A 72,089-nucleotide genomic window follows, 5' to 3' on the forward strand; every position below is an offset into this window, starting at 1 on the left:
CCTAAATTTTTCTGTGGCATAATAGAATAGAATAGTCTGACATATGTAGTACTTAATCCATGGAAAAGTTATTTACATAGGGAAAATTCTGGGGGGAAAGTTATTTATATATGGAAAAGTACCAGGCAGAAGCACTGAACAGAATTGGGACTGTACAAGTCAGAGAGCCTCTCCCCCAGCTCTCTGAACTGCTTTTCCTTGGTGCTTTTAATCTGCAAGGATTTGGGGAGTGGGGGTGTTTGCAGATGAAAGTGGAAGGATCTTTTTCTGGTTGATGTTTTCTAGGGCCGGAAGGGACTCAGGTTAAGAAAGTCAAGGCCTTTTCCCTTATATGTGGATCTGGCTCTTCTGCCTGGCCTGGAAGAATAAACCAATGAAATGGCTTCCTTCCAGGGGAGGGAAGTTGTCGGTGCTCCATCACTGGAGGCTTTTCAAAAAGATATTGGGCAACCATTTGTCTGAAATGGAATCGGGTCTCCTGCTTCAGAAGACCTGCAAGGTCCCTTCCAACTCTGTTATACTGTTATTTTGTTTTGTTATTGTTATATAATCCGTTATAGTACAATACTTGAGATATTTGCTACCACATCTCCCTCATTCTACTTGTTTAAATAATACATTCATTGTTGATGTTTATCTATAAAAAGTCACAAATGAGAGGTAGGGGTACTACAAAGAGGAAAAAGACCACCAAGTAGTAGATCTACCAAGCAACTTCAGAATATGATAATGTAATGAATACTAAAAAGACAAGGTCTTAAATTGTGAGGGGAAAGAGCTTTGAGGTCAAACCACAAACTCCAGGGATTCTTCTGTAGGTCAGTTGCTGAAGAAAGTAGGTTGTGGAATGCAGATTGCAAAAGTCTAGCCAAGCAAGCAAGAAATGAGAAATGAAAACAAACTTGGAGAAGTCTGAGAATCAAGTGGTCTGTAATGAAACTTGAGTTTTGAGTTTTGAACAGACCTCTTTGAAAGTAAAGTTAGATTTAGAAATCTGCCTTTTTTTTACATTTCCCTGAAATGTTTATTTTCTTTTTGAATAAATGCAAGTTGCTGAATATAGAATATCTATATCATCATGTCTCTATTTTTCACATTATAGACGAATGCTCACATGTCAGAGAAGGAGGGTTCACTCATTTTTTTCTGGGTCTTTTGTCCTACTGAGCTTTCCTGAGAACAATCCTCTCATGGTTTATATTTCACCAGAGTTCAAGAAGTAGTTTGGGAATATGCAGACATCCTCGTTACACTTTAAAAACTCCCATCCTTAATTTGGTATATGCTTTTGTGGATTACAATCCACAATGGATACATGAAATGTTATCTTCCTCTGAATGTATGTATAGGCATCTCAAATGGGAGGGGGATGTAGAATGGAACATGTAACATGACATGTTCATGTTGAGAATTGTTTCATTTATTTACTTCTGCTTGACATCATAGCAGAAGTATAAAAGGCCAAGGTTTCTATTTTCACCTTCTTTGTTATGGCAATCTCTACCAGATACTCATGGGGTAGGAGAAAATGTGAAACTGGACTGCAAAATATACAGCCTATGAGAATTACATCAGATTATAAATACATGAAAATATTTAAGTAACCATCATTTCAAAATTAGTAATTTAAACAACATATGTAGTAGAACAAGACACTATCACCATGGGACAAACTGGAAGTGACAACTCTACCATATGCTAGCCAATGGTGGGATTCAAATATGTGAACAACCGGTTCTTTGTGTGGATGACGCTTCTGGAAGTCCATTCTGGGCCTAGGCAATAAAAAATTAGCTACCGGTTCTGCTGAAGTGGTGCAAACTGGCTGAATCCCACCACTGATGCTAGCTTATATTTGAAATTTCACATAAGAATTTTCTTATGTTTAATGTTTGTGCACTTTTCAAAAGTGAAAAATGCCCAGTTCTCAATGACATAACAAACTAGTCTTCTAAATTCTATTTTATTCATTTCTGAGGAAATAAATGAAGGGAGAACAAAAAATACAATTAATTTTGGCAGACTTGCAAGATAAATTTTAGAAAGGTAAAATATTTTTTTCTTATATATCAACGTGTCTTTTAAAAACATAATTGTCTGCCTTAACAGCAAATATACTCTTTAATACTCCATCTTAAAAAAATAAAATATAATTTACCAAATACACAGTTTAAAGTTATACAACAAAATGTAAACTGCTGTTATCAATTCCTTTGCTATACATTCAGGAAAGTAGCATTCTTAGATTTTGTATACAAAAATGTTACAATGTATCTATATTTTTAATTATTCTATCACAAAATAAAAAAGTGGTTAACATTTCTAGAAACAATTCTGTGGTTGTAATATTTTTGTCCAATTTGATTTGGAGACAAAATTTATACTCAGTTTTAGAACAAAAACCCCAAATGTTTATTCAATGTAAGGTTTAAAAGGTCTGATGTACAATATAAAATTATATTTTCCCATGGAACACTTACCAACATAAATATTTTAGGACAATTTATTTTTTAAAAAACTAGTTTACTAGCATTAAGAACAATCTGTTGCTTTTTATAATGTAACTAAGATCCTCCCAAACTTTATATATTATGCTCACATATCTCATGTTGAAATTAAATTTCAGGAGCTTGAATTCAGTTTTATGTTTTATATATACAAGTGAACAAGGAGTCCTGAAATCAATTCTCCAAATAAATCAAGGAGACTATGAAACAAGTTGGGGAATTCATAAAATCAGGCAGGGACATTTGCTATCAACCTCAAGGACCCTGACTTCGGATAGCATTTTAAATGCATTTATATTAATCCATTATTTCCAAATGTGCCATTTTAGCATTAATAGAGGTTTTTGTGTTAGGTAAACTCAAAGCTATATTCTGCCCCCCCCCCCAGTATGAATGTAGCTTTGTTATTGTGCTCCTGTTTATGTTTTACAGATAGTCCTCAACTTAGGATCACAACTGAGCCCAAAATTTCAGTTGCTAAGCAAGACAGTTGTTAAATTTTGCCCTGTTTCACAACCTTTGTTGCGACAGTTGTTAAGTGAATCACTGCAGCTTTAAGTTAGTAATATGGTTATTAAGTGAGTCCCACTTCTCCATTGACTTTGCTTATCAGAAGGTTGCAAAAGGTGATCACATGATCCTGGGACACTGCAACCATCGTAAATGCATACCAGTTGCCAAGTGTCCAAATTTTGATCATACATAGTAAACAAATGGTTATAAGTGGAGGACTATCTGCATGTGCTTGAAACCTGATCCTAGAGAACAAAATCAACCTTGGATATACTAAAAAGTATATCTGATAACTGATAAAAGTCTAGAACACGAGTGTCAATCCTGATTGCATTGCGGGCTGTGTCGTAATGTATCGGACTTGTTTTGCCCTTGTGGGGCCGGGGTGGGCGTGCCTGGTCTAGAAAGTCTTCCAATATACATACAAACCACAACCTCAGATTTGTGAAGGGCACTTCCACATTTATTTTCTAGTAAATAGTGTGAGACATAAAGGAAGACAGATTCATCCTCTTTGCCACCTCTGTTTTATCCTCTATGTTGGAATAAGAAGATGTAGAATCTAATGAATGATTCATGTAAGCTTCAGCCCTAAATTTAAAGGCAATGATTACATGTCTGGAATCTACAGAATGCTGGATTCTACATTACAGTCTCACACTACAGCCAATGTTTGCCAATACCGGATGGGCCTGATGAGATGGGATGCACCTTGCCAAAATCCTATGAGATTTAAGGAAATGTCGCTTAACACACTTAATTTATTTTTTTTATTAAATGTACACACCAACTCAATGCAATTAGACTCTGGGCAACTTATAGAATATTCATGTAAATAATAAACAAATATTGTATGGTAAAACTAAATTAGCAGCTTTGGAATCAATCACCCCAAAAGAAAAACAGCCTTTCTAACTTCCTGGAAGGTTGTAAGTGTGAAGGCCATCCTCACCTTTGAAGGTAAAATATTACATAGAGAAAACAAACCCTGACACTTGTTCACTGAGACTCTTTCACAGATAAGTGTCCATCAGAATGCAGTCTTAGGTCTCTTCAAGCTGCTGATTTGGAAACTGTTTTCTTGATAGAATTCTGAAGGAATAAATGAAGTATTTCAGTCTTTGGATTGCAAAGGCGTATTATAGCTGTTTTGTGGTAGAATAAAACTGAATTCTACTCCCTCTCCTCAATTATATTCTTAATATTTTATTCATAACTATATGACAATCACGAGCAAAATGTATTTGATTGAACTGCAATAAGGAGCAATAAACCACAGGTAGTTTAATTCATCAGGTTTCAGCTGCTAAATATTTCACCTAAAATGCATAGAATCATATGGCACAACTTTTATTTAAATTCTGATATTACATTACAGTGCTGCCATTACTTATGCATTTCTGTTAATTCATTTAGTATAAAAATATATTATTTTTAAAAGGTCCTAAAGTGCTTCCGTAAACTTTGTTATTAGAAGCAGGTCTATGTCTTCTTGCTGTAATGTTAAATTAGAAATAAATCCATGAAAATGTATATGATGGATACTTTTTAAAAATTATTTTAAAAGTAATTAATTTAATCTTGCATTTTAAAATAATTCAGACAACCACAAATGCATTTTATGGCATAGTCAGCAAATATGCAGATTAAAATAAGGTTTATTAGCTGCAAGCAAAGAACTGCAAGCAATTCATTTGACTCATTTTTTATTTCATGTAAAATGGAACTAGTTCTTATCTTAAAATTTCATTTTTTCATCGCTCAGATAGGATTCATTCAGTCAACAAGAGTCTCTCCCAATTTATTGCTCTCTGGGGTGAGTTCTAAAGTTCTCCAGTCCCTCTTACTCTAGAATTTGTGGGATCGTATTAGGAAATAGCACAAATATTGGAAGTGCACAGAATATTGCTAATCAGCAAAATTTAATTCCTTTGAATATTATTTTGAGATTGGGAGAATAGATCTCTATTTTGAAACATATGTTTAATTCTGACCTTTGCTGTCACAATTCATATGGAAACAACACACATTTTGGGTGTTCAATGCAAAGAGTGAAAATAATTCAATTAAGAACTTATAGTCGGGAAAATATGCTTCTAATAGTACATGATATGTATGTATTAGAAGTGAAGAACTTTTTTTTCTAAACAATAGATAATACAGAATATTAAAAAGTAAACCAAAATGGAATTCTACTGAAAATACTTTTTAAAAATGTTACATATTATTTCTTTTTTAAACCTACAGGAGTTTTTAAGAGAAGTGGAGAAAGTATTAGCAGCTCAAGCTTATCATACATAAGTTTGAGGACTGTTGTATCAATGATCTTCTATAAGCCCATCATATGGCCAAAATGTCCCTGTAATGAAAAATAAATTGTATTAATTGAAAGCAAGGTTTGTTATACAGATATTTTCTATTACAATAAAGATATAGAAGAAATGTACTACAGCAAGATTTGCAGTTTTGTCAAAGTTGAGAGCTTATAATTACTAGGCTGGAAAAAGAATCATGTGGCTGACAGTCAGGTACTAACTAGAGCTGGACATGTTCATTCAGATAAAGGCTGAACTGACATCCAGCATGGATTGCTAAATAACTCAAGTTGGTTGGATTAATTTACCACATTGAAGTACAAAGCAAGTTTGCAGCCTACAACGGTTGGTTCCATATAATTCACTATCAAAACCAAATAGGTCGTATTAAATCTTAGCACAATGTGTGAACCCCAATGCAATTTCCCAAAAGCCTAGGTTTTTTTAAATTGAATCTGCACTATTTTTTTCTTTCTTTCAAATGACATAATAATGACTTTGGTAAACGCACAATATCCAGCTTTCTTTTAAAGAAGAGTCAGCAAGACAAAATGAGAATACTAAAGTAGCCAAACTCTGTTTTCAGTGCTGGTAACAAGAGTAGTAGCTCTCTTGGCTACTATCTATGAAAACATGTTCCATGAAATCATATAATCCTTCTTTAAAGCTACAGTATTAAGCAAACAGATATCATTTCAGTTTCTCAATGTTTCTTAAGTTTATGGCTAATAAAAGTTAGAAATACAATGCAGCCATCCTAAGATAAAAGATGTATCAACTTTTAGTTAAAAAGCATTACCTCCTTTTTCAAGAAACATCACTGTGGAATATATGAAGGAGAATCTACTTCAAATATTACATAAGAACAAAATAAAATATTTACTCAGACTTAATTTTCCATTTATCAAAGTTGTTCATCAATAACTCTGTTTTCACTGGCTCTCATAGTATTATAATATGAATGAAGATTTCAATTCTAAGGGCTAGTCTAGCTTGATGAAAATAAGTTAAAAATCATGCCCTTATTTACTTTATTTTAATTGTTTATTTCCTTACTTTTGCTCTGGCTAATTATTCAGTCTTAAAATTTTTTAAAAAAATGTGCAGCTGGGAATGGAATTAAGAGCCTCACTAAAATATTTGGAAATTCGCACTAAGAATTTTGGCTTGGAGGAATATCATCTTCCTTGGGTTAAAAGCAACTCTGCTTAACCACAAAAATCTAGTTGAATTAAGTTACATCTTAGGTTAAACATATCAAAGAATAATATGCAATTCTCCACTTTTTCAATTTTGTAGAAATACTTCTAAAATCTCTTTGTAAATCTCAAGTGTCTCCAAACAGGAATAGAGTAATACATGCCTTAACTTGCATTGAGATTAATTTAGGTGACTAAATTCTGCTTTCTAGAGAGTGTGTTTGAAAAACGAGCCTGCACTCCCTATATTTTCAACCTAATGCAGGAAACATATTAGTTTGCACTCTGCTAGCATACCAAGAAAAAACTAAATCAATCTGCTGCTTTTATTTACATGCTTTATCCCTGAGAAATGTAATTGCTGTTTTTTTTTATTAACCTTATGTTTTATGGCTCTAATATTTAAGAACAAGCCTATCTTATGTCATAGTAAGAGGGTTAATATACTTACAGATTCGCCAGCAATACATCTTGGACATGGCTGGGCAGTGGCTTTGGCGTCATTATTCGTAAATATCTGATTAATAAGCACATATATACAGAATTCTCAAAACAACCTAATAATCACTGTTTGACATCTTTGTTATAAAAAAGGGAACCTAATAGCATGGATCTGAGCTTATAAAACATACCGTATAACTTGGTTTCTCTTTCATAATCTGAGGTCTGAACAATTCAGTGAGATCATTCTCCTTCAAATTCTGCTTCACAGCCCAGTAATCCATAAAACAGTTGCTTAATGGGTGGCAAGGATTGATTGCCTGTGGAACAGTCTCCAAGTTTTTGCACACTCGTTTCTGTGACAAGAGAAAGATATTAAGTTTGTAGACTTTTCCCATATGCTTGTTATACACGCATCTTGTTCCTGAGAAATCATGATTCTGTCTCTATTGCAACCACAAGTTATTGCATGGCTGTGAGCAAATGATGGTCATTGTTCTTACTTGAGAAATGACACATCTCACTATTATAAGAAGGCTGCAAAATATTTCTGTATTAAAATACAAAAGAAATAGACATCATATTGTCAGGCACGAAAGAACACATTAATTTCCAATTAAACTGATTTATTGCTCATATCTAAGCACAGGAATCTAGTCAACTAACAGCACTATTTTGATGCTAGGTAAGGGTTAAGAGAATTTAAGAGGGTTTGGACTTAGACTGTTTGTGGGAATGTAGAGACTTTAGGCTAATTCCTCTTTTGATCTCCCCCCCCCCATAGGCTCTGTCACTCCTTCTCTAACATATATTTACCTAATAAGGAGGCAAGATTTTTCCCTAAACAATTACCTATGATTTCGAAGAAGGGGCATTTCATAAGATTAGAAGATGTTGTGAAAATGAGGAAATGGATGAGAGGTATAGATGGCCAAAATTTAGAAATGTTCGTAGATAGTTGCCAGTCTAGGGCTTCTTACCTAGAATTCCAACCCTTTTGGTGATATCTAACAAGATATCCCTTTTCTTCTGTGTGAAGATATCTACCCTTCTTAATCTAGTTTTGTTCTCCCCTTCTCTTTTCTCAACCCTTTCCTCTTTCATTTTGATTCTGTTAGAAGGGGAAGGAATGTATATATGTAAACGTGTGCAAATTTGCATTTGGCAGGGCTAAAAAATAAAACAAAAAGGAGTATTTCCAGTGGAGACATGATAAACACATATCCCTGAACAATGAGATGAACATTATGGCTGAATTGGTGTCTGGATATTGGATTCAACCATTGACATCTCTCCTGAGAAAGGAGAGATTGAGATCATCCATATGTACTTTGGACATTTGCTCTTTGTGAATAGATGGCAGGAACTGACATTCTTGTGGTTGATTGTGTATCAAACAGCTGGGAGTTGAGGGATTTCATCAGGCTCAGAAGCATAATGTAGCCTCTAAGGATTTTATGTTGAATGGATCCTCATTTCTTAATAACTATTGGAATTAATTTTTTACTATTTTTTAAATATTGAGAAGCCTTGGAACAGCAAGTTTTACAGTATTCACTGGGTGAATCTCCTTCAATCCATAGTGAAAGGATTTTAAAATATGAATTCAAAGGCTCAGAGAAAAAAATCTTTTTTGGAGTAAACAGAAAAGGAGTGATTAGAATGTTGAACTTGGAAAGTTTAAAATTGTCTAAAGATCCAGACAGATGTAAAATTTAAAATTAATTTAAATTAAATAATTAAATATTTAAATAATTAAATCAATTAATTATTGATTTAAAATTAATTATATGTCTACTTCCTGTGGGAATACTAATGTTTTTTAACTGTAAAAATAAAAACATGATAAGATGGGTCTTGAAGTTTTGGACACTAGAGGGAACCAGAAAGAGCTAAGGATTGTGTTTAAAGGAGAAACACATAAATTACTTGCCAATAATGGAACACAATATTTTAACATTGGATGTATTTAAGGACATAAGGGAACAACAGAAATAATTTTAAAAATATCTGCCATTATAGCTAAATGGATTATAATCGTGGAAGAGAAATGAGTTTTATTTCATAAAACTGAAACTAGTTTAAATGTGGATTTAAAATTGAGTAGTTATAAGAATAACATGATATGCAAGGAGATGATAAACTGGCTATACAAATAAATTGGCTGAGGCTTCCACAATTAAAGGGGACATATTAATAATAAACCAGAAGAGGGATATCCTACAATGGATGTACCAAATAGACCTGTTAAAAATTAACAAGAGCAAAAATGAAAATTAAACTCTAAGACAGAGATCAGTTAAAGTTTTCAAGATTTTTCTGAGAAAATAATAATAATAATAATAATAATAATAAATAAGGAAGAATGGAAGGAAGGAAAAAAGACAGAAAGAAGGAAAGGAAGGATGGAAGGAAAACATTTGGGGAATAAAGATTAAAATTTCAGGGAATGACGAAAAGGAATATAAAGTTGGTTTATTTGATCAAGACTAAAGTATATGGGTTGCTATCTCTTACAAACATTAAAGGAATTTTGGCTGATCAGGACTGAACAAAAAGATTTTAAGGGTCTGTTCTCAGATAAGAGATATTAATATATTTTGTATTTTAAATCTATTTGATTTCATTAATCTAGTTATGTGTTTTTATCTGATAAAACCTGATGGATTTTGATTATGATTGAATGATGAGGTTTTGGTGATTTCTTTGCAGGTAAGGGGTGAGATACAGAAGGAAAAGAAAGGATGATAAAATTCTGTTTTTTTAATTAAGTTTAAAAAGATATTTTGTTATTTCTGGTAATAATGGACTTTTGCTGATTAGAATTGAATATCAAAGTTCTAAGAGTTGTTTATACATAAGGAGATGAGATTTGGAATGAAGAGATACTTTTTTGTTATTAAAGAGAAGGTGATAAGTTGTTTTAAAAACATTATACTTGTGACAAGCAGGAAGTTACTTCTTCATTTTTTCTCTTTTTTCTTTTATCTGCTATACTTTTTTCCCTTTCTATCTATATCTTTTCTTTTTTTATTAGTTTTTATCTGAATAAGTGAAATTGCTAATTAAATTAATATAAAAAAGAGTGATATGAGTATGATTTGTTTTATAAACAGGCTTCCTTCGTATATGCAGTTAATTTTAGCCAGTAGATATTAATGCAATACAAGACACATTCCTAATCTTATTTTTAGGGTATAATTATGTTAGATCTATATGTCCACACATATATGTATATACACATGTACAAATAATAAACATACATGATATTCAGGAAGATTTCAGAGGCAGTTTCCAGTCTAAGGTTGGCAAGATGGAGAAATTGGCATTTGCAGAACATTATTGTTTGATTGTTGTCACCTTTCTTTTCATTTATCTTAGATTCAGGGGTATTTTCTCTTGGATAACTATGATGCAGGCAGCAGGTATTTAGAGAGCAATAGAAAATACAAAGGAAAAGATTACATTGTATAATGGATTTTGATATCAAAATGATGTATTCTGATTTCTGCAACTTTCTATTTTATAATAGGATGGAGATGGAGGATACGGTAGGAATACGTTGGGATGTAGCTGACCATGAAATCATAAAGTTCCATCCACAGTAACATCTGAACTGAACGTTTATAGACCTTTGTAATAAATTATTTGAATAGGATGCAAGAGAAAAAAGTTCTCTCTCTCTCTCTCTCTCCCTTCCTCAAGTTCTCCTGTATCTTTTTTCTATTCTCTGAATATGGTTTCAAGATTCCTGTCTCAGGTTGACTGGCCACTGGAACAGAAGTACTTTATTTTGTGAAGGATACACCTTTACAGAAATAAAGTTAAAAAATCTGAATATAAACAAAAATGAAATGAAATGAAATAGAATCCTGTTAGGTTAAAACAAAGTGGATGAGCATAAGAAGAATATCCAAGGGAAAAAGGCTAAAGCATGACTACTACTGAAAATGAATCAGGATGCATCTAGAGGAAGTGAATCAGAAACAAAATATGTATTATAGTAAGAGTGTACAAAATGTAATAATAAAAATCTGAGAAGACCCTCTGAAGACAGGCTGCCTTCCATTGGGAAAACATCCATTTCCTTTGTTCCTGGAGAATTTGTCCTTTATTAAAAGCTATAGCAGGCAAGTACAAGCAGCATAACTAGCAAGATGCATGAAAGGATAGATAAAAGCGAAAACTGATTTACTGCTATGCATTAGAAGAAATTTTCTCTTATCAAAAATAAAACCAGGCTATTGCTTTGGGTCTAAAGCACTTATGATCAGAGACAGGAATTTAGCATACAGAGCAGCTGGTTATGAATGCTACACTAATGCAAGCAGAACCTGTAGAGGTTTCTATAGAGACTCCCAAATTATTCTGATATTTGAAGGCATCAGAAACATCTCAAGGAACTGAAAAAACAGACCTGTATAGAATTCTGATTGTGTAGACTGCATTAATAACTCATACCTAGCATGTCCGTGGCAAGGCCCAATGGGTCAGAGAGCTTTAGAGACCTTCACATTGAATTTCATAAAAATGATGCATAAATGTGGCAACCTCATTGTTCTGCAGTTGAAAAGTCCAAATATATTGGAAAGGATGTCTGCTATCGAGCAAAGTTTAGGTTAAGATGATTAGAATAGCATCTCATATGATTATTAATGGTATGTGTGTTTTGTATGTGCATTAGTATGTGGATACAAACAGACACACACACACTGCTTAGATTCTGAACAGGAAATGGATTTTTGCTTTACTGTATGTAATCAGTAGATGAATAAATCCTGGAAATTGCATGAGGATTCTTCATGGAGTTTCATAATATGTATACCATGATCACAAGGAATAACAACTTATCATTTGAGGCATATGCTTTAGGTAACATTAATTGCAGCTTTAAACTACAACATAAAGGCACATTTAATATTATCCTCCCTCTTGCTTTTAATATTCCGCTTACAGTCTCTCATGTTGCTGTGTTCAACATGAACAGAATTTAGGATAATTATTGTGGTTTTCCTGCTGAGCAAGATCACATTCTTTCATGTGTGATTGTACTTGAACTTCTATCACCATCAGCTACAGCAAACAAGCTCACAAATTTCAGACAATGAGTGCTATTATCCAAGACCAAGTGGCCTTTTCATAGTCCTCCTATAGGAAAGTGCACAATTTCCCTTTTAAATGCAGCACCCTCTGTTTTTCCATATACAATGCAGGGAAGTATGATACAGCATTAAGTTTGAGGATGAAATATCCACCAGGACAAACCAAAGGCCAAAAAAATAAAGTGAGTATAGCAATAATGAATATTGTTGGACCAAGTTAATATTTTCACTAAGTAAAAAAAGTTTCTGTGAATTCCCAATTTCTCATTTCGGGTTGCTTTATCCATAATACTGTAGAAATTTGGGATGACTTCAGTGGTGGGATTAAAATATGTGAACAACCAGTTCTCTGTGTGGATGCCGCTTCCGGAAGTCCAATCTGGGCCTGGGCAACAAAAAATTAGCTACCAGTTCTACCGAGCTGGTGCAAACTGGCTGAATCCCACCACTGGACGACATGCACAATTGAGTTAAATCTAGGAAGATATAATTCTTGACTTATAGCCATTTGTTTGGTGGACTGTCTGAGGTTGCAACAAGACTAAAAAGAAGGGATTATGACTGGTTATCCCACTTATGAGAGTTACAGGCATCTCCATGGTCACATGATCAAAATTCAGGCACTTGGCAACTGGCATGTATTTACGACAGTTGCGCTGTCCCAGGGTCATGTGATACCATTTATAACCTTCCCAACTGGCTTCTGACAAGCAAAGTCAATGGAAGAAGCCAGATTCGCTTAATAACTGCACAATTCATTTAACAGTTGCAGTGATTCGTTTAACAACTGTGTCAAAAAAAGGTGGGGGCACAATTCATTTAACAACTGTCTTGCTTAGCAATGGAAATTTTGGGCTCAACTGCGGTCGTAAGTCTAAGACTGTCTTTAGAGGAAATATAACTATTTGCTTCTGAAGAACAGCAACAGTTTTATCCCACATATTTTGCCTTAATTGGGATGTGTAGCATGCTTTTTCTAATAAGTCAGTTCTATATAGCACATACTAAAGCCTGTATTATGGATTTCACACACAAATGTATTAATAAAATTAATGTTACATTATTAATCTTAATTTTATATAAAATTCAGTTTTATAGTAATTTACGGCAATAATAAAGAGCAAAAATATTATTTGGTATTGATACTCTTCTTATATCTCACTTAAATTTCACCTCTGCAAGGGCACTGAGATTTAATAACTGGTAGTTTAGAACATCTCAGTCATGTTTCTTTTTTTAAAACTCCAGGAAATGTTCTATATAGCTGCCTACTATGAAGGACATGCTGAACTTCAATACTCGGTTATTAATAACTGCTGACAGACATTTTCTAGTCTTCTGTTATCTATGGAAACCTTGAAAAATACTTTTTTTCTTTTTACCTTAGCACGATATTTTTTGCAATACGGTTTGAATTGAGGGAAGGCTAGGCTAGGTAACTTATGCTTGTCAACTGGTATGACTGCATGATCATTTGGCTGGGAGCACTTTCTTAGCTAAGTATATCAATGGGATAAAAATTAAAGGAGACGCCAATTACCATCTCTGATCTCAAAAGCTGAAGATAAGACCAATCACCCCTTAAGGGTGATATTAAAACTCACTCTACTGAATATAAAGCATTAAAGTAGATGGCCTTTAGACAGACAAGGAGAATGAGGATGGCATTAGCTTGCATTATTCTGATCAACTGCGCCAACAAATCCAATCCTCCGTAGAAATGCTATTAGTGTCAGCCCTCTCCCCCCCCCCCAAAAAAAGGGGAGAGGAGGGAAAAGGCTTTGTGTAATGTCCCTGAAGGAAAAGAAGCAACTAATGTCATTAATGTGTTAACAGCCTCTGGTCACTTAACAGAATAGTTTTAATAGGCTCTAGAGGGGAAACGTGTCCAGCCCTTTTCAGCCAAAGGGTAGGTTAGAGCTGTGTGTGGGTTTTGAAGATAGTGGGTTAAATTCCTGGGGGATTTGCCTGCCTTGTTATATATTTGCAAATGTACTTTTAATAAAGCAAATGATGGCTAACTACAATTAAGTACCAAAGGTGGCTCTTTTAACAAGCACATGCCATTGCACTGATAGGTTTAATTACATTATAAAGCTCACTGGAAAACACTTCAGGAAAAAGATATAGGGGCATCACCGTTTGCAACATTAGCATATAACAAGTCACTAGTGATTTCACTTTCCTGTCATAAGTTTGCTCCTGCATTTGAATTCTGAATTACATTTCAAGTGTCTTAAAAATAGATTTTCCAGTACCCCCCATTACAAATCTCTTTACAACAGCTTTTTTAAAAATCCTATAATAAAAGTACTGTGAAATCGCCAAAGGACTGGGCTCAGCACTATTTAATTATTAACACTAGAGGGATAAAAGAAAAGGTAATATTGAACAATTGAATTCTTAGAAATATGAAGCCAAGTTTTATTTTAAAAATAAAATGATATTTTCAGGTAGATGTTTTGCTTATAAAAATATGATGCCCAACTGTTGACTTTTAAGGGATGACATTTAGGACAGTTCTCACTGTACTGTATTTTTTTCCTTAGCTATGAAGAACACATTGGTGTAAGAAAGAATTCAATGAATATTGTTACTGAGGAGTGTAGTATTCCAGCTCCTCAGTCTTCTAAACCCCTTTATAGATTTTGCTGCCAGCCCTCTCTTCCTGTAAAGGCATGTAGGCATGACCTTGGGAGACCGCAGCCAAGGCAACAAACTGGTAAGAGGCAGTTCAGCAGGTAGGCAAAAAGCATGAGAAGCATTTATAAAGGGAACTTCCCTAGTTTCTTGGAGACTAAAAATAGAAGAAGGAAGAAATGCTTTCAGTCTTGCAAAATTGATGGCAGCTTTGTGAGGTAGTCCAGATAAGAATAACAGAGTTGGGAGGGACCTTGGAGGTCTTCTAGTCCAACCCCCTGCTCAAGCAGGAAACTCTATACCAGTGGTTCTCAACCTTTTTAATGCCATGACCCCCAACCGGTTGTAAGTCGAGGACTACTTAACCGGTTGTAAGTCGAGGACTACTCAACTGGTGCAGCACCATTTGCAGAATGGGACTTTTGGCGGGCTCAGCAGGGCAGAGACAGCCTGGACAATTCCTATTGGCTTTTGAAAGCCAATAGAATTAGACTCTATTCAAGAGAGTCTATTCTATTGGCTTTCAAAAGCCAATTGAATAAAAGGGAGTAGCACAGTTAAGGAAAAGGGGGAAAAAATGGCGGACTGCATTGTTTGGCGACCCCCGTGAAATGGTCATTCAACCCCAAATGGGGTCCAGACCCACAGGTTGAGAACCATTGCCCTATACCATTTCAGACAAATGACTGACCAGTCTCTTCTTAAAAGACTCCAGTGTTGGAGCATTCACAACTTCTGGAGGCAAACTGTTCCACTGATTAATTGTTCTAACTATCAGGACATTTCTTCTTAGTTCTAGGTTGCATTTCTCCTTGATTAGTTTCCATCCATTGCTTCTAGTTCTGCCTTCAGGTGTTTGGGAGAATAAGCTAATCACCCTCTCTTCTTTGTGGCAGCCCATCAAATATTGAAACACTGCTATCATATTGTCCCTAGTCCTTCTTTTCACTAGACTAGACATACCCAATTCCTACAACCATTCTTCATGTTTTAGACTCCAGTCCTCTAATCATCTTTGTTACTCTTCTCTGCACTCTTTCTAGAGTCGCAACATATATTTATATCATGGTGACCAAAACTGGAGGCATTATAAAGTAGTACTAAACACTTCACATGATCTTGACTCTGTCCCTCTATTAATGCAGCTAGGACTGCATTGGCTTTTTTGGCAGCTGGTGTATGCTTCTGGCTCATATTTAATTGACTGTCCACTAGGATTCCAAGATCCTTTTCACAGTTACTACTATTGAGTACCCCCAGATGAGCTAATCTAACTTATGTAATTTATGTAAGTTTGATAAACTTATGTAAATTATGTATATTAACAGAATCTTACAAGACTGAAAGTAATTCAGTAATTCAGAGCTGCTTAACTCATACTTTGCATCAATCTTCACATAAAAAGAAATTATAGCCCAACATACCCAAAAACCACTGCAAAAGACAAATTAGAAACAAAAATTAAAATAAGCAAGAAGATGGTAAGAGAACACCTATCCGACCTTGACAAATATAAATCACCAGGACCCGACAGATTACATCCCAGAGTTCTGAAGGAGTTGGCAGATGTTATCTTAGAACCATTGCACCACATCTTTCAAAATTCCTGGAGCACCAGGGAAATACCTGAGGATTGGAAAAGGGCTGATTGGTTCCCATCTTCAAGAAAGGAAAAAAAACAGACTCAGGAAACTACAGACCAATTGGTTTAACATCAATACCTGGGAAGATCCTAGAAAAGATAATCAAAAAACAGATCTGCAAGCAACTAGAAGCAAACAAAGTTATACCTAGTAGCCAGCAGGGGTTTGATAAAAACAGATCATGCCAAACCAATCTTATTTCATTCTTCAGCAAAGCGATTACAATAATAGACCAGCAAAATACTGTGGACATAGTATATTTAGACTTCAGTAAGGCATTTGATAAAGTACATCACAACCTACTCCTTGGTAAGCTAGAAAAAGGTGGAATAGACAACATCACCACCAGATGGATCTGTAGCTGGCTGGCAAACCATACTCAACGAGTAGTCCTCAATGGCACAACATCCACATGAACAGAAGTAAGCAGAAGTAAGCAGAACCACAAGGTTCCATTTTAGGCCCAGTACTCTTCAATATCTTCATCAATGACTTAGATGAGGGAATTGAAGGGAAACTCATCAAATTTCAGATGACACTAAACTGGCAAGAATAGCCAACACCCCAGAAGACAAACTCAGGATCCAAAAAGATCCTGACAAACTTGAACAATGGGTCCTATCCAACAAAACGAGTTTCAATGTGGAGAAAAATAAAGTTTTACATTTAGGTAGGAAAAATCAAAGGTACAAGTACAGACTGGGCAAGACCCGGCTTAAAAACAGTAACTATGAGAGGGACCTTGGAGTCCTAGTGGATGATCACTTAACCATGAACCAGCAGTGTGCAGCAGCAGCCAAAAAAAACTAATACAATTCTGGGTTGTATAAACAGAGGCATAACATCAAGATCATGTGAAGTATTAGTACCACTTTATAAAACCCTAGTAAGGCCACACCTGGAATACTGCAGCCAATTTTGGTCACCATATCACAAAAAAGATGTTGAGAGTTTGGAAAAAAATTTAGAGAAGAGCAACTAAGGTGATCAAAGGCCGGGAGACTAAAATATATAAAGTATAGTATAGGACTTGGGTTTGGCTAGTCTAAAGAAAAGAAGAAATAAGGGAGACATGATAGCAGTGTTCCAGTACCTGAGGGGCTGCCACAAAGAAGAGGGGATCATGTTATTCACCAAAGCACCAGAGGCTGGACAAGAAACAATGGTTGGAAACTGATCAAAGAGAGAAGCAACCTGGAATTAAAGAGAAAGTTCCTAACAGCGAGGACAATTAACCAATGGAACAGCTTGCCTCCAGAAATCGTGGGCGCTTCATCACTGGAGATTTTTAAAAAGAGGCTAGATAGTCACTTGTCTGAGATGGCATAGGTTCTCCTGTTTGAACAGGAGGCTGGACTAGAAGACCTCCAAGGTCCCTTCCAGCCCTACTCTATTCAATTCTCCCTTTCTCTCTTTCTAGTATACAGAAAACTAGGGAGAGTCCCTTCTGAAATGCTTCTCATGTGTTCTTCTCATCTGTGTGCAGGTAGTTCTCAATTTATGACTACAATTGAGCCCAACATTTCTGTTGCTAAGTGAGTCATTTGTTCAATGAACTTTGCCCCATTTTACGACCTTTCTTGCCAGATTTGTTAAATAAAATCACTGCAGTTCTTAAGTTGGTAACATGGTTGTTAAGTGAATCCGGCTTTCCTATTGGCTTTGTTTGTCAGAAGATCGCAAACGGGATCACGTGATCCTGGAACACTTCGACCATCATAAATATGAGTCAGTTGCCAAGCATCAGAATATTGATCACATGACCCTGGGCATGCTGCAATAAGTGTGAAAAATGGCCATAAGTCACTTTGTGACTTATGTGAAAAATGGTCATAAGCCATTGTAATTTTGAATGGTCACTAAATGAGCTGTTGTAAGTAGAGGACTACCTGTTCTGACCTGCCTCTTATCAAAAGGTTGCCTAGCCTGTGGCTCTTCCTCCTGTTTCCCAAGATTATTCCCACATACCATTACATCTCTCTTCCACCCAGTTTTCAGAATAATAGAGGAAGGTGATCTCATAGTTTAATGTTTCAAATTACAAACAAAAATCTTAGATGCCAGCTACCTGGATATCTTTCCAGCCCCAGGCAATATTTTTAAGTGCACACATCTATCCTCCCTCTCCCCGTCCTTTTAGTGTTCTACCTGATCCTAGTACTCTGAACCAGCAAAGAGTTATGCCAGTAGCATCTGCGGTGTAAATTTATAACTGAGTGATGGTTTCTGACATTTATGTATATACAAGCTGGTACATCTTTCTCCATTCTCACTTCCGTGACAGCTCATGAAATTTCCTTGTCAGAATCTGCTATTTTCTTGCAAGAGTGGCACAGTCTGATGGATGAGAGGACACTCCAGGAAGGAAAGGTGATGTAGAATCATTTGAAGATTTTGAAGAAGCACTAAAAGTATCTGTCAGAGATACTTTACAAATACCAGAACTGGTCCATAAGGCTGAAGTTTATGGCCCAGACCTGAGTTTTAAAATAATTGCTTTGGAATTCACAAGGGTCAGAAGAAAAAGCTTGGAGTAGAACTTAGATCATACTCTTACCAATCTTTGATTTGCAAACAGCTATTATTAGCTTTCATGATAAAAGTCCAGGAAATTCCCTTTTTTCAGTAGCAATTTTTCTTTCTTTCTTTCTCTCTTTCTGTCCTTCCTTCCTTCTTTCTTCAGAGAAAATATGGAAGATTAGGAAAATTTTCCCTATGTAGTGTTGTTCAGATATGGTAGGCTGCAATTCCTAATAACGTCTATCAGTTGATTAGGGATTCCAGTTGTACTCCAGTGAATCTAGAGAGCATGAAGGTGGAATAGAGAAAGCTGTATTGTATTAAGAGTTTTAATTAAAGTCTGCACTTGTCCAACTGGTTGTGAAACATTATGGGGACAATTCTGATTCCCATGGCTAGTGATCATTGCAGTTAGTCTTCATGTTGACCAGCACTGGCTAGAATAGGGAAATGTGAGTAGCCCAAAATGATTAGCTTTCTTTTCAATCAACAAGAAGCCCAAAGCTGATCTGATCCTCTTCCATGTATTATTTTAATTATTATTTATTGGTTTTCATTAGGCTACCAAAATTCTCCAGCTAAGCTCCAGTCTGAGGCTCAAAATGGGGATCAGAAGACCTCTGAGAGAACTCATTGCCACATCCTGGTAGGTTTGGGGGGGGGGTGCAGGTCTGGCCTCTCCCAAGAGCTGCTGATCTCCTGCGAATCTAAAGGAAAAAGTCAGGAACAAGGGGGACAAGAAAGCAACCATATCAGGTTTTGGGCTCTGTGCTGCTTAAGCTCTTCCCAATTCCCCCCTTCTCCTTAACCTCTTCAGAGATCATTTGCAATCGAAGAACGAGGTATCCAGGTAATTTTTTCTTAAGGAGCAGCAACCCGCCCCGCAGGGGCCGTTATGAACCAGCGGGGAAGTCGGGAAAAAAAAACAAAAAACAGGCTGAAATATTCCAGCTGGTCAGATGTGCAAACCAGACACTCCGTTACTTCCGATGAGACCAACTCAAGATATTGCGTGATGCCTTACGACTTTAAAAAGGAGCCCGTGGGAAGGAGGATGAGAAGTTAACTTGCAAAGAACCACTTGTCACCCCTTCTGAAGTCCCACCGCAGCTACGGGAAAAGTCTGGATGAAGACGAAAGCGAGCGTGCCCCACCCCACCCTTCTTCCCATCATATTCCTTTCCCTGCAGTTCTTCCCTCTTCATTTACTGGGGGAAGCGCCGGCCCTTCGGCCAAAGTTAGGAGGGCAACCTTTGAACGTGCAGCCGGCTTACTTTCAGCACCACCCATTTCTCCAGCGGTTTGCAAAAAAAGAACGAAGACGCAGTCAAAGGAGGGCAAAGCGGCTGAAAGAATGGGTCGTCGCGTCGGCAGACCCTACAGCGCATGCTCAGGCTACCACTTTCCAGGCCGGCCGGCCGGGCAATGGCGTTGGTTTGCGCAGTCCTAAAAAACGGGTTGAGCGGGTTAGACTTACGCGCTCGGGTTGAGGGGCGCAGAGCTCCTCCGGCCAGCCTCGCCGCCGCTCCCCCAGCAAGTTCATGGAGGCCCGGCCCAGGCAGCCAGTTCACCTCTGTCCGCGCTAAGCTCGCTGGGCCGCTTCTCTGGGGACTCCGCGCCCGGCACTCCGCCCCTTCTTTTCTCCATAGCCAATCCTCTTAATTTAGCCGCGGAAGGCAAATGCTCCGTCGCCCGCGCAGCTTTTGCCTCGAATGGCAAGGCCCGACGGGCAGCGGGGAGCTCTCCCGGGGCAGTTCCGTAACCCCCAGAGGTAGCGGTGCTTAAGAAGTCCAGGACGCAATTCAGGGCGTTCCAAGAATGAAAAGGCGCGCTCCGGATAGCTTAGGAGCTGTTGCCAATTGTAAAGGAAAATTTTGGTTCACGGAGCCCGTTAAAGTACGGTTTGCTTAACCGTGGCTTCTTGAATGCACTACTACCCCGTGGCTGGCTTCGCATATGCAAAACGTAGTGGTGTCTGGTGTCCTCGTTTGAGATGAGTGGAAACGTTATCTTCTTCAGCCTGGGACATTCCAGAAGGCTTTGCCTAACCACAGAGTTTGTACAGGTGTTTGTACGGGTAGTTCTCGACTTAAAACCACAGTTTCTGTTACTAAGCAAGAAAGTTGTTAAGGGAGTTTTGCCCCATTTTATAACCTTTCTTGCCACAGTTGTAAAGTGAACCTGGACAAGAAGATCATAAAAGGTGATAACGTGACTCTGGGACATTGCAACTCATAAATACATGCCAGTTGCCAAGAGGTTGAATTTTGATTATATAACTGTGGGGATGCTGCAACAGTCATACATATGAAAATGGTCACTTTTTTTCCAGTGCCATTGTAACTTTGAACGGTCACTAAACAAACTGTTGTAAGTTGAGGACTATCTGCATGTCACTTATTGTTTAGTGCAGTGGTTCTCAACCTTTTTAATGCCGTGACCCCAACCGGTTGTAAGTAGAGGACTACTCAACCAGTTGTAAGTCGAGGACTACTCAACTGGTGCAGCACCGTTTGCAGAATGGGACTTTTGGCGGGCTCAGCAGGGCAGAGACAGCCTGGACAATCCTATTGGCTTTTGAAAGCCAATAGAATTAGACTCTATTCAAGAGAGTCTATTCTATTGGCTTTCAAAAGCCAATAGAATAAAAGGGAGTAGCACAGCTAAGGAAAAGGGAGAAAAAATGGCGGACTGCGTTGTTTGGCGACCCCCATGAAATGGTCTTTCGACCCCAAATGGGGTCCTTACCCACAGGTTGAGAACCACTGGTTTTTGCATGTCAGGTCCTGTAGTCCCATTAGACCTTATTCTCCACAATTCTTTGACAAATAGCAGAAAGTCCATAAAGGACTGGTAAAAAAAAATACATATTTTAATCTTGATAAAAAAACAACAATTTTAGATTCCATCCTTTTAGTTCTAACAATCCTAAGCTTTAGTTCATTCAGATATTGTTTAGAATTTGATTTCTCTTCACTTTTTCTTTGTCCCACAGAATTCTTCAAGGCTTCAACAAGACTCTTTTATAAATCTAATAGCAAAAAATTAGCTAGGTGATTCTCTTGGCTGGTCATTTTTATTTCCCTTTTAAATTTTGAAACCTCAGCTAGTTTCTTTGGAAGATCCAGTGAAACATCCTTTTTTAATCCTCTTGGCCTGTGGGTTGTAAATTCACTTTTGATACCATCTCTATCTCATCAGATAAAATGTATTCTACATCTGCCATTTCTTCAATAACATCTTTTGGACATAGTCTATCCATGGAAGCAGACATCATTACTGACATTGTTGATATTATGGCTACTAATTTCTGACCCCATTATTTTCATTGTTTATAATGTTTTGCAACTTTTTACAGGCTTTAAGTAAAAACATAGGCCACCTCCAGTATTCAGATTTTGAAATTAGGAAATAGCTTATCTTATGCGTGTCTTGTAAAAACAATAACAGAATCTAATTTGCATGAGAAGGTGTTCTTTATAATTAATTCTAAAATCTTATTGCAAAACTTTCACTATTCCAATTTTATTTGGATCTTTAGCCCATGTATAACTTTTTATGATTAAAATGTTATTTAGCTTTTTGCTGTGGGGACGGGGCAGGAGTGGTTTTGGGGCACTCGATCTCTAAAAGGTTCGCCATCACTGGTCTATAGCTTTGGCAGTCATAATATCCTATTCAAAATGCAGAGGTGAATGCCAGTAGAAAACCTTATTATATCCTTTTTCTCAACCTGAATTTCACTTGGGTGACTAATGTGGCTCTCAAAGTCAAAAAGATTTTTTGGGGAAATTCCTCTAGGAACTTTTAAGTGTACAGCATAATGATACAACTCAGCAATATTGAAATCTCAGTACCAAGATTCTTCAATTCCTTTCCACCATGTGGAAGACGTGAATGTTCATATATCACAAGGATCAGAAAACTTCTTAACTATCAACTTTTTACAGATAAGGGTTTTCCAGACAGCTTTAAATAGAATAATGTTCTGAAAAGTTTCCTCATGTAGATAAGTGTGAGTGTTCATTTCAATATTTAGAGCTTGTTCAAGAATTTCAGTACATTATTTTATGTTGAAAAAAAACTAACCTATTTTATGAAACTCCCATTGTATATTAAGAGAAACTAAGAGCTTTATTTTATGCATTAAGAAAAATGATCTCTATTGGAGTGTTGGAAATAGTATTGTGCAATAAACAATAACATACAAATTCCAACCTGCCAAATTGCCAAAAGTAAAATATTTTCTGCAGAAAATGTTGACTCTTGAAATTTTTATAGCCCATACTTTTTGTCTCCATTTCATTTTCATCTAATATTATTTCATTCTTTTTCCACATTCTAACAACCCCCAATAAGTGTCTGATACACATACTGATCCTAGAAGTCTAGAACATTGTAGCAAACCCTAATTTTTCCTGAAAGACAGGAATGTTCTTAGGGACAGTGACACTTGTGGTCTTCTAATATGAAAAAAAAAAAAAATAGCAATAGCACTTTGCACCTAGATTTATATACCACTTCATAGTGCTTTACAGCACTCTCTGAGCTATTTACAATGTCAACTTATTGTACCCAGCAGTCTGGGTCCTCATTTTACCGGCTGAGTGAATCTTGAGCTGATCAGGATCGAACTCCTGACCATGGGCAGTTTGCCTGCAATACTGCATTCTAATTACTGTGCCACCACAGCTCAGGAGCACAGAAAAACCATTCATGAATATTATGAATTGCTAGTTTAAACAACATCTTTTCCTTTGTAGATGTTAAATATCTTATTACTACCTGTAATTCCACATCTGCTTGTGCTACATATACATAACTGCTATTGCTTGTATGTCATATAGCATTCTGCTAACACAATATGCAGCACTGGCTATAGGTCTCAATTCTAATCAGTAATGTTTAGATAATTCCTCTTGTAGTTTTCAACTTTTCTGCACAAACTGGAATTCAAGATAAGGTTGATATTTTAAGAATTATCATTGTAAAAAAAAAAGAGTTAAGTGTATTATACTTATTCCCATGCTCCTATCTCCATCCCATCCTCTCTTTCTTCCTTCCTTGCTTGCTTCCTCCCTGTCACAAAGGAGAGAAAACTATGATTTTCAGGAAGACTAATTAATAATTCTAATTTGTTAGGAAGAGAATCTGGTCAGTAGAGAGTGGTTATAGCTTCATGTACAAACATTTTCTGATCCACATTACTTTAGTTGGATTATACTACAGTTCCACCAGGTTCAGGACAAAGACTTCATGATATTAAAAATGATTGAGAATGTGTATAAAAACGTAGGGGACTGTATTAGAATAAATATTTTGAAAACTAAAGCAATTGGCATATGTTTTTTTTTTACAAAAAGCTATTATTGTTCAAATTATTGAACACATCTATATGCATAAAATCCAAACTGACCTTAACTTCTGGGCAAAAGTAGTAAGATTATTTTGTTAGATAGCACTTAAGAGCCAAGCATGGAGCAGGTGCCTGCTTTTACTCAAATAATATGTTAACATATCTATGTTAATATACAGATGTTGACTCTTAGCAACATGTAGATTTTCTTCATGCCAATCTATCCCTAATTGTCTTTTTCAAGTCTTCCAATGCTATACTGATTGCCACTGTAACCTCACCCATCCATTCTGCTGCTGGTCATCTGTTTCTTCTGTTTCCGTCCACCTTTCCCAGCATTAAAGCTTTCTCCAGAGAGTTAGGTCTTTACATATTATGGTTTGAAGTAGAATAATTTGAGCCTAGTCATTTGTGTCTTAAGTGTACACTCTTGGTTGATTTGTTCAATGGTCTATTAGTTTGTTTTCTTGGCTGATTATAGTATTCTCAGAAGTCTTCTCCAACATCGAAATTCAAAGTCAACATTCTTCCTATCCTACTTCTTCAAAGTCCAACTTTCATTTCCATAGAGAGTAATAGAGAATATTATGGTTGCCCTATTCTGATCTTTGTAGTTATAAAACACATCCCTGATTTCATAGTTGATCCTAAAAGGAAGAACTATTCATCATTTTGATATTTCATTGTCAATTTCCATTAGTTGACTAAAGTAAAGGCATAGTTTACAGCAGGAGACTAGGAACATGTGTCTCAAAAACTTACATTAGCTTTGCTTTTCTCAATAAAAATTTCTTGTCTCTCTGTGAACAAGTTTTGGACCTTTTTTTTTTTTATAAAGCAAATAAAAGCTGTGTGGCTAGAGAAGACTCAAATGTCCTCAAATTCATGCAAAATGAATTTATTTGATAATAAAACAGTAAGATGTTGTCTAATTTCTAAACTTCTCTTTTCTACAAATCCTATCTGCTTGTTATAAGGACATAAACAGTGCTCTTCTGGATTAGAGCCCTGGATCATCTAGTCCACAGGTCGGCAACCTGCGGCTCCGGAGCCGCATGCGGCTCTTTGAGCCTTCCCCTGCGGCTCCCAGCCTCCTCTGCCTTTGCAGAGAGAGACAGAGACAGAGAGAGGAATTGTGCTTCCCTGCTTCTCTCTCTCTCTCTGTGTGTGTGTGTTTGTGTGTGGTTTTGTGTGTGTGTGTGTGTGGCTGTGTGTGTGTGTGTAAAAGAGAGTGCACTCACAATGTTCTCCGAGGAGCTGAAAAGCTTACTGGGCGGAGCTCCTCCCTTTGCTGCGTCTCTGCAGAAAGCAGGAAGCAGGAAGGGCAGGAGAGAGCTAGCTAGCCCAGCTAGGCTGACTCAGGAATTCTGGGAGTTGAAGTCCATGAGTCATAAAAGAGACGAGGGTGCCTACCCCTGATCTTATTGGACAACAGCCTGAAGCTTGTCAGGTGAGCAGCAGATAGGAGAGGGGGGGGAGAAAGAGAGAGAGGGGGAGAGAGAGAGAGAGAGAGAGGAAAGAGAGAGAGAGAAAGAAAGAGAGCGGGGGAAGAGGAGTGGCAGACCAAGGGCAGATAGAGAGGGAGAGAGAGAGAGAGAGAGAGACCCTTTTGACATCTAAAATGAAGATAACACTGCATATATCCTTTTTTTACCTGTGTGTGTTTGTGTGTGTGTATGTGTGTGTGTATGTGTATATATATATATATATATATATATATATATATATATATATATATACATACATATATATATACACACATACATACATACATATACATATACATATATATACACACACACACACATACATACACACACACACACACACAAACACATACACACCTATAATAAAGGTAAAAAAGGATATATGCAGTGTTATCTTCATTTTAGATATCAAAATGGTTTTGCGGCTCCCAGTGTTTTGTTTTTGGTGGGAAACGGGTCCAAGTGGCTCTTTTAAGTGTTTTGGGTTGCCTACCCCTGATCTAGTCCATTAGTTTCTTCTCCTGGTGACCAGCCAACTGTATAAGAAAGTCTACTAGCTATATTTTCTCAAGGAAAAGGAGGGCACCAAAAGAAAGATAAATTATATTAGGAAATTCATTCATATGTAACACTTGCTGTTCTCAGGATCTAGTTTTGGGAAATAGTGCTTCCAGATAAGCAACACTCATTCAGCTATTATGTTTGACAACTGTTAATGTATACAAGCAAGATGAGAAATTCATTTAAGATGCTATATCTATGGCTCTCCTTATTTTATATTGAAATTATAATTATTTGTAAAAAATATTGTAATAAGGTACTTACCTAGAAGTGAATTTTAAATTAGTTCTGTCATTCTTCTATAGTATAACCATATTCTGCATTAAATATTGTAATATCTGCAGAATAGGTTGTCATGGAGATTTTTATGTAGTGTATTTAAAAAACACACTTGTTTGATGAATGACCACACAATAAGAAGGCTTAGGGAAAATCTAAACATCTTTTAATAATGTAATGATATCGTTCACTTATATCAATTACCCTTGATTATATGTAATATCAGTAAATCGAAGTGTATGATATAATCACCCAATGACAGATATTTTTGGTTTGAGTGTGATTATTAAGCCCTGGACTCCAGATGTATTGTTTTCCAAACTGGCATTTATTTCAAGACTAAAGCTAACTATTTACTCCAATACAGCCTGATTAATTTGGTTGTGGTTCTCCAATAAAATCTTGGGGGGAGGGCATATTCTTCCACACTGTGTTTCTAATTTAGCTCAATATAGTGTTTTTTCATTTTGATAATTAAAACTTCCTTGTACAATAAAATACATTTACCATCATGGTGCTTAATTCTTATATTGCAAAGTTGAGATCATAATCTAGCAGCCAATTGTGTCAGGTCCACATGTGAAAGATCTAATTTACTGATTTATTGCTAAAACCTATGCAGAGGAATCTTCTCAGAATAACAGTTTGCATCTGGACAAAACTAGATAAAGGTCAACAGACATTCAGGGGCGGGGTTGAAATTCATTCTTTTGCAGATACCTACTGATTCTAAACTAATGTCTCTTTTAACTCCTTCCTCCTGTTTCTGCTAGTTTCTCTCCCACACCTTTAGATTGATGGGTACTTGAGTATGAAGCCATTGAATCAGTCCACAATAATCAAGTCTAGTTCTTTGCCAGTATAGAATGTTGCATAATGCATAGATAAAAAAGTGGGGCAATCTGACTCTTTTAGAATTATAAAATAAATGGAACTGGAAGGAACATTTAGGCCATGAAGTCCAACTAGATTATAAAAGTAAATCTGATTTGCTTTTTTTTTAAATAATGTATTTTCTCACGAATGAAGGCAAATATACGTGTTCCAGGCAGTCAGAAGACTAAACCTCTGATCCTGGTGACCGACCCAGATTGGATCCTGCAACATATTTTCTATTTAAAATCTGAATTATGGATTCAGTTAGCACTGAAATTTTTTATGATGACAATCTGAACAGTACCACATATTTTCTTTTTTTTTTTTTATTGAATTTTTTTCAAAAATTTTACAAATAAACATCCACCCCCCCCTCCCAAACCACCCCCCCTCCCCCCCCCAACTTCCCAGAACTGAATATAGGATTATTTAACAAATTTTAAAAAATAACGTATACAATTTATAAGATAATAATAATAATAAAAATCATAATAATAATATATATAATAATAATATACGTAAAAAAAAGGGAAAAAGAAAAAAGGAAAAAAGAAAAGAGAGAGAAAGAAAAAAGAAAGAGGTAGGCGAAAAATAAAACATATATAGAAAAGTATATAACTAATAATACAGAAGAAAAAAGAAAGGAAGAAAAAAAAAACAATCATTACAAGTTATAAAAAGGCTAAATAATATTTTTCCATATCTAAATTATGTTGTATAAAATTTATCCATTTTTCCCATACCGCAAAAAATTTCTCTTGAGATTGCTCCTTTAAAAAAGCCGAAATCTTTGCCATTTCTGCCAAATACGAAACTTTATAAAACCACTCTTGTAAAATAGGCAAGGATTCCTTCTTCCAATATTGTCCTATTAACAGCCTAGCAGCTGTAATCAAATTTAGCATCAATATAACCTCCCTAGCATCACAATCAGTAACATTACCTAATAAAAATAATTGCGGAGTAAATTTTACCCTCCTTCTAAAAATTCTCTGAATATTCCACCATATCTTAATCCAAAAAGCTTTTATATGCTTACACGTCCACCAGATATGATAATAAGTAGCATCCAAGTGTCCACATCTCCAGCATTTCGGCTGTAAATTAGAGTACATAATGGACATTTTCTTTGGATCAAGGTGCCATCTATAAAACATCTTATAAAAATTCTCTCTTAAATTTTGCGCTTGTGTGAATTTAACATTTCTTGTCCAAATAAGTTCCCAAATATCCATTGAAATCGATTCACCAATATTCTGTGCCCATTTAATCATACAATCTTTAACTAATTCAGATTCTGAATCCAATTCCACTAAAACCCCATAAACTCTCTTAATATGGGTTGGCCTTTGATCTCTTACTTGTTTTAGGAAAGTTTCATCTTCTCTAAGCCAGCCCATTTTACGATCCATCTTCCATCTGTCCACTATTTGTCTATATTGGAACCATGAATAAGTTAGATTTTCATGTATTAGCTCTTCCAAAGACTTTAACTGCCAGTCTTGGCCATCCCATCTAAGTAACTGTGCATAAGAAACCATATCCATATTAACCCCTTTCCTTATACCTTCTATGGCATGCCGAGGTATAGCCCATAATGGTATTTTAAAATCAAATTTATAATACTTCCTCCACACTCTAAGCAAAGAGATTCTTATAATATGAGACTTAAAAACCCAATCCACTTTTTTATTAAATATTAAATAGGCATGCCATCCAAAAAGTAAATCCCAACCTTCCAAATGAAGTATTTCTATATTTGTTAAATTCACCCAATCGCTGATCAATGTTAGTACTACAGCATCATAATACAATTTCATATTTGGTACCTTGAGTCCACCTCTCTCACGAAAATCTTGCATTATTTTAAGTTTCACCCTTGGTTTTTTCCCTGCCCAAACAAATTTATTAATACCTTTTTGCCATTCATCTAAATTACGATCACTCTTTAAAATAGGTAACATTTGAAACAGAAAAATAAACTTTGGCAGGACATTCATTTTAATAACTGCAATTCTACCCATAAGGGATAACTGTAAATTGTTCCAATTTTTTAAATCCTTCTGTATCTCCGTCCACAACTTTTCATAAAGTACCACATATTTTCAAAATGCATTTGTTTTTTCCAAATACGCTGAGACGTTTGGCCAGATTTCTAAAAACATTTAAGGCTTACTTCGCTAACACAACGCCCCCCCCCCCCCTCCAATAGCTTATAGTAAGAATGAAAGCTTTAAAAGAGAGTTGCTCATCTTTGGAGGCTGTTAATGCCACCTACAGACAAAGAGCTATGTTTACAACTCTGATTTGTAGCAAGAGTCATTTCTGTGTTAAGAGCTTAATTAGCTTTGTTAGTTTAAAAGCAAAACATGAAATTGTTAGATTGCCTCTTTCTTAATAAGATTAAAAGGATTTAGGAATCGTAGGTAGCAAAAATAACATTTTGCTATTTGCTATTTAAATAAGCTTGTTTTGAAGTTTATTAGACTTCTGCCTTTTGTTCTTTGTAGCTTCGTGGTGTCTAACATATGTATGTATATTTTTAATTTTGGGAGTGAGGGAGGCAGCTGAGACTCCAGAAAAGAATGCACAAAATGGAATGGAATGGAAATGGAAAATGGTCCCTTCTGGCCTTGTCAACTTTCTGCAATCTCATTTGACTCCTATGTGTTAAAACAAAGTATAGAAGTTTGTGTTGGGTTATTTTGTACTAGAGAAGAATATGAGTTTATACCAAGTAAAATTCCTCACATTTTCAAACATAATAGAAATTGCTTACAACAATCTCCAACATGTGGACTTATTTTAAAGAATATAAAACTAAGGAACAATGAAAGATTTCCTTAATGGACCTGAGGGGATATTTTGTGGAGTGCCCTCTATAAAGAAATTCACCTGGCACTTATCGTACAGTTCTCTTTGTTCCTGTGTAATCTTGGAAATATTTAAAAATAATTTCCAAGGCTGTTTTACAACTACTTTTATTGCCATATTTTTTTATGTGCTGTAATGTTATTGACACCTGTGACTGTACTATTTACTGTTTTATTTAACAGATTTTGAAATTGCCAAGAAAATAGTGTGCGGTAATATACTGTATAGAATAGAAATATAGTACAGGTAATTTTCAACTTTGAATTGTTCATTTAGCGAACATTCTAAATTACAATGGCACTGAAAAAAGTGATTTATGATCAGTCCTCGCACTTATTATTATTGCAGCATCCCCACGGTCACATGATCAAAATTTGGGTGCTTGGCAACTGGCATATGTTTACAATGGTTGCAGAGTCCCGAGGTCATGTGATCACCATTTGTGACCTTTCCAGCCAGCTTCTGACAAGCAAAGTCAATGGGGGAAGCTGGATTCACTTAATGGCTATATGATTTGTTGCAGCGCAGTGATTTGCTTAATAACCATATAAAAAAAAATTATAAAATCGGATTCGATGCACTAACCTGTTTGCTTAGCAAAATAAATTCTGCTTCCAATTGTGGTCATAAGTTAAGGACTATTTGTACTGAATATAATAAACAAGCAAAAGCGCAATTCTGCTTGACCTAAACATGAATTTTATAAAAGGAAGCGTTTTGACATTCAAAATTCCTGTTTTATTAACAAATGGAAAAGTGTTAATATAAGAATGCCAGTAACTTCATTTAAATTTTCTTCCAAATAGGTGAATTAATGACTGCAAAAATTACATGGCTTTGCCCAGTGTTTGTTTGTTTTTACAACAAAACGATGCAGTTTTGGTATAAAAATACAATGCAAACCAAGCGGCAAGGAAGTAGGTTAAACTATAACAACTTAGGTTAGGGGTGTCAAACTGCCAGTCCGTTGGCCAGGTGCGTTATGGCGAAAGCACGCCCACCCCATTGCCAGCAATGGGAAAAAAGTCGTGATACGTCACAACACGTCACGTGACGTTGCAAGTTTGACACCCCTGACTTAGGTAAATAAAACATAATCTTTAGAATCCTTTCATTACGTTATAGTCCACTGCCTCTCAAGGCATAATTTCAAAAACAGATATGAGCAAGTTTGGGGTAAAATATGGGATCATTCGTTTCTACTCAATTACATTCTCTGGGGTGTTTGAGAAAATACCACACACATTCCTTCAATTTATAAAAGGTTTTATGTATCCATATATGTACTCACACAGAGATATACACAAGCTCCCTAATGTAATCAATATAAAATGGCATTTATGATCCCAACAGTACTACAACTTCCCAGATCTAGGATATGATTTGTTAATAGAAAAAGGTAGGTAGTGAGCAGTTTTAAAGTATTTGTTGTAGACATTTGGTTAAGTGTTTTTGTATTTTATTATATAGCCATGGAGAAGTAAAATTAATGTAAAAATTTAATCTCACATCTGCCATGTTTTTTTTTTTAAATTTTGATTATATCAAGTGTTTTCTCTGGACTTCAGACACTTTCTAACATTTAAAAAAGTTGAGTGCTTTGTCCACTTTCGTTTTGTATGAGCAAAGTAGTTTTAAGACTAAAGAGCTTAAAGAAGTAAATCCTGTTTTCCACCTTCAGATAAAAATTGTGGTTTCAGAGGGAATAGTGAATTCTGTTTTGCAGTTAATTTTTAATGGGTGAATTTCTCCTGTGAATACAGCAAAATAAAAACTGAGTTTGTCAGAGATATCTTTCATCCGATTCATTCTCCCCCTTCCGGGTTTCTATAATGTGGAATCTCTATAAATAATTTGCAGTCTTACACGTCTTGAGCTATTACAGATGAAATAAATTTGGATGATGCACTCAACTGTAAGCCTAAGAATAGTTAAAAGTGACTCATCCTAGGGGCTCCACTTCCCATTCTGTTTTGATTATAAAAGAAGGCTGCACGTGATCAGGACCGTGTAGTTTACAAGGTATAGTATGTTTCTTAATGTGGATTCTGTTATCAAATTTCTTTAAGTGCACCTGCACATCTGGAAAGACTGCTTTATGTGCTGCTGCCCCATCCATTTCTTTGGGACTTGTATTGGCTGAGTAGTTGGAGGATTATACTGTCTGGGAGACCTGCCAGATTAATTTGGCCAGCTGCCTGTTGTTCAATCTGGAGCCACTGAATCCCTCGGTTTCTCTGGGACCTTGCTGCCAGATATTCCATATGGGATGCCCAGAAATATAGCCTAACATTAGGGAGATTTAGTTCTCCCATATCTCCCTGGGCCCATACATTTTTAATGACAATTCTTGTTTTTTGCCTACCAAATGAACCTTGAAAAGGTCTTGTGGAGCTTATTAAAGTGTGAGGTTTTAAATTCTCAGAAACAGTTGTAGTTGATACAAGAGACTAAGGAGGGCATTTATTTTAGGAAGCTGTATTCTTTCCATAATTGGTGCAGAGAGATTCATCTACCTATCCAGATGATTCTTAACATTTGGTGGCATCAGGTTTATGCTTGATGGTCAAATGGCCTCATTAGCATCTTGAAACTAGAAGAAGGACATGTAGCCTAAAAGCCTAAGTGATTTGATCAGGGATGTTATATAAAGCATGAAAGCAGGTTCACAAGGCACCAATGTTCTATCTTTGTTGTTTTGATATAAATCCTGTTGTTTTCCAGGGCAAGTAATATAGCACAGTATAAGCAATCAGCACTGTGTTGCAGAATCACCCATAAACAGTGATCCGTTATAAATTCAGTAGTCAGATTTCATCATTTCCAGAACACAGCAGCTCCCATTCCTCTTCCAGTCAGACTGGCATCTTATCTGAAGATGCTTTGCATAAAATAATGGGGTGGGACTGATCAAGCAACTGTAGTTGGAATTTCTGTTGGAATCTCTGGTTTCCTGTTGCTAACAGCTGCTCCCTCTTGTTTAAATGCAGCAATTTCATTCCAGTATTTTTTTTTACATGCAAAGCATGTATGAATATTAAACATTACTGGTCACAATTTTGGGGTTTTTGTTTGTTCAGCTTGCTGAACAAAGTCAGCTAGTGTGATTTTGTAACCCATAGTTTATAGCTTAGCATGTGTGAGCACAGCCAGTTGTGGTTTATTTAGGAAGGCATATCTTAAGTGCAATGTGAGAGTTAAATACAACATATGATTTTAAAAAGTAGTTTATTTGCATGAGAGTAGGACAATTATGCATGCAGCATTTTTATTGATACATTTGGTGGTTTTGCTTTAATTGGTCTTTTGCTAAGCTTCCATTGATTTCAGAAAAATCATTAAATCAACGGAAGCTTAGCAAAAAAGCTAAACATAATATTTTTTAGTCACAAATGTAACATGCATAGAAACAACATAATTTCATTGCTACATTGAAATGGCCGATCTCCCTGATCACTTACAATTCCAGAGTTAATGATTTCTAATTTAAATTTTGTGGGCAGCATAAAGGTGAAAGGTGCATATGTGAAATTATACAGGTAAAATTGTAATCTGCTTACCAGATAGCAATGGGCTGGCTTCAGACTTAATCATACTTAGACTGGATTCCCTGAAATTAATGGAGTTTATATTACTCAAGATTAACTGGAATGCTTTGTTTTTAAATAATTATTTATACATCTTCATTATTGCTGTGAACTGTCCAAGTTTTGGTAAAGATGGGTGGCCATGTTAAGTTTATTAAATAAATAATTGTAAGTTCCATTGCTTTCAGCAAACCAATCCAAAGTATGCTTAAATACATCCTATGATTATACAAGCAGAACCAGAATATTTTACACAATGACAGAAGCCAACGTTTGGCAACTGATAAATTAGTTTCTGGCCTTGTTGCAAAGGCCTCCATTGAAGGAAAGGAAACATATTCCTTTGAACAAATGTGGTCCCTTGTAGTTTTCATAGGATTATGCTTCTTTACTATCACATGCCTATTAGGAAGAAATTTTCTCTGTATTCAATGGGATTTATTTCCATAAGTAGATAATTGTATATGTAATGATTTTTACATTATACTTTTAGTTTATTTCTGAATAAAACCTAAGTAGAATTAGACTATATTTTACACCAACTATAGTAGACACAGTATGAAAAATACAACTGGATTATAAATGGAATATTTGTATAAAATTTGCTGATTAACTATTAGCATTGTATGCAATGCTAATTATTCAATTTAATAAATTAGTACAAAATTTGGTACATACACAATTCAAGGAATCCAATTATACAACAGCAATAACACACTGGACACATTTAATTCTCATTTTTAAAAGGTCAGGGTGCACTCCAAAAAGATTAAATAATTCCTAAAGAGAAATCAGGATTCTTAGGTATAATCCAGAAAATATTAATTCCTTGAGAAAAATGTGGAAAGTTGAAATGTTTGAAATCTGGTTAATAGTAAAATTACATTTATATGCTGCCTACTCTCAATGACTCTGGGTGGTTTACAATTGCAGTGATTGAATGGTTAAATTCCTAACAATGATTAGGACTAGAAAAACAGAACAGAGTATCAGAGTTTGGAAGGGACCTTGGAGGTCGTCTAGTCCAATCCTTTGCATATGCAGGAATCCTATACCATTCCAGACAAGTGGCTGTCCAGTCTCTTCTTAAAAAGCCTCCAGTGATGGAACGTAGGAAATGTTTATGCACAGGAATTGCAGTTAGTATACTGGCATTTATTTATATATTTATTATATTATATATTTCTATTTCTATAGGAACTTGAGGTGATATACGAGGGAGATGTAGAGCTCAAAGCATTATTAGAGATCCCACATACCCACTTTATGGTCTGTTTCTGCTCTTCCCCTCTGGGAGAAGGTTTCGAAGTATTTCTAGCAGGCTTACTCGATTCTGTAATAGCTTTGTTCCTATTATGCCATCTGCCTGGTAAATTCGCAAGATTCATTTTTCTCGCCATGCACATGTATACATAACCCACTAGACTCTTGTTTCTCTGTGTCATATATGTGGGCATATGCATAATTCTGTATTTATTTATGTCATATTTATGCAGTGTATATTGGAGGTGCTGACCCTCAGAGAGCCGTATGCAACGAAATTTCATTTTAATGTATGCCGTTAGTGTACATTCAAAGTGACAATAAATTTAATACTCTACTTCGTTTTTTTTCTTTCTTCACAGCAACTGAGTATCATAACCCTACAACTTTTTCTAATTCACCCAGGGAACCCCCAGAGATCAGTCAGAAATCCCATCTATCCATCCACCCACTCATCCATCCAAACAGCAGACAGCTTGAAGCACCCTTTAAATTGTTTCAAAACATCGTTCGTGCTGTGGTTCACAGCGGGGGCCGTCGCCACTCAGCTCCAGTACTCTCATCTTCTCCGTTCATCGCACAGAGTTAAGACTCTTCACCTGGCAACTTCCCGGTCGCGCGGCCCGCCTCCCACGTAAACAATCGCTCTATCGCAGGAGACCTCTCCGACGAGACTACCTGAGTTCCAGCCCGCATGCGCGAGATTTCAGCGACCATTCGGGAGGCAGGAGCGGACAGCAGAGGGGGTGGGTGGCGCATGCGTGATGAAAGAACCTGAGGAAGGGGGATAGGCTGAGGAGTGCTTCCCCGCTTTGGAGATCAAAACCGATGATGGCGGCGGAGGCAACAGCGGGAACCTTACTAGAAGCGACATCCTCGGCCCAGTTCCAGGATTTGCTGCAGCGGCCGGACAGGTGGGTTCCCAGCCGCCTTTTTGCGGTTTCGAGGTTCCGTTTCCTTGAGACGGGGAAGAGCAAAGACCCACTGCCAAGTATCGGTTGCGCCGGGCTGGTACTCTGGTGGAGATTTAAATGCGTAATTCTCGTGTAGATATGACTCGAATTTCAACTTTCATTGTGGAAAGCTCTGCCGTTAAGGTTTCATGTTTTTTTATTAACCCAGCCACTCTTTGATTAAAGTTTTTGCTAGCTAGGAAATAGAAGATGGGGTCCCCAAAATGGTCCGTATGGAACCCCAAGAGGCTGTCCAGGAGATCTATATCATCATCATCATCATCATCATCATCTATAGTAGCACTGTCTATGGAGATTCTTCCGTTTGTGAGGCATCTGTGGCACAGTTGGTTAAACCAGCATTTATTAAATTATTTTCAGGTTAACAGTGTGAAACTCCATGAAGGAGTTGATGTGCTAAAGAGTTTGGGGAGCCCTGGTCTAGGGCATTTTCAGGTTACCTGGTTGGGGATGGCCAGCATGAATTGGGGAAGCTTTCCTAAGAGTAAGAAGGTAAGTTGAATTTATTTCCAGAAAAAGTACCCTCTGTTTTCTGACAGAAATGGTACTAGTGAAAGTCAATGGAGAGTCTCAGTCATCCAGGTCATAGTTATCCCAAAAATGCTTTTTCACGAGGCACCTGGACTTTCTTGTTTTTCTTTGAAGATGTTTTGGTTGGATGAGAAGCAAAATGTCTTCAAAGAAAAACAAAGACCAGTTGCCTCATGAAAAAGCATCTTTGGGGTACTGGTGGACCTGTCTCTTGATGCAATGCATGCAAACACATACACACACCCTTACATCTTTATGCAGCCTTGTTCGTTTGACCTCAGACCAGAAGATTCCCATGATTTTTTTCATCTTTCTGCAAATGGTCATGGCTTTGTCAAACTTAATTGCAGTTCGTCTCCTCATTCTGCGGGTCTCATTTTAATCCCATTCAGCATCTTTTCTGTAAACAATTAGGACATAAAGGAAAATGTTTCTGTGACTATATGGTGGTCATTCATCTGCCCATCACATCCGTCAGCCGTTAGACCTGGCGCTCTTTAAGTAACATATTCATCCCCTACTCTGCTCATGTTAGAATGATTGGGTTCTTTGGTGGAAAGATGGTGTTCAACGATGTTCAATGATGAGACAGAAGTAAAAAGGCTTTATAAGTAGTCTGGGTGGGCACGAGAACAGTGTAGGTCAATTCATCTGGGAATATTGAAGCTGAATGGAAAAGAGATTTGTGATAAATATGTTAATATGTCAAATCCCACAGATTTCAATGAAATCATGTCTGGATTCCACCTATTAAAAATACAGTGTGTTGACAGGTTGCCTCCTCTCTGTTCTTTAACTGTAGAATCTTTCTGATAAAACTCTAGTTCTTCATCATAATATTTCTTAGATAGGTTGAATTTAAAGAGAAAGATACAGATATGCTAAGAACCCTTCAAAGGAGTAGTAGTATCTCATCCTTACATTGTTTTTTTATGTTATTTATCATTAATAAATAGGTAAATCCTGTGTTGGGGATGCATACAGATAATCCTTAATTTATGATACAATTGGGTCCAGAATTTCTGTTCTTAAGCAAAGCAGTTATTATGTGAGTTGTGCCTGATTTTATGACCTTTTTTGCCATGGTTTTTAAGCAAATCATTACATAATCATTAAGCCAATGATTTTGCTTGTCAGAAGCTGGCTGGGAAGATGGCAGTGAATGGCAGTTGCATGACCTGGAACAGTGGGGATGCTGTGATGGTTGTAAATGTGAATATCAGTTGTAAGTCACTTTTTTCATTGACATTGTAACTTTGAACAGTCACTAAATAAATGATTGTAAGTCAAGGGCTACTATAGTTCCTTAGTTTCTTATGTGTATCTTTATTTTTTTTCCACTGAAAATCAAATAATTAAGCAGAAATTTGGTTTGCTACTCCAGTTTCATCTTGTTTCTTATTATTTTCATGACTGAATTGAACTAGAGAGGGAATGCATGAATTGTGTGTATTATTCCTGTAGAACTAGTTTTTGTGCTGAGCAAGGAAATATTAAAATTAAACCCTGTGATCTTGCTGAATGTAGAGTTTGGCCCCAAGGAGTCTTGCAACCTATGAATATGTATGAACATAATGGTGAGAGAAGGGCATTATCTCCTTCACATTTTAGAAAATGAGAATGAGAGCATAAAGCTGTCTTTAGGTTGGAAAAGCTGAGTTTTGCGAGTGACTCAGCAGGACAAAGATTTAATCCAAGGTATATTAATTGTTTTTCTTACATACTGGTACAGTACAGTTTTAAGAAATAGGTACAGATCCATTTTAGACAGGATTATTCCAGGTGAAAGTATAAATAACATAGTTCATTGAAATGAAATAAAAATATGTGGGGAGAAGATGTTAGAATTCTTTGTTGTATATCCTCCACCGAAATATCTTTCCAAAGATGGAATGTGTGTGTATCCCAAATGGTGTAAAAAAAGAAAATAGAAAGTAAAAAATATAGTAAAGAACAAGAAAAATATATGAAGAAATGACTTTCCCAATATCACAATAAGAGTAAACAATTTTAGTAACTTATTTTCTTAAAATGTAACAAAGATCTTTTTCCCATATCCCATCTCATATATACAAACAAATCCACAAAACTTTGTCATTACAGTTCTGATGTCAGCAAAAGTCCATTAAGAGCTACCAGAGATAACAATATATTAATTTTAACGATAAAAAAATAACTCTATATTCCTTCTTTTTACTTCTAACAACCTTGATTTTTTGTCCCTATAAAAAATAATGAGGGGATTGCAACCAGGCTGACAAGCAGTGTGCATCCTCATGTGTGCAAGCAACGGGTGAGCATGTGTGTGAGCAGTGTGCATGCACACTCCATTTGCACAAATAGAGCTGCATGTATGCTTGCCCGCTGTTCATGAGGAACCATCCCATCTTTCTCTTCCCGCTGGTCTGCAAAAGCCAGAAACGTTGAGGAACTCTGTTCTATGGTAAAACTTGTTCCTGTTCCCATAACATATTCTAAACACAGCTTATCAATAGAAGCAGGTAGTCTTAAAAATTAACTTCTGGGTCCATTGTTTAAAAATATTCTTCAGTGTATTCAATGTTAAAATATTCTGCTCCATTTTTATATTAGTAAGTCAAGTGTTTTTTTCCTTTAATTGTAATATTTAGTTCTAGTTCCTTCAATATCCTATCCTATCCTATCATTTTTTTTAAAAAAATCATTTTTGGGGGCATTTTCCCACAGGAAGGATTCTTATAATTAATTCCAAAATTTTATTTCATATCCATCTGAACCTTTAGTCTGTTTATATCTTCCCAGCCACAAAGTTCTATTCATTCTTTTGCTGTTTATTCCAAACATTTTAAAAAAATATCTTTAAACTTCTCTGTAAAATTTATTTTGCTAAGACTGAAGGAAACTCACTGGGTGTTTTCAGACTTGTCAACCCAAAGATTCCTGTTAGCGGAAAAACAATTAAAAACAGTGAAAGTGATTTGAAAAAAGAAGCACGTGAATCCAATGTCTGCAGGCACTGACTGTGGTTTGAGCAAGATGGCTATTCCTTTGCCTCCCAGAGCTCTAAACCCACTAGAGACCACTGTCTTGTCTCCTCACAAGGTGCAACTGACTGGAACACTTGGAGCTGATCTCAGGTCTTCTCCTTATCTGAAGTGGAATTATGAGGAGCTGGTCAACTTGCTGGCTCTTCATTCTATCAAGGTCACCTACTTTGCTTTTAGAGGAACTGTCTTCAGTTCACCATTTTGTCCCTAGAAGTTCAAAAAGTGAAAAAAAAAGTTTCTTTTTCATAGTTTTCTATGCAGAATATTTTTAACTACAACTGAGCGAGTAGGAGTTGGTACCAACAGTTACCTGAGAAGTAAAGTAGTACTTCCAACTTTTGTAACTCCTGCAGTTATACAGAGAATGGTTGGTTTGGAAGTCTTTGATATTCAGCTTCCCACTGAGGAGCAGCTGTCAGGGTCTATTCTTTGGCAGCAGTAAATGGGATGTGAAGGGAACGGCAATGAATGTGAGTTGAATTTGGATCAGCCTTGGGCAGAATCAATAGCTAGGCTGCAGGGAATATAGGGACTGGTAATATATCATGTCAAAATGTTGACCTGTTGCTATTGTCTTTTGATTGACAAGGGGTTCTCTTTAGGCAAAGAGGATTTTTTTTTCCCAGTGCCAAATTCGTACACTGTGCCTCTAGTTGCTTTTTACATTGTTCTGGTCTGCAAAAAAAATCTGATTACTATGTGTTTCCTTTTTTCTTATTGCAGGTCTTTAGTGGTGGTTCATTTTTGGGCCCCATGGGCTCCTCAGTGTGTTCAGATGAATAATGTCATGGCTGAACTAGCAAAAGAGCATCCACAGGTTATGTTTGTGAAAGTAAGTCAATACATGTGTGATTGCTGACTTTGTACATGCAGAACAACAACAAAAAAGTCCTGCTATTCTAAATTAAGTTAAAAAAATGTGAATTGGGGCAAGGGATTTTTGTCAACCTCACAATTATTTTCCATTTTCATTGGTGGCATATCAAATGCTTTCTTTAGTGAAAGTGAATATTTCCTAAACTCTTACTTGTAACCAGGATAAACTTTTAAAATATGGATATAGAAGGGGGGAGGGATAATGCTTGGTCATCCAGAAAATGATGCAGCACAGACTTCACTCATAAACGTCAGGATTGTGGATTGTGTCAACAGTGACATTAAAAGCGGCTATGTTCCAAGCATTCTTGCCATGCTTTATTTTTAATAGATCCTTTATAGAGGATTTTGAAATTAAGAAAGCATACAATAAGTCCTTGATTTAACAAACTAATGGGGATCACATTAGAGATGAATGTCAAATGAAAGGTAAATGGGATATTAGACGTATATAAGATGTGCATAATATATTTTGAACTCCCATCCTGGGTATAGGAATATTTACATTTTCTAATAAGATGTTTCAAATAATCAAGGAAAAGTAAGTCTACTATACATATAGTCTTGTATATCTGTGTGCTATAATACGTATACTTGGAATTAGTAAAATGCAAAATTGGTGGAAATTTTGAAATGACAAGATTTTGATAAAGAACATTTTAAAAAGAAAACTTGCCATATACTGAAATATACATAACACTTTTTAAAAAAATATTTTATGGAAATTAATTTTCCTTAAAACTTTATGAAGTATGTTATATAACCTGGTTTGTTTGGTATATCAGATTGTAAAACCATATATTGTTAAATGCATTGAAATCATTTATTTAAAATTTAATTTAAAATAAATAAGGTTTTTCTGCATTTATTTTGTGATAAAACGTTGAAGTCAAAAACTGAAGAAATTACCAACATTATAGAAACATTAAATGTTTCTGCTTTATTTCTTGCTGTATCGCTAAGGGAAGGATTAAGGCTTAGAGTGCACATTTTGCCATAGGAAGTTTATTCTAAATCAGTCTTAGTTGTTGAATATTAAAAGTACCATTACTACCAACAGTTTTTGTCACTTCTGAATCTTTGATATGCATACTTTCCTTATAGAGCAGTGGTTCTCAACCTTTTTAATGCCGCGACCCCCCCCCCAACCAGTCGTAAGTCGAGGACTACTCAACTGGTGCAGCACCGTTTGCAGAATGGGACTTTTGGCGGGCTCAGCAGGGCAGAGACAGCCTGGACAATTTCTATTGGCTTTCAAAGCCAATAGAATAAAAGGGAGTAGCACAGCTAAGAAAAAGGGGGAAAAAATGGCGGACTGCGTTGTTTGGTGACCCCCGTGAAATGGTCATTTGACCCCAAATGGGGTCCTGACCCACAGGTTGAGAACCACTGTTATAAAGGAAGAGAATGCAACATGTAGCTATTACTCCTGAAATCTGAAATAAAATGAGAAAAATAAGAAAGCCTAAGACCTAGTCTATAATGCATTCTGTGCATTCATAGGTACTATGTGGTAATACAGTGTTACAGGTTGTCCTTGTTAATGACCCCAATTATGACTGGGAATTCTGCTGCTAAGCGAATTAGTTACTAAGTGTTGTTTCATTTTGTAGAGAGGTGCAAGATTTATCCTATAGACTCCCATATAAGGCATTTCCATACTTGGATACCATCTTGATATACAGACTTCAGCTCCCAGAAGTCTCATAGGAGTGTGTTAGCCAGATACAAGCTGAAGTAGTCAGGTTTGGAGGAGAGCAAGTTTAAGAAAGCTACCCTAAGCTGTTATGTATCTAGAGTTATATATTAATCGATTTTTCATAATTAGTGGTTTTTAAAATATTTTAAGCATAGCTACTGAATGCTCAGATTAATATTTCTGGTTGTTACAGTGAATGAAAGCCAGCAGCATTACTTCTGTTTATTAACATGTACCTTCACACCAAAGTTTGTGTCTTAAATGTTTATATAGTTTTAGATTGTTTTGTTATTCAAGGATTTCATTCAGTTGTGTAGTTTTGAACTACTATATTATGTTTACAATATGCAAAGGAGTGTTTATTTGCCACTTTCAGAAAAAATATTTTGAATTATTTCAAAATACGTTCAACTTCAAAACATCCGGATGTTAATAGATAGGAAAAACACTCTTTCTATGGTCAAATAATCAGTTTTTGAGCTATTTATATTTTAATCCTAAAAGTCACCAACTCTTACTTTGTCATTATAATACATTTATATTACATGTAACAGACACAATTTGATGATTAAAGTATTATAATTAATGCTTTATTATAACTATACATTATAATTAAGGCCTAAATGTCTGTTATACTTGCTTATTTTCCATTTCCAAATTGTTCAGCATTCCCATTAATACTTTCCAAAGTGTGCAAGATTAGATCAGGACTTCTGTAGTTGTACATGGAAGCCTCATTCCAAATTGCACTTTTGCAGTTTGATATTGGATTGTCAATTTCTCTTGTCAACTTAGTAATGTGCTAATATCTAATGGTCTTTCAGGAGTTAAAAACTAAAATGTACCAGGCATCAATAGTTTATTGAAGAAATACTCCTTTTTTCCCTTCATAATTTGCAGAAGGCTGGAAATGTCAGTCATGATGTACTGCCTCTTGAAATTAGTCAATAGAGCAAACAGCAAGAATTGCTGTGGGCAGAAAATAAGCACTGTAATCATGACATAACTGGGGTCAGTGATTTATGGATTTCAATATAGTAGTAGCTGCATATGATTGAAAATTTACTAGGTCACTAGTGCACCACGAATTTTATTCACAGCCTCTAGGCATTTTTTGAAATGTGCAACAAAATAAAAACCTCTGAACCTGTTTTGACATGGCAGGCTCAGTGGATGACAAGCCTGCCCTGTGAGTTTCATTTAAATGCAAATGTGTCACAAACTTTTGCACTGAAATCCTTTTTAAACATTTAACATGACTAAAAGAACAGTGTAGACAAGATCAGCCAGTGCAGTCTAAACTATAAATAAGCTTTTGGAAACGAAATCATATTTCTTTCTTTTTTTTAAAAAAAGCTGGAAGCTGAAGCAGTGCCCGAAGTATCTGAAAAATATGAAATTTCTTCTGTTCCAACATTCTTGTTTTTTAAGGTAAACTTATTTTATTTCTTGAATTAATGCTTTGGAGGAAATACATTATTTCCAGTACTGGTTAGATTCAATATTCAGTTTATATAAAAATGTTTTATATAAAAATGCTAGAGATGTCATGATTAAGTTATATAGAATTTCTGTTTTTTAAATATTGCCTCAGAAAGTATTTACAAGAAACTACATTTCAGTTATTGTACTGTTAAATAACCATGTTAAAATCAATTTCATATCTAAGCTCATTGTGATGACTTAGTTACTAGATATTTTAGAAGTTGTGTTTTAATCATTTTGATTCTCATGCTCACTGATGGCTTTACTAATTTACTATGATTTGTGAATGGGTTTACAGAACTTCCTTCTGTTTTATAATTTGTGAAATGAACTTTACACCAGCTGCTGTATTTGAAATTTTCTTATAGCTTTTAATACGATGATATGATTTTGTTCTCTATCTTATGGTGATCATTTTTAGAAATATATTCCTGTAGCCCTTGCAAATTGTTCAAAGCAGCTACTGTCTATTGACAGAATTCTCAGAAAATTGATCGATTGGATGGCGCTCATGCACCAGAACTGACCAAAAAAGTTCAGCGTCATGCATCTAGTCTGATTCTTTCATCTGCTTCTGCTGATAATGAAAAAGAGGACTTTAACTCACGACTCAAGAAACTGATTAATGCCGCACCTTGCATGTTGTTTATGAAGGGAACGTCTCATGAACCTCGTTGTGGTAAGAATTATTTTAAATGTTTGTATAGTGGGACAATTTATTATACGATTTTGTGTTGTAAGTTTTTTTTTTTTTAAATCTGATCTCTGCTCAGGAGTGATCAACCCTCTTTTTAGCAATACTACTAGTTCACTCATTTAGCCTGGGCTCTAAATAATGGATGACACAATTGCCTTGCTACTTTAATTGCAACTATGCTACATCCAAGTCTGGTTTTCTGGGTTCAGGAGATTTAGGAGTTGTTGTTAGGTTAAGAATACTGTAGATTATTTTGAATAGAAAGGGGAACAGGGAAAGAGATAATAGAGGTTGTCCTATATGGGGTATACGAAGAAAAGGTTGTGTAAAATCTTTGCTTACAGAGATACCACTCTTGTGGACTGAAACTATTCCAACATTGGCAGATCAGAGTATAATTATTCCAGTCTCTTCTAAACCACACAAAAGAAACCTTAACACTTAAAGTAGAGTAATATTTTACGTGTGAAAAATGGGCAAATGGTTGGAGTAATTTCTTTCATATATATAACATGGATCAATGAGCCACGCAACTGGATTTCTGAGGAGAAGAAAGCTTCATCCACTTCAAGATAATGCCTGTACCCTTTAAGTTAGTACTCTGTCTGTTCCCTCTCTGCAAGGAGCTTGGAACACCTGAATATTTGAGAATCATTCAGCTAAGTATGTGTAAAAGATTCCAAGTTTGTTTATAAACTTCTATATAGCGCCTGTACAACATCTGAGTTGTATAGTAATATCTGAGTAATATCTGTTAGTGACAAAAATAGATCTCTTGTAATAATATCTAAAGGATTCATCGTTAAGGAGATTGTTGTTTGATGAATAAACCAAATTTTGAATGTATTTATCATTACCCTTCTCTTTATGCATTTTATTCGTATTTTTATTCATTTTCTTTGCTCTCAAAATATTTCTGTCTCTAATTTAAATTTGCTATGCCATTGGCTTGCCATAAGTACTCTCCTATATAAATGGTTTCTTTCAGAAATGTACATTCTTTGACTCAAAACCATTCATTTACCAGCTATTCAAAGATGCAATGGCACTGAAAAAAAATGACAACTGGTCCTTGTACTTACGACCATCACAGCATCTCCACAGCATCCCCACGGTCACACAGTCCAAATTCAGGCGCTTGGCAATCAGCATGTATTGACAATGGTTGCAAGGTTCTGGGGTCACATTATTGCCATTCACAACAATCCCAGCTGGCTTCCGACAAGCAAAGTCAGTGGGGGAAGCTAGATTAATTTAATATTGTGTGATTCACTTAGCAACTACAGTGATTCACTTAATAACAGGGGCAAAAAGGTCATAAAGCTGGATGTGATTCACTTCTTTGTTTAGCAATGGAAATTCTCATTCACATGCATTGAGTTCAGTTATTGAGTTTAGTTTAATACTGATTGATAAACTATGCATGCATACTCATTCCAGAATAGCAAGGACCAGAAAATAAATGAATGTGAGGAAGAGATAGGTTTTAGTTATTCCTTGGCTGCTGCTGTATCTGTGTATAAATCTCATGCAAATTTATAACAGCAGCTTAACTATGTTTTGGCTCTTACTTCCTCAGGAAGCTTATAAAAATAGTTATGAATGTATATTATAAAATTCTCTAGATTGCCTTATAAACACTGCATAACCACTTGCAAGACAGGATATCAGTTACATAGAGTTACTTGTTCTAAAGTTCCTAACAGATTGTGTCCAGGCTAATTGCCATAAGAAAGACAATGGTTTGCATTTGTAACTGAGGGTAATTGATCATTGGAACCAGCAATCCTTATTATGGCTGGTATTTTATCACTGCCTATGTAAAATCTATTTACTACAATGTTACATTTCATCTGTGCCCTAGGTCTCTGCTTATACCATGTTTTCTTGAAAATAAGACCGGGTCTTATTTTTTTTTGCCTCCAAAAGAGCAACCAGGTCTTATTTTCAGGGGATGTCTTTTATACTCACCTCTGGCACCGACAGTCCCGCCTATCCGGTCCACTTCTTCTGCAGCCGAAGGAGCAGCTTCATTCTGCAGCTGCATTCTGGCCTGTGTTTTGCAGTCAGGCCTTTCTGGAAGGCCTCTGCAGCCGAGTACCAAGCTATGGATTCAATCCATAGTTCGTTTCTCCGCTGCAGAGGTCTTGCAGATTGAGGTCTTGCAGTTTGAATCCATAGCTCGGTACTTGGCTGCAGAGGCCTTCTGGAAAGGCCTGTGACTGAGAAATGCAGGCCTGGCTGCAGAAGATGCCACAGAAGAAGTGGGTCAGTGAGGAGAGGCCTGGCTGCAACGGTAAACGGGTATGGGGCATGTGGGGCAGCTCCACATACCCCTATCGTAGCTTGACTTTTAGGCATGCACGTCACCCCAAACTAAGGCTTACTTTGGGGGGTAGGGCTTGTATTAGGCCCACCTCCAAAAATCAAGCTAGGGCTTATTTTTGGGGTAGGCCTTTCTTTTGGGGAAACACGGTAGGTGTTTTGCTTGCTGTTACTAATATTATACAACTATTATACATAACTTTCTATCTCTTCCAGTTTATATTCTCATTATGCAGCCTTGGTCTTGGTCTTAAATGTACGCTTCAAACATGCTTTCATTAGCTTTTGTATTGCTCAGATTGCATTGGTTTTAAAAAGTCAAATATTTTGTTATGGGAATAAAGTAGTGTTGGCACTTTATCCCTAAGCATAATATTTTCAGCCTGCTACTTTAACCCTTAAAAATGAAGTCCCATCAATCAATCTTTTTGTCTGTTTATAGTTGCCTACAGCTAAAATAAAGTGCTCGCTCTCTTTCTTTAGAAGCCTCTTACTGTAGAAATGAATTAATATATTGGTAGCATAATAACCATCAGCAATCACCCTGTAGCTGTTTACTAATGAACTCCCAGATGAATGGGGAAAGAAGGGAGATCAGGATCCTTGTTTCACTCGAGGCAGTACAAGAACTTAATGCTTCAGTTGTATGAAGAAAAGCAACTTATACATCACATAAATAAATACTGTTCGCTCTTGGCTCAAAATGCAGATTATGAAGACCTCAAGCTACAGTACAAAACAAAAGTAATGGGAAAATTTGCCAGATAAAAATCTTGTATAGGTTCCTTAGAATGTGCACTTATTTTAAAACTGTCATAATATATCTGGTGTCTTAGAACTTTCTGTAAATTGGGCAATATTTTTCAGATACCATGCAAAGCTATGAATATATAGCAACACACGTAGACACATAAGGAAGATTTCTGTTTTGTAAGGAGAAAATTTAAATATAGTAGACAATTGATTATACACACATACATATGTACAATATATAATCAGTTTTCTAGGTAGTTTTATTATTTTTGTTTAAATGGAATTAATAGTAAAATAACATGTTTGATTCTGAAATATAAATATGAAATGTCACAGTTGTACAGTAGGGATTAAGGAGATGGGTAAGTGATCCTATCTCACTAGGCCCTTCTCCTCCTATGCTCTCCACTACTTGGCTAATGCTCAGTTTTATACCTTAAATTATTAAAATGTTTGTTAATTGACATTAAGCAAGAATTCTCTGGTTGAGGTCAGCTATGAACTCTCCATTAATGTGAATATATTTTCAATAATGTCACAGCTGGGGAGGAAGTAAAACATGTTATCGGGTTGATAATGGTGCCTGGAATATAATTATAGAGTTGTGTAGGAACCACATACAATATAGAATAACAAGGTTGTAAGGGACCTTTAAGGTGTTCTACACTAACTTCCTGTTCAAGCTGGAGATGACATTCTGGACAAATGTTTGTCTAATCCCTTCTTGAAAACATCCAGTGATAGAACACCCACAACTTCTGGAAGCAAGTTATTCCAATGATTAATGTTCTCACTGTAGGAAATTTCTCCTTAATTCTAAGATGGATCTCTTTTTAATGATCTTCTACCCATTACTTTTTGTCCTGCCTTAAGGTGCTTTGGAGAATAGGTTGACCCCCCTCTTCTCAGTGACAGCCCCTCAAGTATTGGAAGACTGCTATCATGTCATCCCTAGTCCTTCTCTTTATAAGACTAGACATATCCCTTATCTTACCATAATTTAATTTTGTGGGAGACTTCTTTTAGTTAAAGATCGATACAACCTCATTAAAAATTGTGCTTTTTTTTTCTTTTTGTCTCTTTCTCTCCCCCCACATCTTCCAGGTTTCAGCAGACAAATGATAGAAATTCTTAACAAACATAACATTGTGTTTAGCAGCTTTGATATATTTTCTGATGAAGAAGTGCGCCAAGGTCTAAAAACATACTCCAACTGGCCTACTTATCCACAGTTATATGTAAACGGAGAGCTTATAGGCGGACTGGATATTGTTAAGGTTAGGAACTAAAATCATCTTTCTTTTTTTAAAACAAATCTAATTAAAAATATTTTTATAAATATAAAATTATTGTATTTTAGGAGCTTGAGGCTTCAGGAGAATTGGATACAGTCTGCCCTAAGGCCCACAAATTAGAAGACAGGTATGATGCATTTTGTTTTCTGTTTATTGTAAAGAAGAAAATGGGTATATCCCATTATTGAATTTAATTGCTGTCCACTTTATAGTATTGTTAGTTTTCTTTTTTATGCTACAGAAGAAAAGTTTACAGAAATGTGTATTATGTGCATAAGCATCTTTTTTCTTTTTAGTGTTTTTCAGTTTGATTTCTTTTTTTCTATACCTATTTAAGTGTAAGAATATTAATTGCTGTTCTATAAAATGATGATTGCCAACTCAGATTAGTCCCAACTAGCTTGGTCAGTCATCAAGGATGGAAAAAATATTGTCTGTATTCATTCGAAAACTGATAAGTTATTATTTTCTATACTAATGGCTTAAGGAGTCTTTATGTTCAGTTCTTTCAAGTACAAACACTATAATTTTCTAAAATTCTTCGAGATAGCATGACTTACATAAAAAAATAGTTATGCAAAACATTTCTAGATCAAAATAGTTTTATCCCAGAATGTTCCATTCTGAGGTTTTGAAGAGCTTTTGTCCCTACTTGGAATGACATGTTCCAGTCAGAAAAATGGATTTTGAGTTGGGAATATTTCTAGTAACTTTGCTGTCATATTGTAATAGTGCTTGTAAGACTGAAATTGATATTCTGGTGTAGGAATCTTCTTCATCTCATTTGTGGAAGTTCCCTTTGCCTTCATCATTTTGACTAGGTGTCCCCAACCCCCTGGGTTGTGGCCTGTTACTAGGCTGCAGCCTGTTCAAAACCGGGCTGCAGAAGTGGCAGATGAGTGTGCACTCCGCTTGCGCATGCAACAGGTGGGTGAGCGTGCATACGCAGCTCTATTTGTGCGAGCAGCAGGTGCATGTCCCATCATGTGTATATGGAGCTGGGCATGTGCGCTTGCTGTGCTCCTTGTGTAGAACCATCCCCTCTCTCTCCCACCACCAGTCCACAAAGCTGGGAAAGTTGGAGACTGATGATGTTGACTATACATAGTACTAGGCACAGATTTGCTGAGATTTTACCATTATTTCATTACCCGTGTATATTAGCGATTTTCATTGTTAACTGCCATCACAGAGCCAAAAATCTTAATGCTTGTTAATTAAAATAGCTTTACTGCAGGATTCTAACAAGGCAAGAGTATAGAAGAAAAACATGTCCCATTATTTATGAAATCTACTTGAATAATCATGATTATATTAGAAACTGAATAAAGTTGACAAAAGTGGTTTCAAGGTACTAAAGCATCACCGCTATTCTTTGGATTATTGTGAAGTAATTCCTACTACGTTAAGTAGAGATTAAATGCTGTGATTCTGGCTGGAATTCTGAGGAAAAAAAAGTCTGTGCATGAGAATCCATTGCTAGCCATTTTTTTTTAGAAATTTGTATCTTTGTTATTGAAATAATTGCCTTGAAAAGATGAGATGAACCATATCTGTTTCTTTATTAAACTTTGTTGCCCATTTTTAAAATAAATGTTACATTTTTCTTTGGCTAAACATTATTATAAATTCATGAGAATTATTGGAAGTTACTACTTCTGGGTATGTTACATTAACCTTATTTGCAAAAACACACTAAATGTTACTCTTTCATGCATTTATAATATAAATCAGTAGTTGTAAATAGCCAATTTTAGAGATTCTTTAAAGTTATATATGGAAAAGTATTGGTAGAAAATAATTTTAAAAACCATATCTTGTTATGAGAGAAAAATAAGCAAACATTAAATTGTTGAAAGAACAGTGACACATTTCAGTGAAAATCTATTTTTGATCTATATTCTCTTACAACATGTCGTGACGTATTGCACCTTTTTCCCTGTTGCTGGGAATCGGGTGGGTGCGGTTTCAGCATGACACATCCGGCCCGCAGGCCGGCAGTTTGACACCTCTGTCTTACAAGTTAATGTTCAGATTTTATCAATCTTTTCCTTTTCCAGGCTCAAAGATTTAATAAACAAGGCCCCTGTGATGCTCTTCATGAAAGGGAATAAACAGGTAAGATTTGTAAAAATGTTTTAGCTTGATGACCATTGCAGCTTATCACAATAATGCATTACAGTGAGGGGAAAAATTATTTGATCTCCTGCTTTGTACATTTGCCCATTGACAAAGAAATGATCAGTCTATAATTTTAATGGTAGTTTCATTTTAACAGTGAGAGACAGAATAACAACAAAAAAAAAAATCCAGGAAAACGCATTTTAAAAAAGTTATCAATTGATTTGCATTTTAATGAGTGAAATAAGTATTTGATCCCCTATCAATCAGCAAGATTTCTGGCTCTCTGGTGTCTTTTATACAAATAATAAGCTGAGATTATCTCAGCTTGTTGCCTAAATAAAAGACACTTGTCCACAGAAGCAATCAAATCAGATTCCAAACTCTCCACCATGGCCAAGACCAGGGGTAGTCAACCTTGGCTTTTTTATGACTCGTGGACTTCAATACCCAGAATTCCTGAGCCAGCTTAGCTCAGGAATTCTGGAAGTTGAAGTCCACGAGTCATAAAAGAGCCAAGGTTGACTACCCCTGGCCAAGACCAAAGAACTGTCCAAGGATGTCAAGGACAAGGTTATAGATCTACACAAAATTGAACTCAGGTGATAATTAAAGTTGCAGTTTCACTTACCAACCACTTCACTTAATGACCTAGTTGCCAGTTCCAATTGTGGTTACTAAATAAGGACTACCTGCAACCATGCTTTCATGTGTAGTTAGGTAGATAGACATGTAGAAAGTTCACAGTGGACTATACTGCATATTTGATAAACTGGTATAAATATTTTGAAGTGAGGGCTGGGAAAAAAAATCCTCTTCTGGTTTATTACATGATGTAGGTTTCTGTGTTAGATGTTAAAGTCAAATGTACTAATCAGGATTTTCTGACATGTTAATTTTTAGCATGTTCTTGTTTCTTTCTTTCTTATCTATGAACTGTTCCAATCTGTTGCCTTCTAATATTTTAGAAATTAAAATAATGATATGAGTAGTAATCCACTGTCTCTTGAAGATTTCAAGTTGGAAAATGTAAACATCCAAAAACTATCTTACATTTTTTAAATCAATTTGCCAGAAGTCACAACTTTAAAATTTATAGATACGTGTTAATATAGTAGAAAACAATGGTTTGTACTTTTATTCTTATTTTAGATGGCAAAGTGTGGATTCAGCAAGCAGATTATAGAAATTCTAAATAATACTGGGTATGTAACTAATGTATTGTCTTAAATCATGTATTTTGTTAGGGCACCTAATCCTAACCCTAACCTCCATTTCCATTCATCAGTTCTGTTGGTTCTCTCAGTGGCAATCTGCCGAACTTGGACTCTAATTGTGTCATCTCAGTAGTCAGTTTAGGATTGTAATGCTAATCTTGCTAACTATATAATCAGAATTAGATCTCATGTTCAAGATCTTTTGTTCATCTCTATCCCGCTTAGATTTTACTTTAAATCCCCTTGTTCAAGTTCAGTATGCTTTGATTATATGTTCTAACCACTCTTTCTTATTAAGTGTTAGGATTGTTTTTTAAAATTTCTCCAATTAGATTTACCCAGACTCAAAAGAGCTGCAAAAGCAATGAACTCTGGATAGATTTTTTTGGGAAAAAAAATCTCCCTATAAGGGTTTGGGAGTGTTTTACTTGGAAAAATAAAAACAAAGTATAAATTATGAAACTTGCTAGTTTATATGTGAGTGTTGTATACAGGTATTCCTCAAGTTACGACAGTGCAGTTAACGATTGTGCAAAATTATGACATCTGTCTCAAGGTTACACATGTTGCAGCACCACATTGGTCATTCGGCCTTACGACTGACTGCAGAGATGCTGCAACATACCCCCTGCCTATTTCCCCCCCATCTTGCCCCGCCAGGTCTCCACAGACTGGGCCTGCTTTGCTAGAGTCCCGGATTCCACATACTCTTCTCCGTCCCATTTCCCATATGGCTTTACTGTACTTGCTTTTCAAAAAGCTGCAGAAGAGGCTGATCCATGTGGCAGAGAAGCCAAAGTCTTTTATTCAGAAGCTGGTGAATCTGTAAGAATGTGAGATGTAAGGAAAACAGCTTTGCCCCATCTGAATAAAAGGCTGGATCCTCTGCCATGAGGGCCTGCAGGCACGGTTTGGGCCCAGTCTGACCAGTGCTGAGCAGCCTCCTCCTTGCCGCTAGTTCGAATGAACAACTTCAAGGATTGGGGTAACAACAGCCAATCAACGAGGAGTTGATTGCAGTTAAACCCTAATGAGACAAAGGAAGCAAGCTCCCTGTTGATCAGCTGCTGCTGCCCCAATCCCCTAAAGCTGTTTGGAAGAAGGAGGTTGCTGTGGCCCTGCCCAGGCCTTTTCTACTACTGTGTTTCCCTGAAAATAAGACCTGGTCTTATATTCTTTTTGCCTCCAAAAGTGGCACCAGGTCTTATTTTCGGCAATGGGGGGTGGGGTTGGGTCTTTTCCACTCACCTCGTGGCACCAAAAGCCATGCCCAGCCGGCCCACTTCTTCTGAGGCTGAAGGAGCAGCTTCATTCTGCAGCTGAGAATGGAGCTTCGGCCTGCATTTTGCAGTCAGAGGCCTTTCCAGAAGGCCTCTGCAGCTGAGAACTGAGCTACGGATTGAATTCATAGCTCAGTTCTCGGTTGCAGAGGCCTCTGACTGTGAAATGCAGGCCAGGGGATATTGTAGAAGAAGTGGGCCGATGAGGAGAGGCACCCTTGCCCTTGCTTGATTTTTAGGCATGTGCCTCGCCCCAAAACTAGGGGTTTTTTTGGGGGGAGGGGAAGGGCAGGGCTTATATTAGGCCCACCCTCAAAAGTCAAGCTAGGGCTTATTTTACAGGTATGTCTTACTTTTGGGGAAACACAGTACCAGAGGCCTGCTGGCCACATGGCCCGAAGCTGATGTCTTTTACTCAGAAGTTGGCAAAAAGGTTTTTCTCAGATTTCATGTTTTTACAGTTTTGCCATCATCTGAATAAAACACTTTGGCTTATCTGCCAGTGGGTCAGCCTTTTCTGGAGCTCTGGATATCTTCAAAAAGTAAGTAATACATGGGATATGGGGCAGGGAGGAGTAAATGGAATTTGGGACACTAGCAAACCAGACCCAGTCTGTGGAGACCTGGCTGGGCAGGATGGGGGGGGGGAAGCAATTGTGAGGATCCCAGGAGAGCATGATGTATGTCAGTGGATGGGGGAGGGCTTGAGTGGCCTGCTCCAGCACCAGGCCCCACATGCTCTTCCTCACCCTGAGATATCTCAAGTGCATTCAACAACGTGTGCATTCAATTAGCGAATGCATTGGGGAAAGCAGGGAGTGATCATGTTCATTTAATGTGATTCAATCAAACGAATTATCGGATTACAAATGTAATTGGCAGGCTCTATTACATTCCTAACTTGAGGATTACCTGTATAGCCTCTAATTCCAGAGGTCACCAACCTATCCCAGAGGTCACCAACCTTTTTCAGTTAGCGGACTGGAGGGAAAGGGAGGGGGAAGCATTTTACATGTGCGTGTGTAAGCAAGCGCACATTGCAAATGGGGCAGGGCTAGCACCTATGTGATACTAGCCCTGTTTCCATGCCCCATGGCGCAGCACCACCAATTATTGCGTCCCGCAGCACGGAGACAGCCTGTTTTCACATCCTGTGGCACAATGGCATCCCGTTTTTGTGCTCCAAGGCAGGGCAGTGCTCTGTTTTTACGTCCTGAGGCACAGCAGCATTCTGTTTTCGCGCCATGCAGTGCAGCAGAGTCCGATTTTCATGCCCTGGGGCACGGCAGCGGCCTGTTTTTGCACCCCAGGACATGTCATCCTGTTTTTGAGTTGCGGCCGTGGCCCATTTTCGCCCAGGTTGCGGCCCTAGCACATGTGGGGGGTGCTCTATCCTTTGTTACTATATTATCCTATATTGCTATAGCAATCACTGTTACAATAGTATTATCTATTTCATAGTAGTACTATTATATAGTAATGTTTTCTTCTTAAAAATATTATTCTGCCTTAAATTTCTCCCTCTGGAATTTCTTCTGCTTTTTTCTTTTGTTACTTTTGTTACTGACCAGGATACTTGCAACTTTCTATGTTGTGTTTTTATATTATACTTTTCCTTGCTTTTCCCCTGGACCATTCACTTGGTTTAAAGGAAAAACACTTTCATTTATTTGGCTGTTTTATTCTGTTTGCTGGTGGCTGCAGGGCTGCCAAAAGAAATGTCTCCTCCATTCACCTTCTGCACCTTTTCAAGCTTTATTGGCAATTTTGCCATGTTGACATTGGGGAGAAGCTCAAACAGAAAGGAAGAAGGTAGCACAGATGCTGGCATTTTTTCTAAGCAGGTTGCTCCTTGAGAGTAGGCTACCTTTCAAAACTGTTACTATTTATTTCTAGGTGAAATAATAAGTTTCAATATCTTTTTTATTTAGTGTGGATTTTGAGACTTTTGACATACTGGAGAATGAAGAGGTATGTTGTTGATATGTAACTCTCTCATTACTGAGTATAAAAATCTATAATGTGGAATATTAATTAAGTCTACATTTCTTAGGTGCGGCAAGGATTAAAGAAATATTCAAATTGGCCAACTTACCCACAGTTGTATGTGAAAGGTGAACTCGTCGGAGGCCTAGATATTGTTAAGGTGAGAAAAGAATTATTGAGAAGTTTGTAACCATTTCATTTTTAAAAAATAGGTCTCTGTTTATCCATTTTGATATATTAGTTGATGCTCGGATTTATGATGTGTTACTTAATTCCATAAGTGTTATTTTAATGTCTTAAAAATTTGGGTCCAGTATTAAAGTTAAATCAGTGGAAATAGCTTTATCACATTTTATCAAGGCCATATTATTCCTGGTCAGTGAGAAAGTATACTCACATTATGGAACATCTACCTCATATGATAACTTTGCTTCCCTTTATTCATTAATTATATCTTCTTTATTCTTTCAACATTATTGGCCAGACTGGTGGTTTTTCTTTTTCAGATATGATGGATTATCTTAATATCTTTTATACTGATTTTATACTGCTATATGGTGTTTGATTTTAATTTTATTTGTGTGCTGTTCCAATAAATATATCAAAGCTTTTCTTAGTCTTCCTGCCTGAAAAAAGATGAACCTGTTTTAATGAATTGCAGAGAGATGTACAAATGCAAAGTCTGGAGCCTTTTATCCAGATCATTTTTGAAGCATACACTGCTTAATGCATGCATACTGGAAAGTCAGGCTATGGGTTTTACAGATAATTATTTCTTCACTGCCCAGCTGCCTATAGTTTGACCTACTTCTGCAGTACCTCTATAACCATTATATAGACTTCTTCTTGTCATGCAAGACTATATGTGACTAACATTTAGTAGATGGCTAGTTGATTATTATATGCAAATGCATAAATTGCATTACTTTGCACAAGTTTATTTCTGGTGCTTTTGACATTTGAAACATAATGTCTTAGAGGTTTTTTTTGTAACCTATCATCAGCCTAATATATTGCTGTAAAACAAACCCTTACTTCTTCATTCAGTGGTTATACTAATAATAGTAATGATATGTTGTTTCTTGACATCAATCAGTTATTTGTTCTAAGAACTATCTCTTCTTACTCCCATGGGCGTATTTAAAGATACTATTTGGTTTTTAGCTGTAATCTTTAACATTATTTTTTTTCTCAAACAATATGGTGTTTTGCAAAAAAAGTGTCACATTTCTGAAAAAGAAGGTGAGATTTTATTGTATACTTTTAAAAATGGCCCTGAAGGAAAAAATAGATTTGTATTTCTTGCTCCATCTTATATTTGTGTGTGTGTGTGTGTGTGCACAATGAACAAGCATTGACTTCTAAACCTAAATTCTCTGGGGTCTATTCTTGTCTTCAGTGTTTTATAGCCAATATCAAAGTCATTGTATGTCCTGAGAGGTAGAATCAATAAGTCTTATTAGTTTTTTTTTAATAGGTTTATATTATTTAGCTCAGGTAGTTATTTTTTTAAAACAAATGTTCAGCAGTATACTGCATTCAAAGATTATACACTGTATGGTTTTAAAGAATGTAAGATATGTTCACGTTCATTACATGTAGATTCTATTACTTTTCCTTACATGACACAATATGTTTTGAGGCCATAGGAATCAAGATGAATCAAATGATAGAGTTCACATTTTAATCATTTTGAAAATCTACTGGGAAGTATTTTTCATCGACAGTATCATTTTCTTATTTTCTAGATCTATTTAGCAATGTTCGATAAAAATTCCATTTTTGCAGGTAGAATCCTGTGATTTCTTTTTGGGTTGATTTTAAAAACCATATCTTCTAATTGCATTTATTAAAACTATAATTACGGCTTGAATTATTTCAAAAACAGTTGTTCTACATTATTACCTCCCCCCCCAGCGTAGAACATTTCACAGGTTTCTTTATTTTCATTAACATAGAAATTTCTCAGAATTTCGTTAACTAGTTATAAGCCTTGGCCTGTAATTTTTTTTTTAAGTCAGTGTTTTTTGCTCTGAATTGTTCTTGCAACCAAAGATATAATAAAATACGATTAACAGTACCCCAAAGAAGCATGCTTACGACATTTACCCTTTTCCATTCTTGTGATGTTCTAGGGAAACATGAGTAGGAACAATGCAAGTGTAGAATGTCTTATAGTAAGTAGTGGTAATACTTTCTAATGTTTAAGTCCCAGAAAATTGTTGCTGTTGTGAATTACAGTACTGGATTTAGATCATGAATGTTCAGCCCTTTGGCTTGCCTGGGCTGGATTGAGTGAAGTGGAATTGTCTTGGGCTGCATAAACATATAATATAGACAATGTAGATAACCCATAATAAAGTTTATGAAATTATGGGGCTGTATTCTAACTGTCCAGGGCCATAAGAAACCATGGACCATGGGTTGGACAAGCCTAGTTTACCTGATCTAAAGCAAGATTCATATCTGAGGCTGGGAAGACTCCATGAAGCTGTGCCAGATAAGATTTTATAGTTGAAATATAGAAAGTTTATATGACAGATTTCTAAGATACATTGGTAGATTACCCCGTTAATGAATAAAACAGCTATAGTCACCAAACTTTATGGATCCAACTTGCTTTTTTTGGTAGAGTTTTTGTAATCGTATCAGTCTCTGAATGTTTTCTCCCTTTCTTCATCCAGGAACTAAATGAATCTGGTGAGTTGTCATCTATCCTGAAAGTAGAAAATTGATGCAAATGAAATACATTAATCAAGAACAACAGAAATACAAACATTGTTATTGACATTTGCACTGGAACAGGTTACAACAGAAAAAACAGAATTGCAGGTTTCTGACTTCCGTTTCATCCTTTATCAGGCCATGCTAGAGAAGTATGTAAATGTAGAATTTCATACAACTGTAAACTTGTGAACATCTTCAAACTGAATTAAAATTGAAGTTCAAATATGTATCTGAGTACTTTAATTTTTCATTCAAATCACACAAGCATCTAGCTGTCCTAGCCCTTGTTGAACTGGTAGATCTGCTCACAATTATATAGACATTGAACTTTCTAATGTTGTGGTCTGGTGCATGTAATAAAAACATTATGGTGGTCCAGTCAAGTTCAAGAATGAAGATTCCATCCTATCAGAACATGAGCCATATCGTTTTAGTCATATTTTAAGTAATCTGGCTAAAAGGGCCATAGTATAAAACACTTAGGGGCTTTTCCTTACTTCATTGATTGGTAATTTAATCTGAATTATCTATCTCTTACTAAATTTGTGCTTGAATAAAGAGCAATAGAAAGTAGAATCCACTCTTAATAAGAAATAGGTGCTGAGCATTAAGAGAAATATCGGCTTGATTTAACGTAATGCTAAATTCTAGATAAATTCTAAATTATTAAGCCACACAAAAGGATTAAAAACAAGTCCATGTACTCCCAAAAGAATATAAGCAATAGTGGCAGTGCAGCAGGAAACAGCATTTTCTGCAGCAGAATATTTTATCAGCACATTCCAGCTGACCTTCAAGACAATGGTCAAATATCTGCTAAATTACAGAAGAAGCCTAGAATTTATTAATTAGTTATATTTATATAACTACCCATTTCACAATCAAGTAACTGGAAGCCTGGAATTGTTGATACATGTTTTGTAGGTTCTGATTGCTGTAAATTGTAATAGGCCTATCTGCTATTATAATTGGCATCATTCTTGCCTGCAGTCAAATGTCTGCAGAAGATAAGTTCCTACTGGTCTAAGACTGCAATAAACAACAGAATTGCATTACATCTGAGAGCTTGCTGCTAAATAAATTGTGCTAGGAATCTTCAGAGCTTAAAAACATGGATGCTGGGCTGAAATGTAACATTGAAAGCTTAACAGGTGCTTGAAATATAGAATATTGGTGCAAAAGAAAATGGGAAGCCAGAGGAATTTATGAGTACTTTGGCTGGACTGCTACATTTTTGCACATTCTTCTGGTATTCATATTGGGGATTTGCAGAACATATAATTTACTTTCCAGCACTTACATTCTGTGTGCTAACCATGCTATAGACATTGGGTCTCCCATCTCACAAACATTTGGGTCAAAGGGACCTGTAGCAGAGTTTGCCTGGATAGGATAGGCAAACTATTTTTAGGAGATTATTCCCAAAGCATCTTCTGCGGTAACTAGTAATATGGGTTAAACTGTTGATTCTCGTCTTTGAATCTCTGAGATGCCACATTCTGTACCTATTTCAGTTTCTGAGTGAAAGGCTGCCCTGACAAAGCTCATTGCAGTAATCCAATCCTGAAGTAATAGACCATTGTTAGGCCCTGCTTGTGAACAATAAATGCAATAGTACCTTAAAGAACTTTAAAACTGTATAAATATCATTGTATTAAACAATATAATGTATGAAGATTTCTAACAATATATAAAAGAAAAAATGTATTTTGCTATGATTCAGTTTCAACTTGTTCTGTCTTATCCAGTCACTTAGTGCTTCCAGACATTGAGTAAGGAGATCCATTGCACCTCCTGCTTGATTCTGTAGGGAGAAATACATCTGTATGTCATTTATATATTGATAACTCTCCAAGCTCGCAGGTAATTTCACCCAATGGTTTCCTATAGATGTTAACATGGGGGAGAGACCTAGCCCTGAGGCATCTCATGTTGTAGTAGTCATGAGTTCAAATGCTCCTTCTTCATCTTTAAACTGGAACCAGTAACTAAATAAAAAGTGGAACTATTGCAACAGAGTTACCCCAACTCCCAACTGTTGTAGGCAATCCAGAAGGCTATCAGTAGTAAATACTGTTGAGAGACCTAATAAGCCAAGAGACCTGTGCTCCCTCTAACCAAGTCCTGATTAAGATCATCCACGAGAGCAATTAATGTAGTTTCATTCCAGGGTCTTGGTTTTCAATCCGATTAAAAAGAATCCAGCTGATCTACATTATTCAGATAGCTTTATAGCTGCAGTTCCATCACATCCTCTCAAATCCTGCTAAAAAAAGGTGGAAGATAGCTAAAGATGTTGGGTTTTAAGATGGTGTCTACAGTCAGGCTGATGATATTTTTTCGTTTAGTCATTAATAACATGAACCTAACCCTTCCACTCACCTTTGGCTGCCCAAAGAAATCAAGTGAATCAAGGATTCAGTCTACAGATGGATAACTCATGCAAAGAATCCATTTCACTTCTGACTGCACAAGATCAGAGAATCCCAGATCGTCTCACAAGTAATCCCACTTACTTTATTTTGTCCTCCCTGTGTAAAAAAGGTACCTCCAAATATGAGTAATTTTATCTACAATATGTTTAGCAAATCAGAGCAGACTGATAGACATAGCCCCACTAATATGAGGATTAAAGAAAACAGCATTGCTGAGTGATGTTTTGTCAATGCAATATAGACAGAGAAATACTTTTTGCTGTGCTTATCATCAGAGTCTTGTCCCCAGCCTGAGCTCATAGGTATGGCTAGCTATGTCCTTTGTCTTTTGATACTAGTAGTCCAACTATTTTTCTGCTATGCATTGTTATTCCTTGGTAAACCTAAAAGCCCCTCCAGGATTTGATGTCATGATGAGGCTGCTTGAGGGCAATCCTTTTTAATGGTTTTCTGGCCTTATTTTCGAAGCCAAAAGACTTGTGGCATAGCTGCCAGCCATTAAGAAAATCACTAAGTACTGAGCAAATCCATGAAGTATATAGTATGGGCCATCTTATTCAACCTTTCATTTTTATGACCCAAAGATAAATAGGCCAACATGTCCTAATTATCATCTCAGATTGATGGGAAGTGATCTGAAACTGGAAAACTTGTCATCAGTCATTTGACATGGTCAGATTTTAGTTTTCATGGACGTCTGAAATTTCTGGTCTGCCTCTGATTTCTCTCTCAGCACATAGATATCAAAGTCTCCTAAAATAACAATCGGGAAAAATCCAGATATTAACATCATTATGTTATCTAGGATCTCAGAAAAAGATGCTGTTTGGCAACTGGTGGGAGTACACCAGCAGAATCCATAGTTTATCCCTTCACAGAAATTCAGATGAAGATACATTTGGTCACCTGAGTAACAGGGTCCCTGATCGTCTCAAGGTTTACATAGGTTTACTACCACTTCTTCCTATCAGTTGCTCATTTGCTCAAGCTACTTTCAATTTTTTGGTTGAACTTAGAATAAAATCCAATAACACATTGAATCTTCCTGGTCCTTAAGTGTGCTGAAATAAATTCTAGTTAAGATTCTTATAAATCCGAGTGAATTTAACTAAATTTGTAGTTTGGCAAGAACATTTGTCAGCATGAATTTATCTGCCCCTTGAATAAGGAACTAGCAATTCATTTTCATACTTTAGACTAGTATACCCATTACTTTCAGAAGAGTTGGACACGTCTACTATTCTGTATATCTCCAGTATATATGGAATTCTTTTGTTTTGATTTTTTTCTTTCCTCATTTTTCAATTTTCAACACTATTGGTTGCTGTATTCCATGCACTAAATGCATTATCGGTATGTATCTTTTCTCTGCAAAAAACAAAACAAAACCCCATATTAAAGGGAAACAAATATTAACCCATTCCCTCTATCAAAGGTAACAATAATATCTCTTGAAATTGTCTTTAGGAGCTGGTGACAAGCACTCCTTGTCCTGGGATTTTTTTTAACGTTGACCCTTTTTGTGGCAGAGGTCTTTAGCCTTAGGAAATGTGGCTTATTTTAAAGGCAAAGCTAAATGTTTCATTTTGCCTTGTTCTATCAAATCAGACTTTAATCTTAAACTCCAATTTAATACAATTATATTGTGATAAGACTCAGGCATTTCAGAAAAAATATTCTATATGCTTTAAGTATCCCACCCATTCCACTATAGTTTGATGTTTGGAACACAATGGCCTGCTAGTTTCTCTCCTAACATTTTAAAAATCTATTTTTACTTAGTTTCCCTGTTTAATTGAAGAGCTAACCTGGCTGATTCCTTAACAAGGAGCGTCACCAGTGCTTGGTTAACAATATGTTTGTTGGATCATTTCATCTAATTTAATTTTACTTAGATTGGAAAATAGCTAATTTGAGTTTAATAATTATAGAATATGTTGTATCAGAAGATTTTGGAAGATAATTTTTTAAAAACTGGCTAGGAAATAATGCAGAAATGAATTTAGATTAAATGACAATGAAACCCCAGTTCTGCCAATTAAAGCTGCTGTCTTGATAGTAACTTGGTTTCTTTGAACTTTAATTAGAATTTAATATGTGGAAAAAATGGGAGGGCAAAATCCTCTCTGAGCTCTGTTATGGCTTGCATGAAATTATTTCCCTAATTAGTAAATAAATGCAAACAACATGAATAAAGGGAAATCTGAATAGTCTCACCTGTTTTGCATCATCAATTCTTGGCATCCTCCAAAGTATAAAATGTTACTAATACCGAAAGGACTGTCTCATGCATTGCTAAACAATTATTGAATGAGGATGGTCAAAATAATTCATATCTTCCATATCTTAGCTTGAAGATTCAAACACCGCAATTAATATCTCTCTTCTATGGTAATTTTTGGGAATCCTGCAAGTCTTGTATTTTTGCTTCAAGCAGAGATCTCATTTATTACATTTTGCCCATGTTAACAGTTAAATTGTTGGACTAAAATAAGGATGATCCAGGTTCAAGTCTACTTTCATCCTCTCTCAGCTCAACTTACTTTTAAGTTGTGTGGGACCTTGGATGAGGGAGTTGTACAAATGTCATCTGGAAAAGTGGGATGTCAAGTTCCCCTACCACTATTTTTGTGTTTTTCACATGATGTATTTGTTAAAACAAAGGAACAGAATAAATAACTACATAAAAAAGCAGAGATGTAGTAATTAAGAATAAAACATCAGTATGGTGGGAAGCTTTTACAATGCCTTTGTTGAATTTCACACAAGGATGGGGGTCAATTGCTGATTATGGTAATTTTTGCTTTTAAATGGTTATTGATTGTTTTATAGGGTTTATATTGGTTTTAAACTTGTTTTCACTTAGGTGAAATGGGCAGCCATTCAAATTGAATAAATAAATTAAATAACTACAAATAACAAGTTACAAATAACTAGAATTTTTTATAAAACTGTAAGCATATTAATACTGATACCATAACTATTTATCATTGTCCAGAACACAGACACACATAATGATTTAAAAGGAACAAGGAAATAAAAATGAATAAGAAAAAAATTAAAAACATTTTTGGGAAACTATATACTTTTAATTTCCCTCCTATTGTACCCAACTAATAAATACATTATCACATTTTTTATACTAGGTTAGAAATCTGACAAACAAACAAAAATATCAAACAAAATTGAGCTTGGCTTTTTTAATTGGAAGATAACCAAGTTAGGTTTTATCCTCACATACAGTGCCTTAGTGAGTGTTATTTCTAGATTATTATAAATAACTAGATTGATTCTAGTTAGTATTATTTCTATTATTTCTACTCATTTAATCCGGTATAGTGGCCTGCATATTTTTGGTACAAATTAGAAACCTATTTGTAGCTATTTACAACAGAAATGTGCAACTGGTGTCTCTACAGAAGTTTACAGAACTACAAATTCCAACAGTCTTTGCATCACAGAGATGAAGAACGCTAAGATCTTCCTGGAATTGCAGGAACATCTACCTGCCCTCTCTGAATGACAAGCATTTTATTAAATACTGCTTAACTGCTATGAAGTTATGCCTTTTTTCCACAAGAGGGTGCAATATACCATCTTTACAAAAGTAAAGTACAAAAGTACCATGAAAGTAACTACAGTATATGGCTGCCTTAATCATTTTTACCACAGGATGTCATCCTAAGACAATTCATGCATTAAGAATCTTTTGTGCAGTAAGGCTGAGGATTTCTGCTTTAAGGCTTCAGATCTTCACTTACTCTGACAGTCATGGCTTGTCACTAAGAAAAAAATGAATGCAGAGCTCGATGTTTATTGAGATTGACTGCACATTAGTGGTTTGTTTCAGGATAGTCACATGTCTCCATCCAGGTTTTCCATTTGCACTGGAGGGTTTCTTACCTCTCCCCAAACTTCCATGTGCGAAGTTCGAATTTGCACTGATTTTTTCTTCCTATTTTTCTTTGATTGCATTATTATGTTTGTAATATTAAAGGTGAACCATTATAAAATGATTGTCACTCGTTATCTTAACGCATTCTAAAGGTATTATTGAATCAGTAACATTAATAAGCAGTCTGTGAAACTGTTGACATCACTGACATTTTTTGCTTGAATGCTTTTTCCTCCCTCCTTTCTGGGGGAAAAAAACCAACATCAATTCTGATACAAAACATGGAGTCACAACCATCTGTTGGGTAGCCAAGCAGAATTAATGAATTTATGAATGGGGGAAACTGATCTCTCTCAGATGGCAAGATTTTAATTTGCATTAGTTCTTTGTATCTTTGCTACTACATCTCTTACAACAGGGGTCTTCAAACTTGGCCCTTTTATGACTGGTGGACTTCAACTCCCAGAATTTCTCAGTCAGGTATGTTGAAGTCCACAAGTCATAAAAGGGCCAAGTTTGAAGACTTACAACGTGGTTCTTTTGTTGTTCTTAGCCTAGGCCAGTGGTGGCGAACCTATGGCACAGGTGCCAGAGGTGGCACACAGAGCCATCTCTGTGGGCATGCGTGCCGTCACCCCAGTTCTAGGCCTTCAGCTGGGTTTTATAAAACCTTTTCGCTTTAGGCCTCCGCTGCCGTGTACAGAAAAAAAGGTTCAATCAGTGAATTTCAACTTCTCGCAGGAAAAAAAAAGATCTTGCAAAGTTGGAATTGATTGATTGAACTTTTTAGTCCCACCCAGTCTGCTGTTACCACCGCAGCCACACCCACCCAATGGACCACATCCACCCAATGGGCCACACCCACCCGGCACCGAACGATGCATAAGTGGGTTTTAGGTTGAAGTTGGGCACTCGGTCTCTAAAAGTTTCGCCATCACTGGCCTAGGCCCCTGCCTTTCCTTGACTGGTTTCAAGTTTTCAAAAGGAAAATTGTTTCAAATTATGCTAATCCACTTTAAGAAACAAAATATTCCAACTCCTTTTGCTTTGATGGTTGTTCTTGGTGCAGTCGTACAGCAAAGTTGCTGGCTATTGCTTCTGCCTTTGCCATGTGGGACTACAGTGAAGATTAAATAGTGCTGTGTAAGTACTTTATGGAAGCACACTAAAAAATGTGCTTGTGGGCAAGGAGCTTCAAAAGATCTCAGCCGTGCTAAAGGACATTATAGCAAATGGCCATATATTCTCAATTGGTGAACTCTCTCTCTTTCTCTCTCTCACACACACAGTAATGAAAAATGGGTGCAGCCAATTAATAGCAATAGCACTAGGATTCATATACTGCTTTATAGTACTTTACAGTCCTCTCTAAGCTGTTTATAGAGTCTGCATATTGCCCCCAACAATCTGGGTCCTCATTTTACCAACCTTGGAAGGATGGAAGGTTGAGTCAGTCTTGAGCTGGTCAGGATTGAACTGCCAAACGGCTGGCAATCGGCGAATTAGCCTGCAATACTACATTCTAACCATTGTGCCACAATGGCTCATCAATTATGCTGCCTTTTATCTCTCTCCATAGATGATGCTAGTTAAAGTTCCATAGCAAAAGTCCAGCAGAATATATATATTAACAATTCAGGACTTTAAGCAAACATCTATCTGTACTGAGTGGATGCATTGCTCTCTGACTGATTACAGTTTGTAGTTTGGTACCTATTTATAGATTTTAATAGAAGCACTCTCTTCTTTTAGCAGAATAATTCTATCCCTTAGGTATGCAAGTAGCAAAATGCTTTAAGGAAAGGAGAAAATGGGCAGAATTTGGGTTGCAGTGGAAGAGTAACTGGTATTAAATAGAAAGGACCACCATTTAAAGAAGTTCCAGAATCTGTTCCTGAGTTCTCTAATTAATATTTTTTTTTTCTGGAGAACCTAGGTGATCCTACCCTTTGATACATGAGATTGATTGCCTCATGTTAGGTATGCTATTAATACCATAATTTCACTTTGTCAATCAGCATGACTATCAGTGAGGGAAGCTTGGAGATAGTTTCCTGCAAGCCCTTCCTTTTGTGTTGCAAATTATTAACATGAATAAGATGCAAAGGGATTCACGGCACAGTGTTGCTTAAATCAGACCGTTACTAATTTTAATGCTTGCTAAATAATAATTTGGTGGGGAGCATCAAGGACTGACTACACAAAGTTTCTTTTGTACTGAAAACTTTCATTTTTCTTGAAATGGATTTTTTTAGCTTGGAGAACATGACAAATGCTTCTTTTTTTAAAGAAGTTACTGTGAGGCTGCAGCCATTGTTCCTGAATTTTACAGGTTTTGAAGTCCTCTCAAATCATTCCTGCAAAGAGGCCTATGCTGAGGAGTTGGTAATGAACCATTTACAAACTATCATCCTAATGGATGAAAGGCAAAGTGAACTTGCATCAAAGTACTGCAGCTGGAAATGCTGCTAGACAGGATTTCAATCCTTTCCATTCCACTGTGTTTATTCCGATACCTAATAATCATAATTCTTTTGCCACTTTGCAGGCAGAGTTCTCAATGAATAGTCTTGATTCTTCCCTGCAAGTCAGGCTATGCTTTCCTTTATACGTATATATTTTTCTTTTATGAGTCAAAGTTTGCTGACTCCTCTCTTTTGTGAATGCTGATATGCTGTTTGCCCACATATGCATCAGCACTCACATTTAATATGAGAGGCAATGATTTGTGCACTATTCAGCATTAGTGGCTTGCTTCCAACCAGCATATTATAATTTTTTAGTTCCTATTCTTTTGTATTAAATGAAAACAACAATAACCAAAAAAACCCTAACTCATTTATCTAAAGGGATTGATTAGATTTGGCAACTTCACTGACATTGTGCCAAGTGTTCTGTTGGTTCTAATTCAAGATTAACTGGTAGTAATAAACTGTGTTAATGGGGTAGGCATGTTTATTCATCTCCAATATATTATCCCCATTTAATTGCTTTTGATGCAAGCATTACTATTCACAAGGAGGTATTGCCTCTCAGCTGTCATATGACATTGGATGGCAAAAATACCCAGTTGCTTTTCTGACATTAAAAATGGATGGCATTTATAGCAATTATTCTAAAGTTGCTCACTCAGCTTACAATGAATTCAGAATAAATATGAGCAAGGCTTGGTGGAGTGTTCTATCCTTTAGTTTCAGTTGTCATAGTGAATATACACGCACACATTTGGGAAAGGATAGCTGGCATTAGGAATTTCTTGCCATATCCTGCCCCAAGTAAATAAGTAACAGAAAAGGAACACCATCAAGAGCCAGTGGGTAGGCACAGTAGGTTCAAAATAATTAAGATGGTGGTTATGGTAAAAATCAGGGTGAGCTTTGATCACTTCATTGTGGCCACCACTTAACTTTTTTTTACTATATCCAGTGGACAGCTTGATTAAGAGCTAACTTATATCTAAATGAATTAATTTTTTAAAGTATCCAATTATATATTAATAGCAATAATTTCTGCAGCATAATCCTTTGTTTGCTCTTCATAAAACCAATGTGGTTGAGTAAGATGTTGTAATTATTATTTCATGCACAAGAAGTTTTGGCAATAGGAGAATTTATCAGTTTATGTTTATATTTTGTCACTTTTCTATTTCCATTGTTGTACTAGTTTGAGATGAGCTTTAGGAATATGCAATTCATTCTGAATATGTTTAAATGTGCATATGCATTTTTGCAGCAATATGTTGCTATTTTCTCCATCTTTTCCTGTCTGTTTTAAAAATGTGTACCCGAGATTTTTAAAGAATTTGAACTGGATTGAAAACTTCAGAAAAGTGTAACTATCAAAGGGATTTCACAAAATGATGTTTGATTTGTGCATTGATTCTATTCATAAAACCAAAATTAGAAAAGGGTACATTTGGATGTGAAGTAAATGAATTTCTCTTCTGTCCTTATCTTGAATTTGTAGTTCCAATATTTCTTAAGGAGATCAGGATGAAAAGATTGTGCTAAATAAATAATGCTGTCTAATTTTAAGCTATCAACATTGGTATTCAAAGAACCCTTTCTGTGACCTCTAGCACAGTGATTCTCAACCTTGCAACTTTCAGATGTGTGGACTTCAACTCATGCTGGCTGGAGAATCCTGGGAACTGAAGCCTACACATCTTAAGGTTGTCAAGATTGAGAAAACACTGATCTAGGTCTTTGTAGCAAATTAAAGACATCTATTTTTTTTTTTAAAAAAAGACAGAGATGGGAACAAGCTGGCAATCCACTGATATTATCCTAAACTGCCTTGACATAAGTAGTTGCAGTAGAAAGAGTTGCTACTCTAAGATGACTCTAACTAAAGTAAATGGTATGTGAGTAGAAATAGCTCATCGTGAAAGATAAGGTAGAGTTAAGTTAGGTTCCTGTGGACTGTGCATATTTGTCATTGCTTTCTTTCAGGGTGTTTTTCAACTTCTGAATTTAGGCTATCGCCTGGGCTTTTTGTGTGTATATCTCAGATCCATGACTAATCAGGCCTACATTTGGTCATCTTCCACAGTCAGAAGGTCTGCCTGTTTTGAAGGGGCTTTGGGTAGTGAACTTCTGGGTTTTCTTTCTTTCTTTGGTTTGGTTGTTTCTACAAGTTCACAAGTGAAAGGATGAAGGGCTGGATCTACCTGGCAAGTTCACTGATAAAAAGATGAAGGGAAGGAATCCTCTTTCTCTCCCCTCCACCTATAACATTTGAGAAGCTGGAGTTCAAGAATGGATTGAAATCTAGAAAGCAAGTTTTTTTTCATATTTATATAGGACTTAAGTTCTTAAGCCAGCTTCATTTTTATCTAGCTTATGCACAGGAATATAGCAGCTTGAGATTTTGGTGTAGAAAAATCCTTGTGCCTAAGGGTTTTTAAATAAAATATCTTTACTTCTCTTCAGAGACTCATGTTTTTTTTCTATAAAGAAAAAAAATAAATAAAAAGCAGAAGTGGGATGAAAAAGTGACAGTTGTGCTCAAATGACTGCAAAGTCTTTAATCAAAGGCCATTACATGGCAGAGCCTGAATTCTGGGCTGTTGGCGCATAGGGTTAAATATATTGATGGAATGAGGACATGGCTCACTTACATGTGTCATGAGAATACTTCACAATTGTCTTTGGTCACCTGCCCTGGAGTGTCTCACTTTAAAGACTTCTCTGAGCAAAGTAGCCCTAAGAGCAAAAGCAATAACAGAAAATAAAAATAAAAAGACGGACGTTCTCCCTTTACTTCAAGTAAAAGGATATTTTTTATTGTTTCTGAACCGAATTAGCTACTATTATTTATTAATACTAGTTACTGGGAGGGGTACGGTGGCCTAGAGGTGAAGATGCTTCCTTCCCACCTGGAAGATTGAGAATTCAATCCTAGAAGTGGCAAATGTTTGTTTCCTAGGGCGCAAAGAAAAAAAACTGCTGCGAACACCATCAGGAAGGTCATCTGGCCAGTAAATGTTCAGCTCCATTTAGTTGCCCCATCTACACCTCAAATAAAGAAATTAAAGGTTCATAAAAAGAAAAAAAATACTAATAATAGTTAGCATTATTCCTGCATGAATCCTAACATTGCTTTCCCCCATTTGAAACTTAAAATGTCATCTTTGCATTTAAGGAACCCTTTGTATTTTAAAAAAATCTTTTACACAGAATGCAGAAAAATGAAAAAAAAATACTAAGATTTTATAAACACATTTCTACCTTGCCTGCTCTATTAGCTTTTCCTAATACAGTATTTTGAAGCACAGGGGAAATGCTTCAGTGAATGTTTAAGTTGACATTACCTCAATATGCTGATCAGTATCTGTCAAAAACTGTAATAATATTCTAACCAGCTGATGCAGCAATCAGTCAAGGATTGTTAACAAGGCCAATGGGCTAATCTCTTGGGCTGTTTAAGCATTGAGAAAACTGACTAGTATAAAGTGCTGAAGCAATGAATCCCTTTCAGGCTTACATTTTAGTTACTGTGGAAAGTGGAGAGGACCCTCAGATAATTTACCATTCCAAAATGATCCTATAAAAAAAAAAAATTCAAAGCTGGATAGAATTCTAAGGGCTGATGTTTTATCTTTCTAGATGTATCCTTATCATTATTTTTAACAGGTTAATAGGCTAAAAAAGTATATAGCATCTGATGCAGAGCCAGCTTTTGAATATATATTAAGGACATGAATATTTTCAAACCACCTGCTTACATTTTTTCAGTTTAAGAAGTTAAAGAAAATATATTTCCGGATATGATCCTGATCATTAATTTATATTTTCACTGGATATTCTATTTTATACCTTCAGAAATAACAGAATAGCATTGCCCAAAGCAGGAATAGGGAGCTGGTTCCAATTTCTTCTTTAAATCCTTCTCTCTTTCCACCTTCTCCCATACAAAGTTTCCATGATATCAGTGGGACTATACATTCAGTAAGGAAACATTGTTTTGCATACTAAATGTTTCACGTTCAGTTCCTGATTTTCTTGGGTAGGGCTTTAAACTCCTGCTTGAAACCCTGTAAAAATCTTTGCAGTTAATATGCTGAAAGTGCTTTCTATAATATTTAAGCAGATGCCCAGTTGTCTCATTGGTTTTGTTCTTGGGTGGTCAAAGGGATTGTAACTTTGAATTTGTACGAATCTCTCTTATTTCTGAGTATTCCTCATCAACATAGGACAATCTAGATCAGGGGTTCTCAACCTTGGCAACTTTAAGACTTGTGGACTTCAACTCCCAGAATTCCTCAGCCCGCAAAGCTGGCTAAGGAATTCTGGAAATTAAAGTCCACAAGTCTTAAAGTTGCCAAGGTTGAGAACCCCTGATTTCTAGATTGTTGCCACCACAGTTATTGCCTTCAACCTGAATGCAATGCCACTGCCTTTCCTCCCCCCACCAACAATATTTGTCATATGACAAAGGCTATAGGAAGGCAATGCAACAAGTATGTAAGATACTTTTATACAGCATAATTTTATTGCTGTGGTAGTGATTTACTGATTTTCATTGCTTTGGGCATATAGTTGTAGAAAGCGGGTTGTAAAAATTTATCAACTCTTTTTTTTGTTCAAAATAAATAGCATTGAAAATAAAGCTTCTTCAGCTCTGACTGGGTGGTGGGGAATGGAAGGATTTATATTCCTTGCTGGTCATTTGCATTCTTTTAGAGAATCATTGAGGCCACTTGGAGGTTTATCTGTGTCCTCAGGGTCACCTGAGTGGTGCAAATGGGTTTGGAGACTTCTTGGAATTGCTGAAAGGATTGTGTTATGAAATTGTGCTTTCTGTAGGATATTTTCTGCCCTGTGTCCCTTCACTGCTGAACACAGGCACAGGCTGAAAAGTCCAGAAAGTCCAGTTGCCTCTTGAACAGGAGTCTTCAAACCTGGCCCTTTTATGACTTGTGGACTTCAACTCCCAGAATTCCTCAGCCAGGCATGCTGGCTGAGGAATTCTGGGAGTTGAAGTCCACAAGTCATAAAAGGGCCAAGTTTGAAGACCCCTGCTCTTGGAAAAATACCTTTGAGACAACTATGAGCTGGATGACTGAGAATCTCCATAGGATTATTAAAAATAAACATTTTGAT

The 72,089-nt window shown here is 36.3% G+C and overlaps 2 protein-coding genes across 4 annotated transcripts; one reads left to right on the forward strand and one right to left on the reverse strand.

Moving 5' to 3' along the window:
- Nucleotides 1–1,947: 1,947 nt before the first annotated feature.
- CUNH10orf143 (chromosome unknown C10orf143 homolog) lies at nucleotides 1,948–20,651 on the reverse strand. Of its 3 annotated transcripts, none has more exons than XR_005555701.1 (5): nucleotides 20,358–20,643; nucleotides 7,167–7,331; nucleotides 6,986–7,051; nucleotides 5,266–5,379; nucleotides 1,948–4,112 (listed from the first exon to the last, which is right to left on the reverse strand). XR_005555701.1 is itself a non-coding variant. In XM_039334764.1 (5 exons), the coding sequence occupies exons 1-4, from the start codon at nucleotides 20,421–20,423 to the stop codon at nucleotides 5,350–5,352; spliced, it is 327 nt and encodes a 108-aa protein (XP_039190698.1). In that variant the 5' UTR covers nucleotides 20,424–20,651; the 3' UTR covers nucleotides 1,948–4,112; nucleotides 5,318–5,349. The 3 variants fall into 3 exon arrangements, 2 of the variants coding, with proteins under 2 accessions (XP_039190698.1, XP_039190685.1); XM_039334764.1 differs by having other exon boundaries at nucleotides 5,318–5,379; nucleotides 20,358–20,651; XM_039334751.1 differs by having other exon boundaries at nucleotides 1,948–5,379.
- A 15,251-nt stretch (nucleotides 20,652–35,902) lies between these two features.
- GLRX3 (glutaredoxin 3) lies at nucleotides 35,903–58,382 on the forward strand. Its single transcript, XM_039334779.1, has 11 exons — nucleotides 35,903–36,077; nucleotides 40,418–40,526; nucleotides 43,626–43,700; nucleotides 44,232–44,433; nucleotides 48,634–48,806; nucleotides 48,890–48,951; nucleotides 50,885–50,942; nucleotides 52,098–52,150; nucleotides 55,374–55,413; nucleotides 55,496–55,588; nucleotides 58,113–58,382. Exons 1-11 carry the CDS (start codon nucleotides 35,992–35,994, stop codon nucleotides 58,161–58,163), a joined length of 1,002 nt encoding a protein of 333 aa, XP_039190713.1. The 5' UTR covers nucleotides 35,903–35,991; the 3' UTR covers nucleotides 58,164–58,382.
- Nucleotides 58,383–72,089: the final 13,707 nt, after the last annotated feature.

The sequence above is a fragment of the Crotalus tigris genome, unplaced genomic scaffold (genome assembly GCF_016545835.1).
Source record: "Crotalus tigris isolate CLP2741 ecotype Arizona unplaced genomic scaffold, ASM1654583v1 scf7180000017546.9332058, whole genome shotgun sequence".
Lineage (NCBI taxonomy): Eukaryota > Metazoa > Chordata > Lepidosauria > Squamata > Viperidae > Crotalus > Crotalus tigris.

Excerpts from the sequence above, each read along its gene's own strand:
- CUNH10orf143 (XM_039334764.1), bottom strand. The coding sequence starts at position 20,423 with ATGAACTTGCTGGGGGAGCGGCGGCGAGGCTGGCCGGAGGAGCTCTGC. Across the intron at positions 7,052-7,166 it reads AAGAGAAACCAAGTTATACG|ATATTTACGAATAATGACGC; the intron begins GTATGTTTTATA and ends CTTATTAATCAG. Across the intron at positions 5,380-6,985 it reads GATGTATTGCTGGCGAATCT|GGACATTTTGGCCATATGAT; the intron begins GTAAGTATATTA and ends TTTTCATTACAG.
- GLRX3 (XM_039334779.1), top strand. The coding sequence starts at position 35,992 with ATGATGGCGGCGGAGGCAACAGCGGGAACCTTACTAGAAGCGACATCC. Across the intron at positions 36,078-40,417 it reads TTGCTGCAGCGGCCGGACAG|GTCTTTAGTGGTGGTTCATT; the intron begins GTGGGTTCCCAG and ends TTCTTATTGCAG. Across the intron at positions 44,434-48,633 it reads GTCTCATGAACCTCGTTGTG|GTTTCAGCAGACAAATGATA; the intron begins GTAAGAATTATT and ends CACATCTTCCAG.